This window comes from Erinaceus europaeus, chromosome X (assembly GCF_950295315.1).
Source record: "Erinaceus europaeus chromosome X, mEriEur2.1, whole genome shotgun sequence".
NCBI lineage: Eukaryota > Metazoa > Chordata > Mammalia > Eulipotyphla > Erinaceidae > Erinaceus > Erinaceus europaeus.
The window spans coordinates 42049381-42110150 of NC_080185.1; the positions used below are offsets into that span (position 1 = coordinate 42049381).

The 60770-nt window shown below is 45.2% G+C and overlaps 2 protein-coding genes across 2 annotated transcripts in view; one reads left to right on the forward strand and one right to left on the reverse strand.

Annotated features, from left to right (window-relative positions):
• The window catches only part of NKRF (NFKB repressing factor), a 22248-nt gene extending 19271 nt beyond the window's left edge, over window positions 1-2977 (forward strand). The window contains exon 3 of the mRNA XM_007537212.3: window positions 1-2977. This exon is cut by the window's left edge and continues 59 nt beyond it. Within this exon, the coding sequence (XP_007537274.2) occupies window positions 1-1890 (1890 nt within the window). The 3' untranslated portion in view covers window positions 1891-2977.
• Window positions 2978-14332: 11355 nt separating this feature from the next.
• On the reverse strand, window positions 14333-47281 carry UBE2A (ubiquitin conjugating enzyme E2 A). The gene is made up of 6 exons (XM_060182624.1): window positions 46919-47281; window positions 46723-46803; window positions 46226-46251; window positions 20017-20100; window positions 15334-15428; window positions 14333-14576 (listed from the first exon to the last, which is right to left on the reverse strand). Exons 1-6 carry the CDS (start codon window positions 46960-46962, stop codon window positions 14448-14450), a joined length of 459 nt encoding a protein of 152 aa, XP_060038607.1. The 5' UTR covers window positions 46963-47281; the 3' UTR covers window positions 14333-14447.
• Window positions 47282-60770: the final 13489 nt, after the last annotated feature.

Consider the following 60770-nt stretch of genomic DNA (forward strand, 5'->3'; position numbering starts at 1 on the left):
CCTGTACACTTTGTAGCTAGTAGTTCAAAAGCGGAGAGACAGGAAGATCCTTACGGCCCTCAAACAAAAGAGGGAAATGAACAGACACGGTTTGCCAGAAGAGACATGTACCAAGACTATACTCAAGACTCTTTTGGTGTCCAAGATGGGAATTCTCAGTACTGTGACTCGGCAGGATTTATCCTCACAAAAGACCAGCCCAAATCAGCCAACATGTATTCCGAAGGGAATCCCGCCCCAAGCAGCACGCCCCAGCAGGTCAACTCTCAGGCAGCTCCTGAGCTAACACCATCGCAGACATTCCCTGAGTCAGTGATAGCCGAGAAGCAGTATTTTATTGAGAAACTTACCGAGACCATTTGGAAGAACCTCTCTAACCCAGAGATGACTTCCGGATCCGATAAGATCAATTACACATACATGCTAACACGGTGTATCCAGGCCTGCAAGACAAATCCCGAGTACATATATGCACCTCTAAAAGAAATCCCTCCTGCTGACATCCCCAAAAATAAAAAACTTCTCACCGATGGGTATGCATGCGAAGTTAGATGCCAGAATATCTACCTGACAACAGGTTATGCTGGCAGCAAGAATGGTTCCAGGGATCGAGCGACTGAGCTCGCCGTAAAACTGTTGCAGAAACGCATCGAGGTCAGGGTTATCCGCCGGAAGTTCAAGCACACGTTCGGGGAGGACCTGGTGGTATGCCAGATAGGCTCGGTGTCCTATGACTTCCCGCCAGCTCTGAAGCCACCAGGTGAGCTGGTGGTGCTGACGAAAGATGCTTCCGGGCAACCCGTCTTCAGCGCTTCTGCCAAACACTGGACCAACTTTGTCCTGACTGAGAACGCCAACGATGCCATCGGCATCCTCAACAACTCGGCCTCCTACAACAAAATGTCTGTCGAGTACAAATACGAGATGATGCCGAATCGCACATGGCGCTGCCGGGTGTTTCTGCAAGACCACTGCTTAGCGGAAGGTTACGGAACCAAAAAAACAAGCAAGCATGCAGCTGCGGACGAGGCCTTGAAGATCCTTCAGAAGACGCAGCCCACTTACCCTTCTGTGAAGAGCTCGCAGTGCCAGTCGGGTTCCTCGCCCCGGGGCTCTGGCAAGAAGAAAGACATCAAGGACCTCGTGGTGTACGAGAACTCTTCCAACCCCGTGTGCACGCTGAACGACACAGCACAGTTCAACCGGATGACGGTGGAATACGTCTATGAGAGGATGACCGGCCTGCGGTGGAAGTGCAAAGTGATCCTGGAGAGTGAGGTCATCGCCGAAGCGGTGGGGGTGAAGAAGAGCGTCAAGTATGAGGCTGCCGGGGAGGCCGTGAAGACCCTCAAGAAGACCCAGCCGACCGTCATCAACAACCTGAAGAAAGGGGCGGTCGAAGACGTGATCTCCCGAAATGAGATCCGGGGCCGCTCGGCAGAGGAGGCATATAAGCAGCAGATCAAGGAAGACAACATTGGCAACCAGCTGCTGAGAAAAATGGGCTGGACGGGGGGCGGCCTGGGCAAGTCTGGTGAGGGCATCCGCGAGCCCATCTCCGTGAAAGAGCAGCACAAGCGGGAAGGCCTGGGCCTCGACGTCGAGAGGGTCAACAGGATCGCCAAGCGAGACATCGAGCAGATCATCCGCAACTACGCCCGCTCCGAGAGCCACACGGATCTGACGTTCTCTACAGAACTGACCAATGATGAGCGGAAGCAAATCCACCAGATTGCCCAGAAGTATGGCCTGAAGAGTAAGTCGCATGGAGTAGGCCATGACAGGTATCTGGTGGTAGGGAGGAAGAGGCGGAAGGAAGACCTGTTAGATCAACTCAAGCAGGAAGGCCAGGTGGGCCATTACGAGCTGGTGATGCCACAAGCTAATTGAGCTCGGGGGGCGGAGGGTGGGGGAGTTTATCTTACAAACGCCCAGGAAAGCAGGCGTCGGAATCAAATCAAATCAGAGCTTAACCATCCTGAAGAGGCCTCACCTTGTTTGTGTCCTGTAGTGCTCCATTAGATAACTGAGCCCTCAAAGTCATGGTCTCTTGTATTTAGCTTCACCCAGCAGATGATATTGTGCAGTTACCGTCTTCGTCTTTGAGACTGCTGTGTCCCTTTAAATTTTTTTTCTTTTTTTAGCAGTTTGTATAAAGCAAGGAAAACATATCCTAAAATGGAGTTTTAACCCTGAGAAAAACATTCTCATTTTAAAGGGCGTAGCACAGCAACCTGCAACAATATGTAAAATCAATAACACCGGCCAGGAAGCCACAGTCTGAATTCCAGACTTGTTGAAGAAGACATCATCATCATAATAACGGCAGATCATTTTTGTATTCTCTTTCTCTCTCTTCATCTTCGTGTGAAGCCAGTTCTAGAATGTGTAAAAGTGATAATCGTGCTGTACGTGTAAATGTCTTTATCAACTAACTGCTGTAAAACTTTCTGAAAGTGATTTTAGTGTCCATTTATTTATAACCTCCACCGTGTGGTTGCCAGACAACTGGGAGTGACCTTCTGTATCTCGTGATCATATGGGTTTAAAAGTTTTTAGCCTTCGCACTGAGAGAGCGATGGAAAAGTTTCCAAAACTTGTGATTCAATCCGAAGACAGGAAGCTGGAACTGTTTGTCCTTGGTGCCTTGCAGAGAGACTCACAGTGACTCTCCGTTATAGCTTCGGCTCACTCTGGTTGTCCAGAGGCGGCCACAGCCGTGGCAGAGCTGGGGAAAAGACAGAAGCCACACTGGTGCTTTTGACGAGGTCAGTTGCCTGGTCCCTCTCTCCAAAAAGTTTCCTAAGCCATTCCCGCTGTCCCTATCCCCAAAGCCAACTTTATATCATTGAAAACCGCTATTTTCGCTTATTTCTGGAATGTTAAAAAAATGTATAAAAAGAGTTAGTGTATGCTTCCTCAATAAAAAAAGAAAAAAGAGAAAAAAAAAAGAGCCAAAGTTGATCACGGTGGTCGTGTGTGCTCATTTTCTGGGCAGCAGTCTGGAAGGGAGGGCCATGCTTGAGTCTTCGCAGGAGAGCACTGTCTGGCGCAAAAGGTTTCAACAGTTCAGCAACGTAGGAACAGCCAAACTCACCCTATCCACTCTGTTCTCCATGTGGGCCAAGATGCTGGCTCCAAACAAACCACCTCCTCTGACTATTTCTTTTTCACATGGCTTTGCTTTTGGAGTCTCAAATCAGGAGACTGATCAGACATCGGTAACATCAATAGTCAGACACTCCTAGTGGAATGAGGTTCCACTATTAGGAACTGTTAGGCTGTGAGTATGCCTTAAAAGATTCAGCACCGTGCTTGGCATGCCGCCACAGCCTCACCAAGAACAATAGTTTCCTTCCCTCTTGATTTTTCCATGGAGGTATCAACTACACTTAAAGCAGCACCACCTGTTTTTGTTTTTGCTCTTTTTTATTATTTTTAAAATATATTTTATTTATTAACAAGAAAGGAGGAGAGAGAGAAAAAACCAGACATCACTCTGGTACATATGCTGCCGGGGATTGAACTCAGGACCTCATGCTTGAGAGTTCAGTGCTTTATCCACTGTGCCACCTCCCGGACACATTAACATTTTATTTATTGGATAGAGGCAGAGAAATCAAGGGGGGAGAGAGAGGGAGAGACACCTGCAGCACTGCTTCACTGTTCACAAAACTTTCCCCCTGCATGTGGGGACTGGGGGCTTGAACCCAGGTCCTTGTGCTTTGTACTATGTGCACTCAACCAACTGGATCCTTGCATGGGTTCTTGCGCTTCGCACTATGTGCTCTTAACCCGCTGCGCTACCTCCCAGCCTCAAGGCTGGCTTTTCTAATTGAACCTGACTTCTCAAAGTTGGCACGAGCTTGGGAGATAAAACACACTCTTCTATAAAATCTACAGGTTCCCTTTCCTGTAGGTTTGCTCAGCCTGCAAGCTGGTAGTGGTATTATTATTATTATTTTATTATTTTATTTTGGTAGAACAAAGAAAAATTGAGAAGGGAAGAGGATATAGGGAGAGGGAAGGGGAGACACTTGCTTGCAGCACTGCTTTACTGCTCTGAAGCTCCCCTCCCCGCCCCCGCAGGTAGGGAGCAGGTGGGACCTTGAAACCAGGTCCTTGCACATGGTACCAGGTCCACCACCACCTGAGCCCTGTATACTGGTATTTTTAAAATTACAAAGGGCTGTCCTTTCTGCCTAAATTTCTGTAGCTGTTCATCACCTCATACATTGCAATCTGTGATCTTTTGTTGTTTACGATTTCTCTGTGTGTGTGTGTGTGTGTGTGTGTGTGTGTGTGTGTGTTTTGTTAGGAAGAGAAGGTTTGATGCTTCCTGTTTGAACAACAGGACCTGTAGATTTGAGAAGAGTGTGTTTTATCGCCCAAGCTCGTGCCAACTTTGAGAAGTCAGGTTCAATTAGAAAAGCCAGCTTTGGGCCTCGGACAGTAGCGCAGCGGGTTAAGTGCACGTAGCGCAAAGTGCAAGGAAAAACGTAAGGATCCCGGTTCGAGCCCCCGGCTCCCCACCTGCAGCGGCATCTTCACAAGCCATGAAGCGGGTCTGCAGGTATCTATCTTTCTCTCCCCATCTTCCCCTCCCCTCTTGAGATTTCTCTGTCTTATCCAACAACAATAAAACAATAAGGGCAACAAAAGGAAATAAATATTTTTTTTTAAAAAAGGGAGTCGGGTGGTAGCGCAGCGGCTTAAATGCACGTGGAGCAAGGCACAAGGACCCGTGTAAGGGTCCCGGTTCGAGCCCCCGGCTCCCCACCTGTAGGGGAGTCGCTTCACAGGTGGTGAAGCAGGTCTGCAGGTGTCTATCCTTCTCTCCCCCTCTCTGTCTTTCCCTCCTCTCCCCATTTCTCTCTGTCCTATCCAACAACAACGACATCAATAGCAACAACAATAACTACAAGGGCAACAAAAAGGAATAAATATTAAAAAATATCTTAAAGAAAAAAAAAAAAGCGAGCCTTGGGGCCGAGCAGTAGCACATTGGGTTAAGAGCACATAGTGTGGGGAGTCGGGCTGTAGCGCAGCGGGTTAAGCGCAGGTGGCGCAAAGCACAAGGACCAGCCTAAGGATCCCGGTTCGAACCCCGGCTCCCCACCTGCAGGGGAGTCAGGTGGTGAAGCAGGTCTACAGGTGTCTAGCTTTCTCTCCTCTCTGTGTTCCCCTCCTTTCTCCATTTCTCTCTGTCCTATCCAACAACGACAACAACAATAATAATAACTACAACAATAAAACAACAAGGGCAACAAAAGGGAATAAATAAAATAAATATTTAAAAAAAGCTTTTTTTTAAAAAAAGAGCACATAGTGTGGAGCCGGGTGGTGGTGCACGTGGTTGAGCGCACTTATTAACCATGCGCAAGGACCCAGATTTGAGCGCCCGGTCCCCACCTGCAGGAAAAGCTTTGCTGCAAGTGGTGAAGCAGGGCTGCAGGCACCTCTGTCTCTCCCTCCCTATCACCCTCTTGATTTCTGAGTGTCTCTATCCAATAAATAAAGATAATTAAAAATTTTTGTTTAAAGAAATTAAATAACCAGAAAATTATTTTTTTTAAAAAAGCACATAGTCTGAAGCGCAAGAACCTGCGCAAGGATCCAGTTCAAGTCCCTCCCCCCCACCCCCCCACCCCCGGTCCCGACTTGCAGGGGGGCCGCTTCCCAGGCAGTAAAGTGGGTCTGCAGGTGTCTATCTTTCTCTTCCCTTCTCTGACTTGCCCTCCTCTCTCCATTTCTCTCTGTTCTATCCAACAACAACAACAGCAACAGCAAAAACAGTGGGGGAAAGATGGCCACCAAGAGCAGTGAACTCGTAGTGCAAGCATCAAGCCCCATCCATAACCTTGGAGGCAAAAAAAAAGTAAGAAGCCAGCCTTCAGGTGTGTTGAATAAGGAGTGCAAATACTCTTTTCTCTATATATTTCTTTCTTTCATTATGATACCTGGGGAGGAAAAGAAGTAGAGAAAGCTTACATATCAGTCTGCTTTTTAAAATGGTTTATTATAATTTTAAATTTTCTTTGCTTGTTTCTAGTGTTTTTACTATATTTATTGGATAGAGATAGCAAGAAATTGAGAGGAATGGGAATGTAGAGAGGGTGAAAGGCAGACACCTGCAGCCCTGCTTCACCACTTGTGATGCTTTCCACATGCAGGTGGGGACTAAGGGCTTGAACCTGGGTCCTTGCGCATTGAAACATACGCGTTCAACCAGTCCGTCACTACCCAGCCCCTGTTTTATTCTAATTAACTAGATACAGAGAGAAACACCAGAGCACGGCTCAGCTCTGGCTAAGTGGTGCTGGGGATCGAACATGGGAGCTTGAAGTCTTGGGCATGGAAGTGTATTTGCAGAACCATTATGTTGTCTCCACAGCCTATGTGAGCAGGTTCAAGTCCTGTTCGAATTACTTCAGTATTATACTAAGGAGCTAACTTGGCTTACAGAGGGAGAGGGGAGAGAGAGAGTGTGTGTGTATCACAGATATTTCTACATTCACCCCACCCCGTTGCAAAATGAATGGATGTTTCGAGCATTCAGTTGAGTTTATTTTTAGGAGTATATTAAAGATTCCTGCTGATATGAGCAACCGCCCAAGCTGGAGGCAGGTCCTAAATCAAGCATTTTAATTACTACAACTGACTCTTCACCATGCTCCCACTCCATTTTAGCAGGTGCAGAATGGAAGACTCCAGACCTGTCATTTGAAAAGGGACCGTGAACATGAACTTTTTTTTCTAGAGAGAAAAGGGAGAGAGAGAGAGAGAGAGAGAGAGAGAGAGAGAGAGACCTGCAGCATAATTTCACCATTCATGAAGCTTCCCTTACCTCCCCACCCCCCATGGGAGGGGACCAAGGGCTTAAACCTGGATCCTTGTGCATTGTAGCATATGCACTCAATTTTGGCTGTGTGATTCTTGCATGCCTGTGACAGTTGTTTAAAAAAACTAAAGAAAGGGAGTTGGGCATTTGCACAGAGGGTTAAGCGCAGGTGGCGTAAGATTCCCGGTTCGAGCCCCTGGCTCCCCACCTGCAGGGGGGGTCACTTCACAAGCAGTGAAGCAGGTCTGCAGGTGTCTCTTTCTCTCCCCCTCTGTCTTCCCCTCCTCTCTCCATTTCTCTCTGTCCTATCCAACAGCGACGACATCAATAATAATAACTACAAGGGCAACAAAAGGGAATTTAAAAACCTGGGAATCGGGCGGTAGCGCAGCGGGTTAAGCGCTTGTGGCGCAAAGTGCAATGACCAGCTTAAGGATCTCGGTTCGAGTGCCCAGCTCCCCACCTGCAGGGGAGTTGTTTCACAAGCGGGGAAGCAGATCTGCAGGTGTCTGTCTTTCTCTCCCCCTCTCAAGTCTTCCCCTCCTCTCTCCATTTCTCTCTGTCCTATCTAATGATGACATCAATAATAACAATAACTACAACAACAATGAAAAACAAGGGCAACAAAAGGGAAAATAAATATAGAAAAGTTTTTTAAAAACTAGAGAAAAAGAAGGCACATTAGTGCTGAACAGTCAGTTGAGTGCTTGACTATGGGTGTGCTGCTTTGAGAGGTCAGCTTTTTTTTTTTTTAAAGATTTTATTTATTAGTGAGAAAGATAGGATAGAGAGAAAGAACCAGACATCACTCTGGTACATGAGCTGCCAGGGATCGATCTCGGGACCTCATGCTTGAGAGTCTAGTGCCTTAGCCACTGTGCCACCTCCCGGACCACAAGCTTTGTTTTTAGTTTTGTCATCGCCAGGGCTTCACCTCTCTAGGCTGACTATTTATTTGCCAGAGGCAGCGACCACAGCACAGAAGCTTCCGTGTGGTGGGGACCAAGCTTCAACCTGGGTTGCACACACAGCAAAATAGCACACTACTATCCAAGCCAAGCTTTTTATTTAAATATTGTGTTTATTTATTTATTTATTTACCAGAGCACTGCTCAGCTCTGGCTTCCAGTAGTGTGGGGGATTTGAACCTGGGACTTTGGAAGCTCAGGCATGAAAGTCTTTTGCAGAACCATTATGCTGTCTCTCCAGCCCTCTTTTTTTTAAATTATCTTAATTTACTGGATAGAGACAGCCAGAAATTGAGAGGAGAGGGGGAGAGAAGAGAGACAGAAAGACACCTGCAACCCTGCTTCACCACTCGTGAACATTCCCCCTGCAAGTGGGGACTGGGGGCTCGAACCCGGGTCCTTGTGCACTGTAATATGTGCACTCAACCAGGTGTGCTACCACCCTCCCCTTTCTTTTTTTTAGATACACAGAGGGAAATAATACCATCATAATGAAGCTCCCCAGGGACAGTGGGGGACTAGGTCTTCAAGGGATTATTCCAGGACAGGTATCAGGAAGTGGTTCTCAGGAAATGGATCAAAGAGAAACATAAAACCTCCACATTCTCAGTCTCACCTGAAATATCTGTGATTAACAGAGTTAATGTTTAAGGTACCCGGCCACAGTGGGATGAAAAGAAGTGACCGTGAAGCTCACCTTGGGGAGGGGGACTCAACAGGTATGCAAAAAGATTTGCATACCAGATGTATGCACCAAGCTCCTTTTATACCTGCGTGCTGCTCTCACCTTTTTTTCTTTTTAATATATATATATATATATATATATATATATATATATATATATACATATTTAAAATATATATATATTTGCCTCCAGGGTTATTGCTGGGGCTTGGTGCCTGCACCATGAACCCATTGCTCCTGGAGGGCATTGTTTTCCCCTTTTGTTGCCCTTGTTGTTTTTATCATTGTTGTGGTTATTATTGTTGTTACTGATGTCATTGTTGTTGGATAGGACAGAGAGAAATGGAGAGAGGAGGGGAAGGCAGAGAGGGGGAGAGAAAGACAGACACCTGCAGACCTGCTTCACCGCCTGTGAAGCGACCCCCCCTGCAGGCTGGGAGCCCGGAGTTCAAACCGGGATCCTTGCGCTTCATGCCATGTGCGCTTAACCCACTGTGCTACCACCCATCCCCTTTAATATATTTTTAAAGAACTTATTTATTAATAAGAAAAACAAGAATAGAGAGAATAAGAACCAGACATCACTCTGGTACATGTGCTGCAGGATATCAAAGTCAGGATTTCATGCTTGAGAGTCCAATGCTTTATCCACTGCGCCACCTCTTGGGCCACTTTTTTTTCTTTGTTATTTTGACACCAGGATTATTTATTTATTTATTTATTTATTTGCCTCCAGGGTTATTGCTGGCGCTCGGTGCCTGCACCACAAATCCACTGCTCCTGGAGGCTATTTTTTTCCTTTTTGTTGCCCTTGTTTCTTTTTTATCATTGCTGTGGTTATTATTGTTGTTATTGATGTCATTGTTGTTGGACAGAGAGAAATGGAGAGAGGAGGGGAACACAGAGAGGGGGAGAGAAAGACAGACACCTGCAGACCTGCTTCACCGCTTGTGAGGCGACTCCCCTGCAGGTGGGGAGCCGGGGGCTCGAACCGGGATCCTTACGCCAGTCCTTGCGCTTTGCGGCATGTGCGCTTAACCTGCTGCGCTACCGCCTGAGCCCCAGGGATTATTGCCAACACTAGGAATCCACCACTACCAGCAGCTGTTTTTCCCTCTCCCTCCCCCCACCTTTTAATTATTTTTATTTATTTTTGATAAGAGAGAAATTGAGAGGGGTGGAGGAGATAGGGAGAAAGACACGTGCAGACCTGCTTCACCATTTGCAAAGTGTCCTGTTTGCAGCTGGAAAGCAGGGGCATGAACCCAGGTCCTTGGATGTGGTGATATGTGCGCTTAACTGGGTGCACCACTGCTCAGCCCACCTTTTTTTTGTAATTTGTTTTCGATAGAGACAGATAGTGAGAAGGAAGGAGGAAATAGAGACCTGCAACACTTCTGCACAGCTTTTGAAGCTTCTCCCCTTCAAGTGGGGAGCAGGGGCTTGAACCCAGGTGCCTGGGCTGTGTAACCTGAGCACTTTACTGGGTGTGCCACCATCTGGTTCCCTCAGTTTTTCCTTTTTCTTTCTCATTTCTTTTTCTTTCTTTCTTTCTTTTTTTTTTTTTTTTTTTTTACCAGAGTGCCACTCAGTTCTGGCTTATAGTGATATGGGGGGATTGAACCTGGGACTTCGGAGCCTCAGGAGTGAAGGTCTCTGCATAACCATTATGCCCCATTTTTCCTTTCTTATCCAGAGCACCACTCAGCTCTGGCTTAAATGTGCTGCTAGGGATTTAACCTAAGACCTCAGAGATTTCAGCAGGAAAGTCTATTTGCATAACCTAGGCTATCTTCCCAGCCCTCACCTTTCTGTCATGAAAGTAATCTTTTTGGTGTTACATTAGGTTGAGCTCATACATGGCCATAGGCAAAGTCTGGCGTTCAAGCTCCCGGTCCCCACCTACAGGGAGCAGTGCTGCAGATGTGTCTCTTTCTCCCAGCCTTTCTTCCCCTTCCACCTCAGTTTCTCTCTGGGTCCAATAAATAAAACAAGTAAGTGGCCCGGGAGGTGGCACAGTGGCTAAAGCATTAGACTCTCAAGCATGAGATCCTGAGTTCAATCCCCAGCAGCGCATACACCAGAGTGATGTCTGGTTCTTTCTCTCCTATCTTTCTCATTATAAAAAACAAACAAACAAACAAACAAAAAAACCCTAGTCTTGGAGGCCAGGAGGTATCTCAGCTGATGGAGCGTGTTAGCATGGTTGAGAACCTGGGTTTGAGCCTCTGGTCACATGAGAGTGCCTGCAGAGGGGAAGCTTCACAAGCAATGGAGGTATGTTACCGTCTTTTCTCTCCCCAGCATAAAAAAAAATAATAATAAGCCACCAGCAGCGATGGAGTCATGCAGGCATGGAGTCCCAGCAACAGATGACCCTGGTGGCAAACACCCCACCGCGAGACACACGCACACGCACACGCGCACGCGCACGCGCACGCACACGCACACACACACACACACACACACACATACACACACACACGCACACACCCTGAATCTACAGGAAAAGATCAATGTCCTTGTAGCAGAAATTAACTCGAGGGGGAAATAAATGGCCAGCCTATCTAGGGACCCTGCTCCTTAGTGAAAGCAATCAGTGTGGGTGTTCACTGTGGAGTGAACTCCCTGCCCCATATGCTAAATTTGTTTGTTTGTTTGTTTGTTTGCCTCCAGTTATCGCTGGGGCTTGGTGTCTGCACTACTGCTCCTGGCAGCCTTTTTTTTTTTTTTTTCCATTTTGTTATCGTTAGATAAGACAGAGAAATCAAGAGAGGAGGGGAAAACGGGCCCTACCCCCAGCCCCCAGGGTCCTTTTCAGCACCATGTCTAAATGGTGAGTGGGCTACATACCCCACAAGGACTTTGTTTCTTCCTTTAGCACCTCACAACACATCATGGTTGTCTCTTGTCAATGCTGTGGCTGTGCCTTGCTCCTCAGAAGAAAACCATTTGTTTCCAATAAGATGGAAGACACCTGGACTCCCAAACTTTCTACACAACTTCAAGTACCATTTTATAACAGTATTGCAGCTTTAAAGTTAGGGTTCTTTTAAAAAGGGGTGCAATGAGAGACTGAGCGGTGGCACACCCGATTAAGCACACAAGTCACCATGCTCAGGGACCTGGGTTCCAGCCCTCACTCTACCTGCAGAGGGGAATGTTTCACCTGCTGCGGGGGGTGTTAAGATTCACAATGGAGGGAGCTGGGCGGTAGTGCAGGGTTAAGCACACATGGCGCCAAGCGCAAGGACCTGCATAAGGATCCCGGTTCAAGCCCCCGGCTCCCCACCTGTAGGGGAGTCGCTTCACAGGTGGTGAAGCAGGTCTGCAGGTGTGTCTTTCTCTCCCGTTTCCCCCTCCTCTCTCCATTTCTCTCTGTCCTATCCAATGACATCAATAACAACAATAACTACAACAACAATGAAAAAACAAGGGCAACAAAAAAGAAAATAAATATAAAAAACATAAAAAAGATTCACAATGGTAAAGCAGGCCTGCAGGTGTCTCCCTCTCCCCTCTCAATTTGTCCTAATAAAATAGAAAGGAATGAAAGGGAAATGGTCACTGGGAGTGGTAGATTCATCATACAGAAAAACAAACCCCAGCAATAACCCTGGTGGCAAACATAAAAACAGAACGGGTGCAATGTCAGGATCAGCATATTTGATCTTGGTCTCTAAGGGTGCTGGGCAATATCCAGGTTCCCCTGCCACACACACACACACTACCATCAGTTTCTCTGCCTTAACTGCAGTTCTACATTCTGTTGAAATGTCTATAAAGCATTTACATTTATGACCAAAAACAGCACACAGACTTTTCTCCAAGTGTCTACTCTTTTTTTTCTTTCCCTCTTTTGGTGCCCTTGTTGTTGTTATTGCTGTGGTCATTGTTGGATAGGACAGAGAAATGGAGAGAGGAGGGGAAGACAGAGAGGGGGAGAGAAAGATAGACACCTGCAGACCCGCTTCACCACCTGTGAAGGGACTCCCCTGCAGGTGGGAAGCCAGGGGCTCGAACTGGGATCCTTACTCAGGTCCTTGTGCGTTGTGCCATGTGCATTTAACCTGCTGCGCTACCGCCAGACCCCCTCCCAAGTGTCTACTCTTTACCCTCTGCCAGAATCTTGTATTTTTGCCTTACCATGGTTATTTTATTTTTAGAGAGACCACAATACTGAAGCCTCAATGCGGTGGGTATCTGGGTTGAGCACATAGCAAAGCAGCACCCTGTCCAAGTGAGCTAATTTTGTCCACCTCCGTGTTTATTTTCCTACTTTTTGTTTTATTATTTATTTTACCAGAGCACTTATCAGCTCTGGCTTATGGTGGTGCAGGGGATCAAACTTGGGTCTTCAGAGCCTCAGGCATGAGTGTCTCTTTGTATAACCTTTATGCTATCTACCCCCAACCTATTTTATTATTTATTTATTTATTTATTATTGGATAGAGACAGAAAGAAATTGAGAGGGAGAGAGGAAGAGAGACACCCACAGCCCTGCTTCACCACTCATGAGGCTTTCCCCCTGCAGATGGGAAACTGGGGCTTGAACCTGCCTCCATGCACACTGTAATGTGTGCGCTTAACAAGGTGCGCCACCACCTAGCCCTTCCCCAGGTTTATTTTCAAGGGGGAGGGATGTTTTTAGTAGATGAAGATTCCAACAGGCTCATAATTAAAAGTTCACACTGAGATAAAATATAATTATACCTTGACTACAAGATTTTAAGGTTATTTTTATTTACAAGTTTTGAAAAATGTACATTTTTTTTACATGGGTTACTTGTGCAAAGTTTGATTAAGAAGTGATCAATTCATAAAAGATGACAATGGAACATTAAAACATTTACAAGCCTTGTCCCACACTGCTACTTCAAAGGTGCTAAGTCAAAGTATAAATAGCCAAATAAAGATTGCAAAGGTTGACTCTGAGGTTCTTATAATACTGAGAGGGAAGAAGAAAACTGACGCATGCAGCATTAAGTTGGGGTTCAAGTGAAAAAGAGCTTGCCACTGATGTGCTCTCTTCCTTGAATGAACTAAAAGCCTAAAAGAAGATGGGAAGGGATTATGAGTTGATGTTGGGTAGTAGTGCTGCTCCTTGAGAAAGACTACAGAGCGCCATCATATTCCCCTAGCCTGTAAACCAACTGTCCCCTTCCTCTGCTCCCACACCTCTTTGAAAAAAAAAATCAAAACCTAGAAGACTTCGGTATTCTGAAACAGCATATGGGTGTATCCCGAGAGTCTCTTGCAAGGAAAGGATGTGTCAGTTACTACAATGGCTGCATGATCCTTTGGCTAGGTCCTATCAGTTTCTAAAATAAAATTTTAAAAAAAAGCAAGCACACACCAAAAAGAAAACCCATCTTAGAATTCATGATAGTTGGGTCTGAGTAGCATCACATTTTGAATTTTCACTGTTCTTCAAAGATAGACAGATGCCTCAATGGGTTTGTGTCCCTCTCTCTTCATATATGCCATCTGGCGGATGATCTTTATTTTTTATAAACAGCCAACGCCAAGTAAAGGACCCACCAGAACGGACACACGGCAGCGATCAATTGGTTAAAGCTATTATCCGGCATATCAAGCTGGGCCTAAGCATCGCTTGTGTTGACAGCTCGTTTTCAAAGCTTAGTGAAAAGTTCAGTAACGCAATACTGTCCTACGTCTGGAGATGAAATGCAACAGAAAAGGCAGGAAGCATTAGTCATATTTGCACGTAACCCAGGTACAGTACATTTGATTTCATAGAGGGTATCGGTCGATGTTCGAGGAGGGGGCCAGAGGAGAGGGAGTGGGGAAACCTTGGCAAGGGAAGTTAGAAACAGCACAAGAGCTATTTTGCATTTAATAAAGTAAAGGCCGTGACACTGAGGGATAGGAAGGTGACAAACACATCAAGAGAGGTTTTTGTCTTCTACTCAGCCTCTTTCACTGCACCCGTGTCAACAGTCCCTCCAGCTCTGTTCTACTATTGCGGAGACGCGCTTTTCATATTCCCGCTTGTTCTCTTGGTACAGCTGGGCGGCCTGGCTGTTTGCTGGACTATTGGGGTTGGGTTCATCCAGTAGAGACTAGAGAGAGAAGTCAGGAAGAGTCAGTCCCTCTGAGCACAGAGATGCTTCACAAACACCAAGCCATTTCGTAAGGCAGCAACGCTGGAGCAAATTGTTCCTAAGTCACAGCTCAACTGGCTTTTTTTTTATTCTTTCGTTTTTAACTTTTTATTTATTTTTTAATTTTAGGGTAGAGATTTTGAGGGGGGGGAGGGAGGGAAGAAAGGAAGGGGGGGAAGGAGAGAGAGAGAGAGAGCTGCAGCAGTGCTTCACCCCTTGTGAAGTTTCCCCCTCCAGGTAGGGACCAGAGAGCTTGAACCCAAATCCTTGTACTCTGTAACATGTGCACTCAAGGAGGTGGACCTCTACCCATCTACCCCCCTCTACAACATTTATTGATTTTGGAAAGAGGGAGAAGTTAAAAGGGGAGGGGGAGACAGGGAGACAACTGCAGCCCTGCTTCACAGCCCATGAAGCTTTCCCCCATGCAAGTGGGGATGGGGCTTGAACCCAGGTCCTTGTGGACTGAAATGTATGTGCTCGATCAGGTGCACCGCTGTCTGGCCCCCTCAACTTTCTCTGTTAACATACTATTAGAAGTAGGCTGATCTGTTAGAGGCCAAGTAAATCTGTTTCCTGATGGCTTGGATTTTGGTGACTCCCCCCGCCCCTTTTTCTTCTGCCCCCACCAGAGCTCAAGTTAAGACTTTCCAAAGCAATTCAGCTACTCACACAATCATTATCAAAGGTCATAGTCACACTCAGGAAAATTCACCTGTATAGATGTTAAGATGGAAGACACGTCGTAAGTTGGACTCCAGCGGTTCTGAAGTATGTCCAAGCATATACTACCATCTGCATAGACTGAGGGTAGAGGAGGAGGTATGTTAAATGAAACAAAACCAGACTTTCAGAGGCTATCAGTCAAGATAAATATAGTTAAGAACATTTTGAGGCCTGGGAGGTGGTACAATGGATACAGCTCTGGACTCTCAAGCTTGATGTCCTGAGTTCGATCCCTAGCACTGCATGCACTAGAATGATACTCTAATTCTCTTCCTCTTTTTTCATAACTAAATACTTAAAACGATTAAAAAATAGAGTCAGCCAGGAGGTGGCGCAGTGGATAAAGCATTGGACTCTCAAACATGAAGTCCCAAGTTCAATCCCCCCCCAGCAACCACATGTACCAACCAGAGTGATGTCTTCTTTTTTTTAAAAAAAAATTATCTTTATTTTTATTTGGATAGAGACAGCCAGAAATTGAGAAGGAATGGGGTGATAGAGAGGGAGACAGACACCTGGAGCCCTGCTTCACCACTTGTGAAGTTCCCCCCCTTGCAGGTGGGGGCCGGGGGGCTCGAACCCAAGTCCTTGTGCACTGTAACATGTGCTCAACCAGGTGTGACCGCCTGGCCCCCAGAGTGATGTCTTCTGTGTGTTCTCTCTCCATCTCTCTCTCTCTCCCTTTCCTTCCCTCCTATCTCCTTCATTAATAAATAAACTCTTAAAAAAATTAGAACAGGAGATAGCATAACAGTTTTGCAAATTACTTTCATGGCCAGGGAGTTGGGCAGTAGCACAGCAGGTTAAGCGCATGTGGCGCAAAGAACAAGAACCGGCCTAAGGATCCTGGTTCGAACCCCCGGCTTCACACCTGCAGGGAAGTCGCTTCACAAGCAGTGAAGCAGGGGAGTCGGGCAGTAGCGCAGTGGGTTAAGCGCATGTAGTGCAAAGCGCAAGGACGGGTGTAAGGATCCCAGTTCGAGCCCCCGGCTCCCCACCTGTAGGGTAGTTGCTTCACAGGTGGTGAAGCAGGTCTGCAGGTGTCTATCTTTCTTTCCCCTTCTCTCTCCATTTCTTTCTGTCCTACCTAACAACGACGACAACAACAATAACTACAACAACAATGAAAAACAACAAGAGCAACAAAAGGGGAAATAAATATAATAAAAAACAAGCAGTGAAGCAGGTCTGTAGGTATCTATCTTTCTCTTCCCCTCCTCTCTCCATTTCTCTCTATCCTATCCAACAACGATGACAATAATAACTACAACAACAACAAAAAAAGACTTCCATGGCTAAGGTTCCAAGGTCCCTGGTTCAACCGCCCCCCCCATATTACCATAAGACAGAGCTAAGCAGTGCTCTGATAAATACATACATACATACATACCAGGGGCCAGAAGTTGACACACCCAGTAGAGTGTAGACTTTACCATGTGCAATGACCTGAGCTCAAGTCCCCGGTCCCCACCTGCTGGGGGGAGGTTCATAAACACTGCTGCAGGTGTCTCTGTCGGTCTCTCTCCCCTTCTCTATCTTCCCTTTCCCTCTCAATTTCTCTTTCAAGAGAGACAGAGAGAAATGGTCATTAAGATCAGTGGATTCATCATTCAGGCACTAAGTCCCAGAAATAGGACTAGTGGCAGTAACAACAAATAAGATAATAAATGGGGAGTCGGGCGTTAGCGCATTGGGTTAAGCACATGTGGCACAAAGCGCAAGGACCCGGCAGAAGGATCCTGGTTCAAGCCCCCGGCTCCCCACCTGGCAGGGGAGTCGCTTCACAAGCAGTGAAACAGGTCTGCAGGTGTCTATCTTTCTCTCCCCCTCTCTGTCCTATCCAACAACAAAAATAACTACAACAATAAAACAAGGGCAACAAAAGGGAATAAATAAATAAATAAATAAATAAATAAATAAATAAATCTTTTTTTAAAAAGATGATAAATGAAGGGGCTGGGTGGTAGCGTACCTGGCTGAGTGCACGTTATAATGCACAAGGACCCAGGGTTGAACCCCCAGTCCCCACCTGCAGGGGGAAAGCTTTGCATGGTAAAGCAGTGCTACAGGTGTCTCTTTGTCTCTCTCCCTATCTCCCCCTCCCCTCTTGATTTGTCTCTATCCAACAAATAAAGATAATTTTTAAAAAATTTAAAAAGAGGGGGCCAGGTGGTAGTGCAGTGGGTTACACGTACATGGCGCAAAGTGCAAAGACCAGTGTAAGGATCTCAGTTCAAGCCCCCAGCTCGCTACCAGCAGGGGGAGTTCACTTCACAAGCAGTGAAGCAGGTCTGCAAGTGCCTATCTTTCTATCTTCCCCTCCTTTCTCAACTTCTATCTATCTTATCCAACAACAACGACAGTAATAACAACAAGGGCAACAAAAGGGAAAAATAGCCTCCAGGAGCAGTGGATTCATAGTGCAGGCACTAAGCCCCAGCAATAACCCTGGAGCCAAAAATTATAATAGTAAATTTAATAAATAATAGTAAATAAAATAAATAAAAATAAAAACTTGAGTATGGATCGACCAGTCAATGCCCATGTTCAGCGGGGAAGCAATTACAGAAGCCAGACCTTCCACCCTCTGCAACCCACAACGACCCTGGATTCATACTCCCAGAGAGATAGAGAATGGGAAGGCTATCAGGGGAGGGGGTGGGGTGTGGAGATAGGGTTATGGGAATTGAACCCTCTTATTCTATGGTTTTGTTAATGTTAATGTCTCCTTTCTTAAATTAAAAAAAAATGAAAAAAAAACTTAAAGAGATAATGATTATATGTAAAAAAAAAAAAAAAGAGAGTGGTCTGGGAGATGGCTCAGTGGATAAAGCACTGAACTCTCAAGCATGAGGTCCTGAGTTCAAGCCCCAGCAACACATGTACCAAGGTGATATCTGGTTCTTTCTCTCTCCTATATTTCTCATTAATAAACAAAATCTTAAAAAAAAAAAGATGTTCAGCGGGGAAGCAATTACAGAAGCCAGACCTTCCACCTTCTGCAACCCACAACGACCCTGGGTCCATGCTCCCAGAGGGATAGAGAATGGGAAAGCTATCGGGGGAGGGGTGGGATATGGAGATTGGGCGGTGGGAATTGTGTGGAGTTGTACCCCTCCTACCCTATGGTTTTGTTAATTTATCCTTTCTTAAATAAAAAATAAATTAAAAAACAACAACAAAAAAAAAGAAAAAGGAAGAAAGGAAGAAAAGAAACTTGTTTTTGAAGTTTAGAATTATTCCCAAGGACAGAAGAGATGTCATAATGGTTCTGCAAAAAAAAAAAAAAAAAGACTTTTGGAGCCTGACGCTCCAAAGTTCCAGGCTCAGTCCCCAACAGAGCTGAGCAACACTCTAGTCTATCTGTATTTCTTTCTCATTAAAAAATAAAATGATTGAAATATATGTTTACAATTTTTTTCTTAACTGCTTCTCAGTTAACTTCCTAAACTAATGATGAGTCACAATCGCTCCTGGTGAAGTAATGTCATCAGTATACAATGAAGACAGTATATGTGTGTGGTCTGGGAGGTGACACAATGGATAAAGCACTGAACTCTCAAGCATGAGGTTCAGAGTTCGATCCCAGCAGCACATGTACCACAGTGACGTCTGGTTCTTCCTCTCTCTCCTCCTATCTTTCTCATAAATAAATAAAAAGACAGTATATGTGGTTCTGGGACGATATCCCCCATTGATTCAGGAACAAATACACATTTTCTTTTTTTTCTTTCTTTTTTTTAATTTTATTTATTTCCCCTTTTGTTGCCCTTGTTGTTTTTTATTGTTGTAGTTATTATTGATGTCATCATTGATGGATAGGACAGAGAGAAATGGAGAGAGGAGGGGAAGACAGAGAGGAGGAGCGAAAGATAGACACCTGCAGACCTGCTTCACCACCTGTGAAGCAACTCCCCTACAGGTGGGGAGCCGGGGGCTTGAAGTGGGATCTTTACGCCAGTCCTTGCACTTTGCACCACGTGCACTTAACCCATTGTGCTACCGCCCGACTCCCGAATACACATTTTCTAAGATGGTACCTAGCCCTCCTTAGGCCTGTGGGACAGATGTTACCTTCTCAAATCTAGAACTAGTAAGATAGCTCAGTTCACAAGGCTGCACCTTGACATGAAGATAAAAATACTGGGCTGGGGAAATAGCATAATGGTAATGCAAAAATGCTTTTCATGCCTGAGGCATCAAAGGTCCCAGGTTCAATACCCAGCACTACCTTAAAGTAGAGCTGAGCAGTGCTCAGGTAAAAATAAAATAAAATAAAATAAAATAAAATAAAATAAAATAAAATAAAATAGGGAAGTCGGGTGGTAGTGCAGTGGGTTAAGCGCAAGGACCGGCGTCAGGATCCTGGTTTAAGCCCCCCACCCCGCTCTCCGCTAGCAGGGGGTGAAGCAGGTCTGCTGGTGTCTATCTTTCATCTTCCCCATCTCTCTCCATTTCTCTCTGTCCTATTCAACAATGATGACATCAGTAACAACAACTACAACAATAAAAAAACAAAGGCAACAAAAGGGAAAATATAAGATAAAACAAATATATGAAGTATCACCACCACTGTGACACAGGAAACAGCAACAAGCGTGAACAAGTCGGAAACCCGGACCCCGCCGCGGAGTGAGCGGCAGCTTCCTGTTACCGGGATACTTGCCGTTAGGGTGAAACATCTTAGAGACAAACCGAACAGTAGGCGGTTTATTCGGGTACTCCTCAGTGAACTCTATTGTAAGTTTAAATGTTCCTGTAATTAGAAAAGAGACGTTAAGGTAAATGCCAATTTACTTAGTAGCACTTCAATTAATTTACTTATTCTTATTTTTTTAAATGTTTTTATATGTATTTATTTATCCCCTTTTGTTGCCATTGTTTTATTGCTGTAGTTATTATTCTGTTGTTATTGGTGTCGTCACTGTTGGATAGGACAGAGAGAAATGGAGAGGGGAGGGGAAAACAGAGAGAGGGAGAGAAAGAGAGACACCTGCAGACCTGCTTCACCGCTTGTGAGGTGACTCCCCTGCAGGTGGGGAGCGGGGGGCTCGAACTGGGATCCTTATGCTGGTCATTGCACTTTGCGCCACCTGCGCTTAATCCACTGCACCGCCCAATTCCCTACTTTATTTTATTGGATGGAGACAGAGAGACAATGAAAGGGAGAGGGGAGGTAGGGAGAGACACCTGTAGCACTGCTTCACCACTAGTGAAGCTTCCCCCTCCTAAAGGTGGGAACTGGGGACTTAAACCCAGGTCCTTATGCACTGGAACATATGTGGTCTAATTGATTGGTGAGAGAGAAAGGGAAAACCAGAGGATCGTTCTAGAACATGCAGTGCGGGAGGCTGAACTCAGAACCTCATGCCTGAGAGCCCAATTACTATCCACTGCTCCACCTCCTGAGGCGTGGCACTTTATCTTGAATGCTGCATGTGAGACCTTGTTTTCTGAGTACTAAATGAAATGGTGCTGAGGATCGAGGGCAAAAACTAGGTAGGAAGCACATCTTGAGGACCTGCTCTTAAAATGGATGGATCTATCTTCTTGCATAAAGTAGAAGCAGTAGTTAGAAGCTTGGCTTCATTTTAACTGATGAACTGATAACCCCCCCCACTTTTTTTCTGACTTCACTATCACTTCAGGAAATGTTGACAGATTTGTTGTTGTCATAGGGGCATATGCCCACATGTCCCCCAAACAGTGGTCAGTGTATATCTCACCCTCTACCAAACTATCATCCTGGTAGGGGGTAGATAGCATAATGGTTTTGCAAACAGACTCTTCATGCCTGAGCTCCGAAGTCCCAGGTTCAATCCTCCCCTGCCTCCTCCTCCTCCTCCTTCTTCTCTCTCTCTCTCTCTCTCTACCATAAGCCATAGCTGAGCCGTGCCTTGGTTAAAAAAAAAGGGGGGGGTGGCGGGCGGTAGCACAGTGGGTTAAGCGCAGGTGGCGCAAAGCGCAAGGACCGGTGTAAGGATCCCGGTTCGAGCCCCCAGCTCCTCACCTGCAGGGGAGCCGCTTCACAGGCGGTGAAGCAGGTCTGTAGGTGTCTGTCTTTCTCTTCCCCCTCTCTGTCTTCCCCTCCTCTCTCCATTTCTCTGTCCTATCCAACAACAATGACAACAATAACAACAATAAAAACCACAACAATAAAAAAAATCTTAAAAAAGAAGTTAAAGTCAAACTATTATCCTGCTCCTCCTTAGGGACTGAGGTCCCCATCCTCCCCTCAGTGCTCCTCCCTTCCCCCTTTGGAGCCCCCAAAGACCACAGTCCACTGAGGAAACACCCTGCATCGGGACATATATATAAGACTCACTACCCAAAGGTACTTTTTTTTTTTTTGCCATTATTCTTCAAACCATTAAGACACTAAGTTACACCTGCAAAGACATTAAGTCACCATCAACTCAAAAATTACTGCCTGCACAATAACTTCGGCCACTATTTTCAAAGCTGTACTTATTATTGAGAGAGAACCAGAGGCTCTCTTTGGCATACGCAGGACTGGGACTCAAACTCAGGACCTCATGCTTAAGGGCACAACACTGTCTCCACTGCGCCGTCTCTCAGGTTGTTGAAAATACTCTTAAAATCGCAAGAAGCGGGAGTCGGGCATAGCTCAGCGGGTAAAGCACAGGGGGTGCAAAGCGCAAGCACCTGCATAAGGATCCAGGTTCGAGCCCCCGGCTCCCCACCTGCAGGGCAGTCACTTTACAGGTAGTGAAGCAGGTCTGCAGGTGTCTGTCTTTCTCACCCCCTCTGTCTTCCCCTCCACTCTCCATTTCTCTCTGTCCTATCTAACAATGACATCAATAACAACAATAATAATAACTACAACAACAATGAAAAACAAGGGGAACAAAAGGGGGAAAAACTCATTCTTGAAGCTCTGAGATGCCAGATTCAATAAACAGATAAATAAATGTAAAAATAAATAAATAAATGTAAAAAAATTAAAATCGCAAGAAGCTACGCAACCAGGGAGGAGGCTTGAGTGGTAGAGCACAAGAGGGCGCAGGTTCAATCACTGGCTCTGCCACGTACCAGGATGACACTCTGGTTCTTTCTGTATCCCCTCTTGTTAGTAAATAAATCTTTTAAAAATAAACAAACACGGGCCAAAAGATGACCACCTTCCCTTAAAAGATTGAAAGACTTTTTTTTTTAATATTTCACTTATTTATTACTGGATAGAGACAGAGAGAAATTGAGAGATGGGGAGATAGAGAGGAAGAGAGACAGAGAGACACCTTTAGCCCTGCTTCACCACAAAAGCAGCTTTCCCCTGCAGGTGGGGACCAGTGACTTGAACCTGGGTACTTACGCACTATAATGTGTGCTCTTAACCAGGTGCAGTATTACCTGGCCCCTGACTTTCTTTTTAAGTTTTTTTTAATTGTCTTTATTTGATAGAGATAGCCAGAAATCGAGAGGGGAGGGGGACACAGAGAGCGAGAGAGACAGAGACATCTGCAGCCCCACTTCACCACTCAAGAAGCTTACCCCCTACAGGTGGGGACCAGGGACTTGAACCTGGGTCCTTGTGCACTGTAACATCTGCGCTCAACCAGGTGTGCCACCACCCGGTCCGACTTTATGTTTTTTAACTGCAACCAGGGTTATTGCTGGGGCTCAGTGCCAGCACTATGAATTCACCACTCCCGGAGGCCATTTGTTCCCTTTCTATATTACTGGATAGGACAGAGAGAAATTGAGAGGGGTGGGGGAGGCAGAGATAGAGAGGGACAGAGACAGAGAGAGATTTGAAGACCTGCTTCATCGCTCATGAGCCTCTCTCCTTGCAGATAGGGAGTGGGGCTTGCACCCAGGTACTTGTGCGTGGTAATATGTGCAGTCAACTGGGTGAGCCACTGTGCGGCTCCCAAAGATTGAAAGACTTTAAATGGTCTGATTCAGCCAGTGTTCACCTTAACTCTCCAGTGATGTGCAAATGGATTGCACAAAAGTTAAGGGGAAAAAAAAAAAGGCAACACAAGGTCAAGAAATACAGCTCACTTGGATAGAGGGCTGCTTTAATGTGTGTGACCTAGATTCGAGTCCATCCCCCACTGTCCTAGATTCAGTGTTGTGGTTTCTCTCTCTATCTCTACCTCTCTCTGAAAAAAAAAATTAAAAAAAGACAACCTGGAGATAATCGAAAAAGAAACAATTAAAAAAGGGGTGAGGGTTATGCAAAGAGACTCTCAAGCCTGAAGTTCCGAAGTCCCAGGATCAATCAGCTGCAACACCATAAGCCAGAGCTGAGCAGTGGTTATTATTATTGCCATTGTTGATGTTGTTCGTTGTTGGATAGGACAGAGAGAAATGGGGAGAAGAGGGGAAGACAGAGAGGGGGAGAGAAAGACAGACACCCGCAGACCTGATTCACGCCTGTGAAGGACTCCCCCACAGGTGGGGAGCCGGGGGCTCGACCGGGATCCTTATGCCAGTCCCTGCGCTTTGTGCCACATGCCCTTAACTCGCTGCGCCACCGCCCGACCCCCGGTCCTTATGCATTGTAGCATGTGCGGCCAACCAGGTGCCACCACTCAGTCCCTCTCCTCTTTGACATAAAAGAAAAACAAGAAACCTCGCGGGGGGGATTTGTTGCCATTTGGCAACTAATTGGTGACACAGTAACACATAGACTCGCAACTTTTCTTTCAAGACTGAAACTTTGTAAGGTGACTGGCTTTCAATTTGTTTTCCCCTTCACTTCCCCGCCCCCCCCCCCCCCCCCCGCAGAGCACTGCTCAGCTCATTTACAGTGGTGCTAAAAATTGAACCTGGGGGAGTCGGACGGTAGCACAGAGGGTTAAGCACATGTGGTGTGAAGCACAAGGACCGGCATAAGGATCCCGGTTCGAGCCCCCAGCTCTCCACCTGCAGGGGAGTCGCTTCACAGGCGGTGAAGCAGGTCTGCAGGTGTCTGTCTTTCTCTCCTCTCTGTCTTACCCTCCTCTCTCCATTTCTCTCTGTCCTAACAACGACATCAATAACAACAACAACAATACTACAACAATAAAGGGCAACGAAAGGTAAAATAAATAAAATATTTTAAAAACTTTATAAAAAATTAAACCTGGGACTTAAGAGCTTTAGGTATGAAAATCTTATGTTTAAGCAATATGCTATTTCCCCACTCATCCAGATTTGTTTTAAAGATACTTCTTATGGGTAATGGCGGCCTGGGTAATGGTGTACCCAGTAGAATGTATGCGTCAATGCAAAAGAACCCAGAGGGGGGCCCAGGCGGTAGCACACTGGGTTAATCACACATACTATGAAGCACAAGGACCAGTACAAAGATCCTGGTTCAAGCCCCCGGCTCCCCACCTGCGGGGTGGGGGGCTGTCACTTCACAAGCGGTGATGGTCTACAGGTGTCTATCTTTCTCTCCTCCTCTCTCAATTTCTCTGTCCTATCCAACAAAATAAAAAAAAGAAAAAGAAAGAAAGAAAGAAAGAAAGAAAGGAACAAAAGAAAATGGCCTGGAGGCAAAAAAAAAAGAGGATCCCACCTACAAGGGCAAAGCTTCACAAGCAGTGCTACAGGGGTCTCTATTTTTCCTTCCTCTCGATTTGTCTTTAGCTAATAAGTAAGTAAATATTAAGGATATTCTTTTTCATTTTTGACCTTAGTCTTTTGTGAAGTTTATGTGATTTTTTATTTTTAAAATACCAGTATCCAAGTTCTTTTTTAAAATTTTTTAAAAATTTCATTATCTTTATTTATTTATTAAAGACAGCCAAAAATGGAGAGGGAAGGGGGAAGATAGGGAGAGAGACAGACACCTGCAGCCCTACTTCACCACCTGCAAGCTTTCCCCCTGCAGGTGGGGACTGAGGGCTCGAACCTGGGTCCTTGTGCATTGTAACATGTGCACTCAACCCTGTGCGCCACCACCCGACCTCCTCTACCAGTAGCCAAGTTCTTATGAGAAGTAAATAGTAGAGAAAAAAAAAAAGTATGGTCCAAAACACTGTGTTCGAGCTACTTGAGGAGGTTCTCAAGATAGCAGACCATCTGATGGATCAAAGCAGGAAGGGTGCTGTCATTTAGACTGAGTAATTCTGGGTGGAGGGTAGATATCATAATGTTTGCAATAAGCAAACAGACTCTCATGCTTTTAAGGCTCCAAAGTCCCAGGTTCAATCCCCTGCACCATAAGCCAGAGCCGAGCAGTGCTCTGGTATCAGATATACAAACCAAATTATTTTTCACTCAAGGAAATACATATGAAAGCGCACAATGGCTGGGGAGACAGCATAATCAATGGCCATGCGAAAGACTGTCAGGTTGAGGCTCTGAGGTTCCAGGTTCAATCCCCTGCACCATTATAAATCAGAGTTGAGCAGTGCTCTGGTCTTTGTGTTTTCTTCTCTCAGCAATCTCTCTCACTAAAATAAAATAAATAAAAAGTGCTCACTGATTTCTTTTCATGTAGTAGTGACTCTATCAGTGAAAACTATTGAATGTATACCAGAAAGAAAACAAAAATAGGGAGTCGGGCGGTAGCGCAGCGGGTTAAGTGCACACGGCACAAAGCTCAAGGACTGGCATAAGGATCCTGTTTCGAGCCCCCGGCTCCCCACCTGCAGGGGGTTGCTTCACAATCAGTGAATCGGGTCTGTAGGTGTCTTTCTCTCCCCATCTCTGTCTTCCCCTTCTCTCTCCATGTCTCTCTGTCCTATCTAACGACGATATCAACAACAACAATAGTAACTACAGCAAGGGCAACAAAAGGGGAAATAAATACGTATTAAAAAAACAAAAACAAAAACAAAAATAACTCCCCAGTCCCTTTCAAAACTCTCATATGTGCCTCATAAGACATTGTGTGCATGCGCGCGCATGCACAAACACACACACAGAGACACACACACACACACACACACACACACACACACACACACACCAGCTCAATTACTCACATGAATGGAGGGAATTAATGACAGAACTAATTGAGAAATCACATCAGGCTGTGTTCACGTCTCTAACAGATTTATCCAATGATGTCTGTCTAGGATACTACTGAAATAAAATGTACTTGTCCTGAATGCATGTCAACTGAGGCAGCAGGAAGCACACACTGGTGAGAAGGAATGGACAAACTGGTTCTCTCTCTAAGAACCATAAGACGTGATTTGGTTCCTTGAGAATATACTTCACCACCTGGTCACGAATGTTCCTCCTTTTCAGGGATAAATCAAAGTTCTTTCTTTTTAATACCACTGATATTATGGCTGGGGAAACAGAATAGTGGCTCTGCAAACGACTTTTATGCCTAAAGTTCTGAGGTCCCAGGTTCAATTCCCCAGTACCACCATAAGCCAGGGCTGAGCAGTAGTCTGGGTGTGTGTGAGTGTGTGTGTGTGTGTGGTATGTGTGTTTCTCTGTTCTCATTTAAAAAAATAAATAAATAAAAAACAATGACATCATAATACGAAGCAACAAAGCAGGCGTGAGTGTCAGCCAGATCAAAACTTGAAACTTCTCTTTGTGCTAACTTACCTGGCAAACACATTGCTCGGATCAATGTTGAAACCTGGTTAAATGGTAGGTAAAGAGACTGATCAACCGGAAATTGCTCTTAGAATTGGGCTGAGGTGGATGGCAAAGTAGCTTCTTCGGAGAATACACTGCTTTGCCATGAGCATAATCCAGGTTCGCGCCCTTACCCCCACCACACTGGAGAAGCTTCAGTTGCTGTGTTCTCTTTCACTCATTCTCTCTCTGACTTTCCGTTTCAAAAAACAAACAAACAAACAAACAAATAAATAAATAAATAAATAAAATCAGACTGGTTAGATAACCGGTGAAATAAAATTAAATAATTGGTAGATACAACCTGTACTCATTTAACTTTTTTGAACCAGAGCACTACTCAGCTCTGGCTTATAGAGGTGCTGGGGACTGAACCTCGGTCTTTGGAGCCTCAGGCAAGAATTTTTTTGCCAATCCATTATGCTGTCACCTGCAGTACTCATTTCTGTCCCATTCCCTGAGGCAACCTGAGGTAAGGAAAGTCCCTCATGAAAGTACTAAACAGTGGTCCAGGAGGTGGCGCAGTGGATAAAGCACTGGATTCTCAACCATGAGGTCCTGAGTTCCATCCCCGGCAGCACATGCACCAGAGGGATGTCTGGTTCTTTATCTCCTCCTATCTTTCTCATGAATAAATAAGTAAGTTCTTTAAAAAAAAAAAGTACTAAACAGGACAACCCTGCTTAGCTTGAGATCAGATGAGAATCGGTGTGTTCAGGATAATAAGGTCATAGGCTAGAAAAATTGCAATTGGGACTAGGTGGTAGCGCACCTGGTTGAGGGCACATGTTTCAATGTGCAAGGACCCAGGTTTGAGCCCCTGGACCCCACCTGCAGGGGGGAAGCTTTGCTAGTGGTGAAGCAGGGTTGCAGGTATCTCTCCCTATCACCCGTCCTCTCTCGATTTCTGGCTGTCTTTATGCAATAAATAGATAAAGATAATGACAAGAAGAAAAAAAAAAACCTCAATTAATCCATTCACACACAGAAACCAGGAAAATTCTGTAGAAGTGTTGAGTGGTTGGATGTGGCAACAGAGCCAGGGATATGGTTACTTGGGAGCTCCAAACGAGAATTCAAGGCAAATTAAGAATGTGAATTCTGCTGAATCAAATCACAGAATTAACATTTTTGAAAGTATTATGTTGACCAAAAGAGAACATGGCCTGAGAGGTGGCACAGTGCATAAGGCACTGGAATCTTATGCATGGGAATCCCAAGTTCAATCCCTAGCAATGCATGAGCCACAGTGCTGCACTGACTCTCTCCCTCTTTCTGTTTTTTTTTTTTTTTATCTTTATTTACTTATGGGATAAGACAGCCAGAAATTGAGAGGGAAGGGGATGACAGAGAGAGACAGAGAGATACCTGCAGCACCGCTTCACCACCTGCAAAGCTTTCCCCCTTCAGGAGGGAGCTGGGGGCTCAAATCCTGGTCCTTGTGCATTGTTTTTGTTTTTATTTTTTTCCCCCTCCAGGGTTATTGCTGGGCTCAGTGCCTGCACCATGAATCCACCGCTCCTGGAGGCCATTCCCCCCCCCTTTTGTTGCCCTTGTTGTTGTAGCCTCGCTGTGGTTCTTATTATTGCCACTGTTGATGTTGTTCGTTGTTGGATAGGACAGAGAGAAAAGGGGAGAGGAGGGGAAGACAGAGAGGGGGAGAGAAAGACAGACACCAGCAGACCTGCTTCACCGCCTGAGAAGGACTGCTCTGCACGTGGGGAGCCGGGGGCTCGAACCGGGATCCTTACGCCGGTCCCTGTGCTTTGCGCCACATGCGCTTAACTCACTGCGCCACCGCCCCACCCCCTGTCCTTGTGCATTGTAGCATGTGTGGCCAACCAGGTGCGCCACCACTCAGTCCCTCTCCCTCTCTTTCTCATAAAAGAAACACAAGAAACCTCCGCGGGGATTTGTTGCCATTTGGCTACTAATTTGTGACACAGTAGCATATAGACTCGCAACTTTTCTTCCATGACTGAAACTTTGTAAGGTGACTGGTTTTCAATTTGTTTTCCCCTTCACTTCCCCCCTCCCCCCAGAGCACTGCTCAGCTCATTTACAGTGGTGCTAAGAATTGAACCTGGGGGAGTGGGACGGTTGCACAGAGGGTTAAGCGCATGTTGTGTGAAGCAAAAGGACCGGCATAAGGATCCCAGTTCGAGCCCCTGGCTCCCCACCTGCAGAGGAGTTGCTTCACAGGCGGTGAAGCAGGTCTGCAGGTGTCTATCTTTCTCTCCTTTCTGTCTCCCCTCCTCTCTCCATTTCTCTCTGTCCTATCCAACATCGACATCAATAACAACAACAATAACTACAACAATAAAGGGCAACGAAAGGGAAAATAAATAAAATATTTTAAAAACTTTATAAAAAATTAAACATGGGGGAGTCGGGCGTAGCTCAGCGGGTTAAGCACAGGTGGCGCAAAGCACAAAGATCGGCAAAAGGATCCAGGTTCGAGCCCCCGGCTCCCCACCTGCAGGGGAGTTGCTTCACAGGTGGTGAAGCAGGTCTGCAGGTGTCTATCTTTCTCTCCCCATTTCTCTCTGTCTTCCCTTCCTCTCCCCATTTCTCTCTGTCCTATCCGACAACAATGACAGTAATAACAACAATGATAAACAAGGGCAGCAAAAGGGAAAATAAATAAATAAATGTTAAAAAATTTAAAAAATTAAACCTGGGACTTAAGATCTTTAGGTATGAATATCTTTATGTTTAAGCACTATGCTATTTCCCCACTCGTCCAGATTTGTTTTAAAGATACTTCTTATGGGTAATGGCGGCCTGGGTAATGGTGTACCCAGTAGAATGTATGCGTCAATGCAAAAGAACTCAGAGGGGGGGCCCAGGCGGTAGCACACTGGGTTAATCACACATACTATGAAGCACAAGGACCAGTACAAAGATCCTGGTTCAAGCCCCCGGGTCCCCACCTGCGGGGTGGGGGGCTGTCACTTCGCAAGCAGTGATGGTCTACAGGTGTCTATCTTTCTCTCCTCCTCTCTCAATTTCTCTGTCCTATCCAACAAAATAAAAAAAAGAAAGAAAGAAAGGAACAAAAGAAAATGGCCTGGAGGCAAAAAAAAAAAAAAAGAGGATCCCACCTACAAGGGCAAAGCTTCACAAGCAGTGCTACAGGGGTCTCTATTTTTCCTTCCTCTCGATTTGTCTTTAGCTAATAAGTAAGTAAATATTAAGGATATTCTTTTTCATTTTTGACCTTAGTCTTTTGTGAAGTTTATGTGATTTTTTATTTTTAAAATACCAGTATCCAAGTTCTTTTTTAAAATTTTTTAAAAATTTCATTATCTTTATTTATTTATTAAAGACAGCCAAAAATGGAGAGGGAAGGGGGAAGATAGGGAGAGAGACAGACACCTGCAGCCCTACTTCACCACCTGCAAGCTTTCCCCCTGCAGGTGGGGACTGAGGGCTCGAACCTGGGTCCTTGTGCATTGTAACATGTGCACTCAACCCTGTGCGCCACCACCCGACCTCCTCTACCAGTATCCAAGTTCTTATGAGAAGTAAATAGTAGAGAAAAAAAAAAGTATGGTCCAAAACACTGTGTTCGAGCTACTTGAGGAGGTTCTCAAGATAGCAGACCATCTGATGGATCAAAGCAGGAAGGGTGCTGTCATTTAGACTGAGTAATTCTGGGTGGAGGGTAGATATCATAATGTTTGCAATAAGCAAACAGACTCTCATGCTTTTAAGGCTCCAAAGTCCCAGGTTCAATCCCCTGCACCACCATAAGCCAGAGCCGAGCAGTGCTCTGGTATCAGATATACAAACCAAATTATTTTTCACTCAAGGAAATACATATGAAAGCGCACAATGGCTGGGGAGACAGCATAATCAATGGCCATGCGAAAGACTGTCAGGTTGAGGCTCTGAGGTTCCAGGTTCAATCCCCTGCACCATTATAAATCAGAGTTGAGCAGTGCTCTGGTCTTTGTGTTTTCTTCTCTCAGCAATCTCTCTCACTAAAATAAAATAAATAAAAAGTGCTCACTGATTTCTTTTCATGTAGTAGTGACTCTATCAGTGAAAACTATTGAATGTATACCAGAAAGAAAACAAAAATAGGGAGTCGGGCGGTAGCGCAGCGGGTTAAGTGCACACGGCACAAAGCTCAAGGACTGGCATAAGGATCCTGTTTCGAGCCCCCGGCTCCCCACCTGCAGGGGGTTGCTTCACAATCAGTGAATCGGGTCTGTAGGTGTCTTTCTCTCCCCATCTCTGTCTTCCCCTTCTCTCTCCATGTCTCTCTGTCCTATCTAACGACGATATCAACAACAACAATAGTAACTACAGCAAGGGCAACAAAAGGGGAAATAAATACGTATTAAAAAAACAAAAACAAAAACAAAAATAACTCCCCAGTCCCTTTCAAAACTCTCATATGTGCCTCATAAGACATTGTGTGCATGCGCGCGCATGCACAAACACACACACAGAGACACACACACACACACACACACACACACACACACACACACACCAGCTCAATTACTCACATGAATGGAGGGAATTAATGACAGAACTAATTGAGAAATCACATCAGGCTGTGTTCACGTCTCTAACAGATTTATCCAATGATGTCTGTCTAGGATACTACTGAAATAAAATGTACTTGTCCTGAATGCATGTCAACTGAGGCAGCAGGAAGCACACACTGGTGAGAAGGAATGGACAAACTGGTTCTCTCTCTAAGAACCATAAGACGTGATTTGGTTCCTTGAGAATATACTTCACCACCTGGTCACGAATGTTCCTCCTTTTCAGGGATAAATCAAAGTTCTTTCTTTTTAATACCACTGATATTATGGCTGGGGAAACAGAATAGTGGCTCTGCAAACGACTTTTATGCCTAAAGTTCTGAGGTCCCAGGTTCAATTCCCCAGTACCACCATAAGCCAGGGCTGAGCAGTAGTCTGGGTGTGTGTGAGTGTGTGTGTGTGTGTGGTATGTGTGTTTCTCTGTTCTCATTTAAAAAAATAAATAAATAAAAAACAATGACATCATAATACGAAGCAACAAAGCAGGCGTGAGTGTCAGCCAGATCAAAACTTGAAACTTCTCTTTGTGCTAACTTACCTGGCAAACACATTGCTCGGATCAATGTTGAAACCTGGTTAAATGGTAGGTAAAGAGACTGATCAACCGGAAATTGCTCTTAGAATTGGGCTGAGGTGGATGGCAAAGTAGCTTCTTCGGAGAATACACTGCTTTGCCATGAGCATAATCCAGGTTCGCGCCCTTACCCCCACCACACTGGAGAAGCTTCAGTTGCTGTGTTCTCTTTCACTCATTCTCTCTCTGACTTTCCGTTTCAAAAAACAAACAAACAAACAAACAAATAAATAAATAAATAAATAAAATCAGACTGGTTAGATAACCGGTGAAATAAAATTAAATAATTGGTAGATACAACCTGTACTCATTTAACTTTTTTGAACCAGAGCACTACTCAGCTCTGGCTTATAGAGGTGCTGGGGACTGAACCTCGGTCTTTGGAGCCTCAGGCAAGAATTTTTTTGCCAATCCATTATGCTGTCACCTGCAGTACTCATTTCTGTCCCATTCCCTGAGGCAACCTGAGGTAAGGAAAGTCCCTCATGAAAGTACTAAACAGTGGTCCAGGAGGTGGCGCAGTGGATAAAGCACTGGATTCTCAACCATGAGGTCCTGAGTTCCATCCCCGGCAGCACATGCACCAGAGGGATGTCTGGTTCTTTATCTCCTCCTATCTTTCTCATGAATAAATAAGTAAGTTCTTTAAAAAAAAAAAGTACTAAACAGGACAACCCTGCTTAGCTTGAGATCAGATGAGAATCGGTGTGTTCAGGATAATAAGGTCATAGGCTAGAAAAATTGCAATTGGGACTAGGTGGTAGCGCACCTGGTTGAGGGCACATGTTTCAATGTGCAAGGACCCAGGTTTGAGCCCCTGGACCCCACCTGCAGGGGGGAAGCTTTGCTAGTGGTGAAGCAGGGTTGCAGGTATCTCTCCCTATCACCCGTCCTCTCTCGATTTCTGGCTGTCTTTATGCAATAAATAGATAAAGATAATGACAAGAAGAAAAAAAAAAAACCTCAATTAATCCATTCACACACAGAAACCAGGAAAATTCTGTAGAAGTGTTGAGTGGTTGGATGTGGCAACAGAGCCAGGGATATGGTTACTTGGGAGCTCCAAACGAGAATTCAAGGCAAATTAAGAATGTGAATTCTGCTGAATCAAATCACAGAATTAACATTTTTGAAAGTATTATGTTGACCAAAAGAGAACATGGCCTGAGAGGTGGCACAGTGCATAAGGCACTGGAATCTTATGCATGGGAATCCCAAGTTCAATCCCTAGCAATGCATGAGCCACAGTGCTGCACTGACTCTCTCCCTCTTTCTGTTTTTTTTTTTTTTTATCTTTATTTACTTATGGGATAAGACAGCCAGAAATTGAGAGGGAAGGGGATGACAGAGAGAGACAGAGAGATACCTGCAGCACCGCTTCACCACCTGCAAAGCTTTCCCCCTTCAGGAGGGAGCTGGGGGCTCAAATCCTGGTCCTTGTGCATTGTTTTTGTTTTTATTTTTTTCCCCCTCCAGGGTTATTGCTGGGCTCAGTGCCTGCACCATGAATCCACCGCTCCTGGAGGCCATTCCCCCCCCCTTTTGTTGCCCTTGTTGTTGTAGCCTCGCTGTGGTTCTTATTATTGCCACTGTTGATGTTGTTCGTTGTTGGATAGGACAGAGAGAAAAGGGGAGAGGAGGGGAAGACAGAGAGGGGGAGAGAAAGACAGACACCAGCAGACCTGCTTCACCGCCTGAGAAGGACTGCTCTGCACGTGGGGAGCCGGGGGCTCGAACCGGGATCCTTACGCCGGTCCCTGTGCTTTGCGCCACATGCGCTTAACTCACTGCGCCACCGCCCCACCCCCTGTCCTTGTGCATTGTAGCATGTGTGGCCAACCAGGTGCGCCACCACTCAGTCCCTCTCCCTCTCTTTCTCATAAAAGAAACACAAGAAACCTCCGCGGGGATTTGTTGCCATTTGGCTACTAATTTGTGACACAGTAGCATATAGACTCGCAACTTTTCTTCCATGACTGAAACTTTGTAAGGTGACTGGTTTTCAATTTGTTTTCCCCTTCACTTCCCCCCTCCCCCCAGAGCACTGCTCAGCTCATTTACAGTGGTGCTAAGAATTGAACCTGGGGGAGTGGGACGGTTGCACAGAGGGTTAAGCGCATGTTGTGTGAAGCAAAAGGACCGGCATAAGGATCCCAGTTCGAGCCCCTGGCTCCCCACCTGCAGAGGAGTTGCTTCACAGGCGGTGAAGCAGGTCTGCAGGTGTCTATCTTTCTCTCCTTTCTGTCTCCCCTCCTCTCTCCATTTCTCTCTGTCCTATCCAACATCGACATCAATAACAACAACAATAACTACAACAATAAAGGGCAACGAAAGGGAAAATAAATAAAATATTTTAAAAACTTTATAAAAAATTAAACATGGGGGAGTCGGGCGTAGCTCAGCGGGTTAAGCACAGGTGGCGCAAAGCACAAAGATCGGCAAAAGGATCCAGGTTCGAGCCCCCGGCTCCCCACCTGCAGGGGAGTTGCTTCACAGGTGGTGAAGCAGGTCTGCAGGTGTCTATCTTTCTCTCCCCATTTCTCTCTGTCTTCCCTTCCTCTCCCCATTTCTCTCTGTCCTATCCGACAACAATGACAGTAATAACAACAATGATAAACAAGGGCAGCAAAAGGGAAAATAAATAAATAAATGTTAAAAAATTTAAAAAATTAAACCTGGGACTTAAGATCTTTAGGTATGAATATCTTTATGTTTAAGCACTATGCTATTTCCCCACTCGTCCAGATTTGTTTTAAAGATACTTCTTATGGGTAATGGCGGCCTGGGTAATGGTGTACCCAGTAGAATGTATGCGTCAATGCAAAAGAACTCAGAGGGGGGGCCCAGGCGGTAGCACACTGGGTTAATCACACATACTATGAAGCACAAGGACCAGTACAAAGATCCTGGTTCAAGCCCCCGGGTCCCCACCTGCGGGGTGGGGGGCTGTCACTTCGCAAGCAGTGATGGTCTACAGGTGTCTATCTTTCTCTCCTCCTCTCTCAATTTCTCTGTCCTATCCAACAAAATAAAAAAAAGAAAGAAAGAAAGGAACAAAAGAAAATGGCCTGGAGGCAAAAAAAAAAAAAAAGAGGATCCCACCTACAAGGGCAAAGCTTCACAAGCAGTGCTACAGGGGTCTCTATTTTTCCTTCCTCTCGATTTGTCTTTAGCTAATAAGTAAGTAAATATTAAGGATATTCTTTTTCATTTTTGACCTTAGTCTTTTGTGAAGTTTATGTGATTTTTTATTTTTAAAATACCAGTATCCAAGTTCTTTTTTAAAATTTTTTAAAAATTTCATTATCTTTATTTATTTATTAAAGACAGCCAAAAATGGAGAGGGAAGGGGGAAGATAGGGAGAGAGACAGACACCTGCAGCCCTACTTCACCACCTGCAAGCTTTCCCCCTGCAGGTGGGGACTGAGGGCTCGAACCTGGGTCCTTGTGCATTGTAACATGTGCACTCAACCCTGTGCGCCACCACCCGACCTCCTCTACCAGTAGCCAAGTTCTTATGAGAAGTAAATAGTAGAGAAAAAAAAAAGTATGGTCCAAAACACTGTGTTCGAGCTACTTGAGGAGGTTCTCAAGATAGCAGACCATCTGATGGATCAAAGCAGGAAGGGTGCTGTCATTTAGACTGAGTAATTCTGGGTGGAGGGTAGATATCATAATGTTTGCAATAAGCAAACAGACTCTCATGCTTTTAAGGCTCCAAAGTCCCAGGTTCAATCCCCTGCACCACCATAAGCCAGAGCCGAGCAGTGCTCTGGTATCAGATATACAAACCAAATTATTTTTCACTCAAGGAAATACATATGAAAGCGCACAATGGCTGGGGAGACAGCATAATCAATGGCCATGCGAAAGACTGTCAGGTTGAGGCTCTGAGGTTCCAGGTTCAATCCCCTGCACCATTATAAATCAGAGTTGAGCAGTGCTCTGGTCTTTGTGTTTTCTTCTCTCAGCAATCTCTCTCACTAAAATAAAATAAATAAAAAGTGCTCACTGATTTCTTTTCATGTAGTAGTGACTCTATCAGTGAAAACTATTGAATGTATACCAGAAAGAAAACAAAAATAGGGAGTCGGGCGGTAGCGCAGCGGGTTAAGTGCACACGGCACAAAGCTCAAGGACTGGCATAAGGATCCTGTTTCGAGCCCCCGGCTCCCCACCTGCAGGGGGTTGCTTCACAATCAGTGAATCGGGTCTGTAGGTGTCTTTCTCTCCCCATCTCTGTCTTCCCCTTCTCTCTCCATGTCTCTCTGTCCTATCTAACGACGATATCAACAACAACAATAGTAACTACAGCAAGGGCAACAAAAGGGGAAATAAATACGTATTAAAAAAACAAAAACAAAAACAAAAATAACTCCCCAGTCCCTTTCAAAACTCTCATATGTGCCTCATAAGACATTGTGTGCATGCGCGCGCATGCACAAACACACACACAGAGACACACACACACACACACACACACACACACACACACACACACCAGCTCAATTACTCACATGAATGGAGGGAATTAATGACAGAACTAATTGAGAAATCACATCAGGCTGTGTTCACGTCTCTAACAGATTTATCCAATGATGTCTGTCTAGGATACTACTGAAATAAAATGTACTTGTCCTGAATGCATGTCAACTGAGGCAGCAGGAAGCACACACTGGTGAGAAGGAATGGACAAACTGGTTCTCTCTCTAAGAACCATAAGACGTGATTTGGTTCCTTGAGAATATACTTCACCACCTGGTCACGAATGTTCCTCCTTTTCAGGGATAAATCAAAGTTCTTTCTTTTTAATACCACTGATATTATGGCTGGGGAAACAGAATAGTGGCTCTGCAAACGACTTTTATGCCTAAAGTTCTGAGGTCCCAGGTTCAATTCCCCAGTACCACCATAAGCCAGGGCTGAGCAGTAGTCTGGGTGTGTGTGAGTGTGTGTGTGTGTGTGGTATGTGTGTTTCTCTGTTCTCATTTAAAAAAATAAATAAATAAAAAACAATGACATCATAATACGAAGCAACAAAGCAGGCGTGAGTGTCAGCCAGATCAAAACTTGAAACTTCTCTTTGTGCTAACTTACCTGGCAAACACATTGCTCGGATCAATGTTGAAACCTGGTTAAATGGTAGGTAAAGAGACTGATCAACCGGAAATTGCTCTTAGAATTGGGCTGAGGTGGATGGCAAAGTAGCTTCTTCGGAGAATACACTGCTTTGCCATGAGCATAATCCAGGTTCGCGCCCTTACCCCCACCACACTGGAGAAGCTTCAGTTGCTGTGTTCTCTTTCACTCATTCTCTCTCTGACTTTCCGTTTCAAAAAACAAACAAACAAACAAACAAATAAATAAATAAATAAATAAAATCAGACTGGTTAGATAACCGGTGAAATAAAATTAAATAATTGGTAGATACAACCTGTACTCATTTAACTTTTTTGAACCAGAGCACTACTCAGCTCTGGCTTATAGAGGTGCTGGGGACTGAACCTCGGTCTTTGGAGCCTCAGGCAAGAATTTTTTTGCCAATCCATTATGCTGTCACCTGCAGTACTCATTTCTGTCCCATTCCCTGAGGCAACCTGAGGTAAGGAAAGTCCCTCATGAAAGTACTAAACAGTGGTCCAGGAGGTGGCGCAGTGGATAAAGCACTGGATTCTCAACCATGAGGTCCTGAGTTCCATCCCCGGCAGCACATGCACCAGAGGGATGTCTGGTTCTTTATCTCCTCCTATCTTTCTCATGAATAAATAAGTAAGTTCTTTAAAAAAAAAAAAGTACTAAACAGGACAACCCTGCTTAGCTTGAGATCAGATGAGAATCGGTGTGTTCAGGATAATAAGGTCATAGGCTAGAAAAATTGCAATTGGGACTAGGTGGTAGCGCACCTGGTTGAGGGCACATGTTTCAATGTGCAAGGACCCAGGTTTGAGCCCCTGGACCCCACCTGCAGGGGGGAAGCTTTGCTAGTGGTGAAGCAGGGTTGCAGGTATCTCTCCCTATCACCCGTCCTCTCTCGATTTCTGGCTGTCTTTATGCAATAAATAGATAAAGATAATGACAAGAAGAAAAAAAAAAAACCTCAATTAATCCATTCACACACAGAAACCAGGAAAATTCTGTAGAAGTGTTGAGTGGTTGGATGTGGCAACAGAGCCAGGGATATGGTTACTTGGGAGCTCCAAACGAGAATTCAAGGCAAATTAAGAATGTGAATTCTGCTGAATCAAATCACAGAATTAACATTTTTGAAAGTATTATGTTGACCAAAAGAGAACATGGCCTGAGAGGTGGCACAGTGCATAAGGCACTGGAATCTTATGCATGGGAATCCCAAGTTCAATCCCTAGCAATGCATGAGCCACAGTGCTGCACTGACTCTCTCCCTCTTTCTGTTTTTTTTTTTTTTTATCTTTATTTACTTATGGGATAAGACAGCCAGAAATTGAGAGGGAAGGGGATGACAGAGAGAGACAGAGAGATACCTGCAGCACCGCTTCACCACCTGCAAAGCTTTCCCCCTTCAGGAGGGAGCTGGGGGCTCAAATCCTGGTCCTTGTGCATTGTTTTTGTTTTTATTTTTTTCCCCCTCCAGGGTTATTGCTGGGCTCAGTGCCTGCACCATGAATCCACCGCTCCTGGAGGCCATTCCCCCCCCCTTTTGTTGCCCTTGTTGTTGTAGCCTCGCTGTGGTTCTTATTATTGCCACTGTTGATGTTGTTCGTTGTTGGATAGGACAGAGAGAAAAGGGGAGAGGAGGGGAAGACAGAGAGGGGGAGAGAAAGACAGACACCAGCAGACCTGCTTCACCGCCTGAGAAGGACTGCTCTGCACGTGGGGAGCCGGGGGCTCGAACCGGGATCCTTACGCCGGTCCCTGTGCTTTGCGCCACATGCGCTTAACTCACTGCGCCACCGCCCCACCCCCTGTCCTTGTGCATTGTAGCATGTGTGGCCAACCAGGTGCGCCACCACTCAGTCCCTCTCCCTCTCTTTCTCATAAAAGAAACACAAGAAACCTCCGCGGGGATTTGTTGCCATTTGGCTACTAATTTGTGACACAGTAGCATATAGACTCGCAACTTTTCTTCCATGACTGAAACTTTGTAAGGTGACTGGTTTTCAATTTGTTTTCCCCTTCACTTCCCCCCTCCCCCCAGAGCACTGCTCAGCTCATTTACAGTGGTGCTAAGAATTGAACCTGGGGGAGTGGGACGGTTGCACAGAGGGTTAAGCGCATGTTGTGTGAAGCAAAAGGACCGGCATAAGGATCCCAGTTCGAGCCCCTGGCTCCCCACCTGCAGAGGAGTTGCTTCACAGGCGGTGAAGCAGGTCTGCAGGTGTCTATCTTTCTCTCCTTTCTGTCTCCCCTCCTCTCTCCATTTCTCTCTGTCCTATCCAACATCGACATCAATAACAACAACAATAACTACAACAATAAAGGGCAACGAAAGGGAAAATAAATAAAATATTTTAAAAACTTTATAAAAAATTAAACATGGGGGAGTCGGGCGTAGCTCAGCGGGTTAAGCACAGGTGGCGCAAAGCACAAAGATCGGCAAAAGGATCCAGGTTCGAGCCCCCGGCTCCCCACCTGCAGGGGAGTTGCTTCACAGGTGGTGAAGCAGGTCTGCAGGTGTCTATCTTTCTCTCCCCATTTCTCTCTGTCTTCCCTTCCTCTCCCCATTTCTCTCTGTCCTATCCGACAACAATGACAGTAATAACAACAATGATAAACAAGGGCAGCAAAAGGGAAAATAAATAAATAAATGTTAAAAAATTTAAAAAATTAAACCTGGGACTTAAGATCTTTAGGTATGAATATCTTTATGTTTAAGCACTATGCTATTTCCCCACTCGTCCAGATTTGTTTTAAAGATACTTCTTATGGGTAATGGCGGCCTGGGTAATGGTGTACCCAGTAGAATGTATGCGTCAATGCAAAAGAACTCAGAGGGGGGGCCCAGGCGGTAGCACACTGGGTTAATCACACATACTATGAAGCACAAGGACCAGTACAAAGATCCTGGTTCAAGCCCCCGGGTCCCCACCTGCGGGGTGGGGGGCTGTCACTTCGCAAGCAGTGATGGTCTACAGGTGTCTATCTTTCTCTCCTCCTCTCTCAATTTCTCTGTCCTATCCAACAAAATAAAAAAAAGAAAGAAAGAAAGGAACAAAAGAAAATGGCCTGGAGGCAAAAAAAAAAAAAAAGAGGATCCCACCTACAAGGGCAAAGCTTCACAAGCAGTGCTACAGGGGTCTCTATTTTTCCTTCCTCTCGATTTGTCTTTAGCTAATAAGTAAGTAAATATTAAGGATATTCTTTTTCATTTTTGACCTTAGTCTTTTGTGAAGTTTATGTGATTTTTTATTTTTAAAATACCAGTATCCAAGTTCTTTTTTAAAATTTTTTAAAAATTTCATTATCTTTATTTATTTATTAAAGACAGCCAAAAATGGAGAGGGAAGGGGGAAGATAGGGAGAGAGACAGACACCTGCAGCCCTACTTCACCACCTGCAAGCTTTCCCCCTGCAGGTGGGGACTGAGGGCTCGAACCTGGGTCCTTGTGCATTGTAACATGTGCACTCAACCCTGTGCGCCACCACCCGACCTCCTCTACCAGTAGCCAAGTTCTTATGAGAAGTAAATAGTAGAGAAAAAAAAAAGTATGGTCCAAAACACTGTGTTCGAGCTACTTGAGGAGGTTCTCAAGATAGCAGACCATCTGATGGATCAAAGCAGGAAGGGTGCTGTCATTTAGACTGAGTAATTCTGGGTGGAGGGTAGATATCATAATGTTTGCAATAAGCAAACAGACTCTCATGCTTTTAAGGCTCCAAAGTCCCAGGTTCAATCCCCTGCACCACCATAAGCCAGAGCCGAGCAGTGCTCTGGTATCAGATATACAAACCAAATTATTTTTCACTCAAGGAAATACATATGAAAGCGCACAATGGCTGGGGAGACAGCATAATCAATGGCCATGCGAAAGACTGTCAGGTTGAGGCTCTGAGGTTCCAGGTTCAATCCCCTGCACCATTATAAATCAGAGTTGAGCAGTGCTCTGGTCTTTGTGTTTTCTTCTCTCAGCAATCTCTCTCACTAAAATAAAATAAATAAAAAGTGCTCACTGATTTCTTTTCATGTAGTAGTGACTCTATCAGTGAAAACTATTGAATGTATACCAGAAAGAAAACAAAAATAGGGAGTCGGGCGGTAGCGCAGCGGGTTAAGTGCACACGGCACAAAGCTCAAGGACTGGCATAAGGATCCTGTTTCGAGCCCCCGGCTCCCCACCTGCAGGGGGTTGCTTCACAATCAGTGAATCGGGTCTGTAGGTGTCTTTCTCTCCCCATCTCTGTCTTCCCCTTCTCTCTCCATGTCTCTCTGTCCTATCTAACGACGATATCAACAACAACAATAGTAACTACAGCAAGGGCAACAAAAGGGGAAATAAATACGTATTAAAAAAACAAAAACAAAAACAAAAATAACTCCCCAGTCCCTTTCAAAACTCTCATATGTGCCTCATAAGACATTGTGTGCATGCGCGCGCATGCACAAACACACACACAGACACACACACACACACACACACACACCAGCTCAATTACTCACATGAATGGAGGGAATTAATGACAGAACTAATTGAGAAATCACATCAGGCTGTGTTCACGTCTCTAACAGATTTATCCAATGATGTCTGTCTAGGATACTACTGAAATAAAATGTACTTGTCCTGAATGCATGTCAACTGAGGCAGCAGGAAGCACACACTGGTGAGAAGGAATGGACAAACTGGTTCTCTCTCTAAGAACCATAAGACGTGATTTGGTTCCTTGAGAATATACTTCACCACCTGGTCACGAATGTTCCTCCTTTTCAGGGATAAATCAAAGTTCTTTCTTTTTAATACCACTGATATTATGGCTGGGGAAACAGAATAGTGGCTCTGCAAACGACTTTTATGCCTAAAGTTCTGAGGTCCCAGGTTCAGTTCCCCAGTACCACCATAAGCCAGGGCTGAGCAGTAGTCTGGGTGTGTGTGTGTGTGTGGTATGTGTGTTTCTCTGTTCTCATTTAAAAAAATAAAATAGTAAAAACCAATGATATTATAATACGAAGCAACAAAGCAGGCGTGAGTGTCAGCCAGATGAAAACTTGAAACTTCTCTTTGTGCCGGGGGCTCGAACCGGGATCCTTACGCCGGTCCTTGCGCTTTGCGCCACATGCGCTTAACCCACTGCCCCACCGCCCGACCCCCGGTCCATGTGCATTGTAGCATGTGCGGCCAACCAGGTGTGCCACCACTCAGTCCGTCTCCCTCTCTTTCTCATAAAAGAAACACAAGAAACCTCCGCGGGGATTTGTTGCCATTTGGCTACTAATTTGTGACACAGTAGCATATAGACTCGCAACTTTTCTTCCATGACTGAAACTTTGTAAGGTGACTGGCTTTCAATTTGTTTTCCCCTTCACTCCCGGCCCCCGCCCCAGAGCACTGCTCAGCTCATTTACAGTGGTGCTAAAAATTGATCCTGGGGGAGTCGGATGGTAGCACAGAGGGTTAAGCGCATGTGATGTGAAGCACAAGGACCGGCATAAGGATCCCGGTTTGAGCCCCTAGCTCCCCACCTGCAGAGGAGTCGGTGAAGCAGGTCTGCAGGTGTCTATCTTTCTCTCCCCCTCTCTGTCTTCCCCTCCTCTTTCCATTTCTCTCTGCCTATCTAACAATGACATCAATAACAACAACAATAATAACTACAACAATAAAGGGCAATAAAAGGGAAAATATAAAATATTTTAAAAACTTTATAAAAAATTAAACCTGGGAATTAAGAGCTTTAGGTATGAAAATCTTTATGTTTAAGCACTATGCTATTTCCCCACTCATCCAGATTTGTTTTAAAGATACTTCTTATGGGGTCAGGGTAATGGTGTACCCAGTAGAATGTATGCGTCAATGCAAAAGAACCCAGAGGGGGGCCCAGGCGGTAGCACACTGAGTTAATCACACATACTATGAAGCACAAGGACCAGTACAAAGATCCTGGTTCAAGCCCCCGGCTCCCCATCTGGGGGGTGGGGGGCTGTCACTTCGCAAGCGGTGATGGTCTACAGGTGTCTATCTTTCTCTCCTCCTCTCTCAATTTCTCTGTACTATCCAACAAAAAAAAAAAATGGCCTGGAAGCAAAAAAAAAAAAAAAAGAGGTTCCCACCTACAAGGGCAAAGCTTCACAAGCAGTGCTACAGGGGTCTCTATTTTTCCTTCCTCTCAATTTGTCTTTAGCTAATAAGTAAGTAAATATTAAGGATATTCTTTTTCAGTTTTGACCTTAGTGTCTTTTGTGAAGTTTATGTGATTTTTTATTTTTAAAATACCAGTATCTAAGTTCTTTTTTAATTTTTTTTAAAATTTCATTATCTTTATTTATTTATTAGATAAAGACAGCCAAAAATGGAGAGGGAAGGGGGAAGATAGGGAGAGAGACAGACACCTGCAGCCCTACTTCACCACCTGCAAGCTTTCCCCCTGCAGGTGGGGACTGAGGGCTCGAACCTGGGTCCTTGTGCATTGTAACATGTGGACTCAACCCTGTGTGCCACCACCCGACCTCTTCTACCAGTATCCAAGTTCTTATGAGAAGTAAATAGTAGAGAAAAAAAAAGTGTGGTCCAAAACACTGTGTTCGAGCTACTTGAGGAGGTTCTTATAGATAGCAGATCATCTGATGAATCAAAGCCGGAAGGGTGCTGTCATTTAGACTGAGTAATTCTGGGTAGAGGGTAGATATCATAATGTTTGCAATAAGCAAACAGACTCTCATGCTTAAGGCTCCAAAGTCCCAGGTTCAATCCCCTGCACCACCATTAGCTAGAGTTGAACAGTGCTCTGGTTAAAAAATTAAAAAATATGTCTGTCTTTCTCTCTCCCCTTGTCTCTCTTCCCCTCCTCTTTCCATTTCTCTCTGTCCTATCCAACAACGACATCAATAACAACAACAATTTAAAAAAAAAAGGCAAAGGGAATAAATATTTAAAAAATAAAATTAAATAGACTGAGTAATTCCTCTCAGTAATGACAGGATGGAAAGCCAGCTATGTGGTGGTGTGTGTGTCTTTGTGTGTGTGTGTGGGGGTGTACACATAGATAATGGAATCCGTAAGTACCTTTTTCAATTTATACCGCTTAAAACAAGAGAAGCATCCTTGAAATATTTAACTACTCAACCCCCAGTGGAACGGTTCACTACTAATAAAACTGTGTCCAACAGAAAGCATCAGAACAAAAAGCCAATGAAGGGGTCGGGCAATGGACCCAGTTAAGTGCACACATTACTATGCACAAGGACCTGGGTTCAAGATCCCAGTCCCTACCTGCATGGGGGGGGGATGTTTCACGGGTAGTAAAGTAAGTAGTGGAGGTGTCTCTTTGTCTCTCTCCCTCTCTATTCCACCCCTCCCTCTCAATTTCTCTCCTAGCAAATAAAGGAGAAAAGAACACCCACAAGCTTTAAAAGCAAATACCAAGTAGATTTACAGGTACTTCTTAGGGATAAAAAAAACAAACAAACAAACTGGCACCTTCTCAGAGCAGAAAGCAAGTCAGGCTGAGATCTGAAATTATCTATTTGTTCCATAGTAGTGTGCTTTTCAAGTCACTCCCTCCTGCTGTCACAACTACGGGGAACAGTGAGATTCACCCAGGAGGGTCAGTGTAGCAAAGACACTTAGAAGAATGACTGCAGGAGATGAGAAAAATTCTAGATGTGGTTGACTCTGACCTACCTCGCCACATTTGGTGGGCTTGCAGCATCAAAAGCAGGTTGAGTTGGCAACAGTGGGATGAACTGGCAAGTTTGCAGAGATATCTTTATTCCCACCTCCAAAGTGTGTGTGTGTGTGTGTGTGTGTGTGTGTGTGTGTGTGTGTGTGTGTGCGTGTTTTAAATGCAATGTGATGGAAAGATCAGTCATGGTGATAGTTTCTTTGGCAGTACTTCAAGTGTTAAAGATGTCAATCAGCAGTTCAAATATTTCGACTTACCTTTTGAATAGACTAAACTTCTGAAGTCAAACACACACACACACAATTTCTGCAAATCAAGCAACAACTTTCTGCTTGTGATACAGCAGTATAGTCATAATTAAAGGAGGTAGTGGAGTGAGGGACAGTCTGTATTATCATTACTATTACTGTTATTATTTATAACCACACAGGAATCCACAGTACCTCAAAAGTGAGAAAAAAAAAAGTAAAAGCAATTATGGGGGGAGGGAGGTAGAGAACATAATAGCTGTGCAAAAACTTGCACACGCGAGGCTCCATTGTCCCAACTTCAATGCCCTGCATGCACCACCATAAGCCAGAACTGAACAGAGCTCTGGTTAAAAAAAAAAAAAATCGAAGTGTTATGGTTACATGAAAAGCTTTCACATGTGAGGGTCTGAGGTCCCAGGTTCTACTCCCAGCACCACTATAGCCAGAGCTGAGCAGTGCTCTGGTGTCTGTCTCTCTGTTTCTCATTAAAATAAAATATTAAAAAATACAAGTGATGATAATGATAGAATGATCCCAGAATAGTAAGGCTGCTGACCAGACAGTGCTGGCCAGCATCGTGGAAGGCAAAAAACTGTTCACATAATGCTCCCCACACACATTCTCACACATGCCAAGCACCTGCAGCACACAGCTCCTGACCTGGGCATCCAGCCACAACCAACCATGGACCTCTGGTGTCTTCAAGACACAACAGCCAGTGGCTAGACTTGGTGTTAAGGACTTTGATGGGCTAGACCAAAAGTTAAAAAAAAAAAAAAGGCTGAGGGTAACAGCATAATGGTCCAGAAGAGACTTTTCACCTGAAGTTCTGAGGTCCCAAGTTCAATCCCCAGCACCACCAGAAACCAGAGCTGAGCAGCTCTCTTAACTGTGTCTTTCTGAATCTCTCATTAAAATAAAATAAATCATACACACACACACACACACATATATATATATATATATATATATATATATTAATCATCGGGGCTCCTTTGAAAAAGTGATTGCCATACACAAATTTGTTTGGCAAAGGGAAAAAAATGGGGGGGAGGGGCAGGCTTTTAGAGCAAGCACACACTCAAACTCTCAAGTAGGCTTCTGAAAGGTGTATAAAGAAACTTTCTTACCATCTTCAAACGGGGTTCCTTCAGGTCTGCAACACAGAAATCAAAAGAGAGAAAAAAGGGGAAAAGAAAGAAAAAGTCAATTTTCACAGAAGGGGTTCCTTTCCCCCCCACCCCCATCGTGTTCATCCGGGAAGGGGAGACTATTCCACAGTCTGGCACCCCACTTCCTGAAAAAAAAAAACACCTTTTCCTGGGTCTGGAAGCCACTCCACACATATACCTACACAGAGATGTGCGTCCGGGGTTCAGGGAACCCCGCAGGCCGCCGCGCCTAACCTCTCCCCACCCCGCCCCCCTCAGAACCCCAAATGGTTCCCCTGGCAGCGGGAACCCAACTAATCGAGGCACAGGCTCCGGGGAGGCGCCTAGGCCCAGCCAAACCCTAACACCTCCCCCGGCCCTGCTCTGCCGCCCTGAGGGGCCCGGCCCGCCCGCCTGCTGCCGCCGCCCGCTCCCGCCCCGCAGCCCCCTGCCCGCCGCCCAGCCCGCCGACTCACCCGAAAATGACCGCGTTCCACACCATTATGTTGTTCTCGGACGGAGCCCCACTGACTCCAGCAGGGGGATCCTCCTGCAACCTGCGGAGACACATGGGGGGGGTGTCCCCAAACCCCGCGACCTCACACACCCGCCCGGCCCGGCTCGGCCCGGGAGCCGCCCTGCGCCCCGCCGGTCAGCCCCCCGACCCCGTACCGCTTGAAGTCCCGCATGAGACGCCTCCGAGCCGGGGTAGACATGTCTCGAGCGGGGTCAGGGTTGGGGCATACACCGCGATCTCGGGGTCCGCCGGGCGCTTCGGAGGCCGAGGAGGTGGGAGGAGCCGAAGGAACCAAAGGCGAAGAGCCCAGAGGGACAGCGCTGCCTCTCCGAAGTCGAGGGTCGGTCTGGCGCCGGCTAAGCACCACCCCGGAGTAGTCGGGGGCTGAACCAACCTGAGAGGAAGGCGGGGGGAATGGAACGCCGAACGCCGGACAGGCCGTACCAAACCGGGCCGCGAGGGGGGCGGCACAGGAAAGTTGCTGAGGTCATTAAGGCTCTGTCGCGGGTCAGGCGAGGGCGGGCCCTGGCAACACCCAGCAGTGGGCCGGTCTGAACTGGGTGTGTGTATGTGTTTGTATGTGTGTGTGTGTGTGTGTGTGTGTCTGTGTGTGTCTGTGTGTGTCTGTGTGTGTGTGTCTCTCTGTGTGTGTGTGTGTGTGTGTGTGTGTGTGTGTGTGTGTGTTTGTGTGTGTGTGTGAATCTTTCCCCCATCACCTCCTCTGGATACTTAGTAACCTTTCTCCTGGGTACGAGGATGCTGTCAGAGCTCTCAGGTGAAAACGAATTGTCCCCTTGACTTCTTAGGGGGTGGCGGGTGTGTGTGTGTGTGTGTGTGTGTGTGTGTGTGTGTGTGTGTATGTGTTTTCCACCTGCCAACTCTAACTCGAGCCCTGGGAAGTCTCACCCCACCCCCACCCCAACCTGGCGCGCTTGCTTGCTTGCTCGCTCGCTCGCTCACTCCCTCGCTCTTTTTGGAAACCAGATCACTTTGAAAGTGCGCCCCGTGGAAAGAAGAGTCCCCAAAGAGGAGGAGGACAGAGACAGCTGAGATAACCCTTGTTTCCCCAAAGGGGGAATTCTTAGACTGCCCACTGCCCGGCGGACCCAGGAGATTTGGGGACAGAGTGGGGAGACGGAGCGATTAAAAAAAAAGAATTGACAAAAAAATCCAAATGAATAAATCGGCTTTGATTATGAAAAAGACATCTGCAGATGCTCTCTTCCTTCCTTTCTTTCCCTTTCTTCCTTCCTTCCTTCCTTCCTTCCTTCCTTCCTTTCTCCCTTTCTTTCTTTCTTTCTTTCTCCCTTTCTTTCTTTCTTTTTTCTCTTCCAGAGTGCTGAACGGGTCTCCCCAGCCAATAGGATCCTCCCCACCCCACCCCCAATGGAATGACCTGGTGTGCTTGGTGTGTGTTGGGGGAAGGGAGGCATTCGTGCCAGGCACTCACAATTTGGCTCTGGAACCACATTTTCCCTTGGCAGTTCAGCAAGCCCAGCGGCCGCTGGCCTTCCAAGTCCAAGTCCAAGGTCTGAGACAATCCTACTGCAGAGCTTTACTAGGGCTCCGAGGCCCAAGACACAGGGGAGGTGTGGTGCACGTGAAGAAATCCCAGGTGGCAGGGTTGGGGTGGCGGTGGTTCACAGTCTGTATGCGAATCTGTGAAGGCAATAACAGTTTTGATTTTTTAATTATTTTTAAAATATTTATTTCATTTGAAATTGAGAGAGATGGGGGAAATAGGGAAGCATTCGAGAAATATCCCCACCACAGGTGCAGGCTGAGGGCTTGAACCAGGGTCCTAGAGCATGGGAACCTGTGTTCAACCCAATGCACCACCACCCAGCCCTTGGCAATAACAGTTTTAAAGAGCACTAGTTGGAGGGCTGGGGAGCCAGCATAATGATTATGCAAAAGACTTCCATGCCTGAGACTCATAGGTCCCAAGTTCAACCCCCAGCACCACTATAAGCCAGAGCTGTGCAGAAGTGGGGTGGGTAGGGGTGGAATTGAGCTGGGGAACACACCATAACAGTTCTGTAAAAGACTTCCATGCCTGAAGCTCAGAGTTCTCAGGTTCAATCCCCAGAACCCCCATAAGCCAAAACTGAGCAATACTCTTACACCTCTCTCTCTGTCTCTCTGTCTCTCTCTGTCTCTCTCTCCTCTCTCAAATAAATAAAATATATATTAAAGGGACTAGGGGTGGGGGTAGATAACATAATGGTTATGCAAAGAGACTCTCAGGCCTGAAGCTCCAAAGTCTCACGTTCAATCCCTCGCACCACCATAAGCCAGAGTTGAGCAGTGTTCTGGTTAAATAAATAAATAAATAAATAATTTACTAGGTAGTGTCTCACCCACCAAGCACAAGGGCCTGGGTTCCAGCCACTTCTCCCCATCTCCAGGGGGGACATTTCATGAGTAGTGAGGCAGATCTGTAGGTCTCTCTCTTTCTCTCCTCCTCTCTACCTCCCCCTTCTCTCTGTTTTTCTGTCTTATTTAAGAAAAACTGGGGTGGGGGGGAGTAGCCACCGGGAGTGGTGGATTCATAGAGCCAGCACTGAGTTCCAAGTATAGCCCTGGTAGGGGGAAAAAAAACATATTAAAGGGACCAGGTGACCCTCCACTATACTTTATGGGGTGAGCAAATCATACTTATCTGGGGGCTCAGTGACAATATAAGAAAGATAGCTTTGGGCTCAGTGGCAGGGAATTTTTAATGCTGGGCTAATGGATTCTTTGGAAGCTGGTTGAAACTGTTGAGTGCTGTGCTGAGGTGCTTGTGTTCAGTAGAGTCTGCTCCCAAAAGAGTAGATCAGAGACTCCGGAGAGCATTTGGAGAGAGTCTCTGGAGAGATTCTAGAGAGAGATACTGTCCCAGACCATGTGATAATCAAAGGGGGTGAGGTGGGGATGAATGGAGGAGACTCAACAAATTGAAAGTGGGTGGCAGGGGGCTGAGTGGTGGGGCACATATTACCATGCACAAGGATCTGTGTTCAAGCCCCTAGTCCCCACCTGTAGGGGAAAAGCTTCACAACTGCAGGTGTCTCTGTCTCTCTCTCTCTTCTTCTCCATCCCCTTTCCCTCTCAGTTTCTCTCAGTCCTATCAAATCAAATAAATAAATAAAGCTGAAAGAAAGAAAGATAAAAAGAGGGCAGCATCTCTCTGAGCTGAAAAAAAAAAAAAAAAAGAGGGCAGCAAAAGGGGCCAGGCGGTGGTGCACCTGGTTAAGTGCACACACTACAGTGTGCAAGGATCCAGGTTCAAGCCCCTGGTCCCCACCTGCATGGGGAAAGCTTCATGAGTGGTGAAGCAGGGCTGCAGGTGTCTCTCTGTCTCTCTCCCTCTCTATCTCCCCTCCCTTCCCAATTTCTTTCTGTCTCTATCCAATAATAAGTAAATAAATAAAACAAAAAAAATTTTAAAGAGGGCAGCAAAAGGCCTCCTCAGGATTGGCAGAGAATTCTGAGCCCCAAGATCAGAAGGAATTTTATGGTAGCTCCTTAGCCAAATCAGGGAGCCTAGAGAGAAGGGAGAAGGGAGAATGTGGGAATGGGAAAGGGAGAGGGGTTGATAGAATTCATGGGACTGAGTAAACATTTCTCTGAAAATGTCCAGAATATGACAGATGTGAGGAAATAAGTTTCTAACAGGTCAGTCAGGAGGCCTGTGGTGATGGAAATGATTTGATATTTATTTATGTAAAGGGGAAGAGCAGGCAGTGGCACACATGGTTGAGTGCACATGTTACAATGCTCAAGGACCTAGGTTCAAGCCCCTAGTCTCCACCTGCAGGGGGAAAGCTTCATGAGTGGTGAAGCAGTGCTTCAGGCATCTCTCTTCCTCTTTATCTCTCCTTTCTCTCTCAATTTCTGACTCTCTATCCAATAAATAAATAACGATGATAAGAGAGAGAGAGAGAGAGAGTCAGAGAGAGAAAGAGAGAGAACAGCAGTGAAGTGGGGGAGGGGCAGGCAGACTTGAACCTGGGTCACACACATAGCAAAACAGCACACTAACCAAGTGAGCTATTTTGTGGGTGGGCAGTGGATTTGGCTGCTGCTTCATGACAGGTACATTCATGGTCAATGAATTGTGCCTCCAGTTTAACTCCAACACACCAGTTAAGGCAGATCGGATCACGCTGAACATGGCTATGACAGGAAGGTGGGTACAAAATCAACTTTAAAAAAATCTCCTTGGGCTGGGGAGATAGCATAATGGTTCTGCAAAGAGACTCTCATGCTTTAGGCTCCAAAGTTCCAGGTTCAATCCCCCACACTACCATAAGACAGAGCTGAGCAATGCTCTGTTAAAATAAATAAACAAATAAATATTTAAAAGAAGCATCCTAAATCTCCTTTCTCATGGCCTGGAAGGTGGTATAGTGGCTGAGGCATTGAGCTCTCAAAACACAAGATTCCCAGATTGAATCTCTGGCATTACATGTGCCAGAATGATGTCTGGTCCTCTCTATTGCTCGCTCGCTCTCTCTCTCTCTCTCTCTCCCTCCCTCCCTCCCTCTCCCTTTCTCTCTCTCTCTCTCTCTTTCTCTCTCCCTCCTCCTTCCCTTCCCCCTCTCTCTCATGAATAAATAAAGTGTAAATAAGTCTTTAAAATTCTGGGGGCGGGCAGGCAGTGTTACACCTGGTTAAGCACACACATTACAGTGCACAAGAACCCAGGTTCAAGCCTCTGATCCCCATCTGCAGGGGAAAAGCTCACAAGTAGTGAAGCAGGGCTGCAAGTATCTCTCTGCCTCTCTCCCTTTTTAAAAGTTTTTTTAAAAAAATTTATTTATTTATTATATTTATTTATTTATTTTCCCTTTTGTTGCCCTTGTTCTTTTTTTATTGTTGTTGCAGTTATTATTGTTGTTATTGATGCTGTCATTGTTGGATAGGACAGAGAGAAATGGAGAGGGGAGGGGAAGACAGAGAGGGGGAGAGAAAGATAGACACCTGCAGACCTGCTTCACTGCTTGTGAAGCGACTCCCATGCATGTGGGGATCTTAGTACCACGTTGAAAAATAACAATTGTGTACACCTATGTTCATAGCAGCACGATTCATAATAGCCAAAACCTGGAAGGAACCCAGGTGCCCAACAACAGATGAGTGGCTGGGAAAGCTGTGGTCTATATACACAATGGAATACTATGCAGCATGATAAAGCTTCTACATAACCACTATGTTGTCTCCCCAGCCCACAAAAAGACTTCAAGTCTGAGGTACAAATAGTTCCAGGTTTAATCCCCAGCACCACCATAAACCAGAGTTGAGTAGTGAATAGATGTATAAAAATAGTAATAAATAAAACTCCTTTTGATTTCTCTGCTAGGAAGGTATCCTCTACTGACACACACACACACACACACACACACACACATACACACACACACACACACACACACACACGAAGCCAACAAAAGGAAAAAAAAATCTACAAAAGCAAGTGCATTCCCTTCCTTCTGTTGCTTTAACAAATCACCACAAGTTGTTGGTCAAGTTGAGTGTAAGGACCGGCGCAAGGATCCCGGTTCGAGCTCCCGGCTCCCCACCTGCAGGAGAGTCGCTTCACAAGCAGTGAAGCAGGTCTGCAGGTGTCTGTCTTTCTCTCCCCTCCTCTGTCTTCCCTCCTCTCTTCATTTCTCTCTGTCCTACCCAACAATGATGACATCAACAACAACAACAATAATAACTACAACAATAAAACAACAAGGGGAGCACATAATCTTTATGCAAAGAGACTCTCGTGTCTGAGACTCCAAAGTCTCAGGTTCAATCCCCTGCACCACAAGAAACCAGAGCTGAGCAGCTCTCTGGTAATAATGATAAATAATAATAATAATAATAACAATAATAATAATAAATTAGGTCTTTCTCTGATTAGGCCAGGCCCACCCTTGCTGATCTCCAGGGAGTTTGAGTAACTGTAAGAAGGTGTGTGCACATCAGCACACATTGGTCTTGAGGTAGAGAAAGTGGTATCTGAGAATTCTACCTGGCTCCCACCCCCACCAGCAACAGCAAGAGACATAACAGAGACACATGTGTTCACAAGCTCCAAGAGACAGCACAGCATGATTCAGGCTTCTTTAAAAAATATATATTTGTATATTTTTTTCCAATTTTTTTTTACCAGAGCACTGCTCAGCTCTGGCTTATGGTGGTGCAGGGGATTGAACCTGGGACTCTGGAGCCTCAGGCATGAGTGTCTCTTTGCATAACCATTATGCTATCTACCCCTGCCCCCCCAATATATATATATATATTTAATTATTCTTGGGTAGACACAGAGAGAAATTGAGAGGGGAAGGGGAGATAGAGAGGGAGAGAGGGAGAGAGACAGAGAGACACCTGTAGCGGTGGTCCACTATTCCTGAAGGTGGGGATCAGGAGCTTGAACTTGGATGCTTGTGCACTAGACTGTGAGCACTTAACCAGGTGCACCACCACCTGGCCCCACGGCAGGATTTTTGGAGGAGGTTAATTTCTATTTTAAGAGTTTAATTACTAAGGCTGGGAGACAGCATAATGGTTCTGCAAAAAAAAACTCATGCCTGAGAGGCTGAGGTCCCAGGTTCAATCCCCAGCACCACCATAAACCAGAGCTGAGTAGTGCTCTGGTATCTCTGTGTGTCTTTCTCTCTGTATCTCTCATTAAAATAAATAAATATTTATTTATTTATAAACTGGGGCCGGGTGGTGGTGCAGTTAGCTGGGTGCACGTGTTACAATGCACAAGGACCCAGGTTCAAGCCATCAGTTCCCACCTGTAGGGGAAAGCTTTGCAAGTGTCTCTCCCACTCTGTCTCACTCCTCTCTCAATTTGTCTGTCTCTATACTATAAATAAAGATAATAATAAAAATACTTTAAAATAAATAAAAATCATTTATTAATGATTGAAATGAGAAGGAAGCAGAGCATTACTCTGGCACATGAGATGCTAAGGGTCAGACTAGGGACCTCATGCTTGAGAGCCCAATGCCTTAGGGGTGGGGGGTCATGCGGTGGCACACCAAACACTAAGCACAATGACCCGCTCAAGGTCCCCCCACCTTCAGGGGGTAAGCTTCATAAGCAGTGAAGCAGGTCTGCAGGTGTCCTTTTTCTCTCCCCCTCCTTTCTCAATTTCTCTCTGTCCTATCCAATAAAAATCTAGGAGCAGTGGATTTGTATTGCTGGTACTGAGCCCCAGAGATAACCCTGCAGGTGAGATAGATAGATAGATAGATAGATAGATAGACAGGCAGAGGGAGAGAGAGACCAATGCCTTATCCACTGTGGCACCTCCTAGGCCTCGGGAGTAAGTCAATCCCCTCCCCCTCTCTCCCTCTTCCCCCTTCTGCTCCCCTCCCCTGTTTCTGTCAGAGCACTGCTCAGCTCTGGCTCTTGATGGTGCTTGCTGGGGGATTGAATCTAGGACCTCAGAGCCTCAGGCCTGAAGGTCTTTTTGCAGAACCATTATGTTGCCTCCCCAGCCTTGGGGTCAATTTCAATTGTATTGAAAAAGCAATGAAAGCAGGGCATTAAGGAAAAGTACTCAAGCGGTTTCCACAGGTGCAAACTATCAAGTACCAAGCTTTAGCCTGAGTTCTGAGGACAGTGGGCGGCTTTGCACAGCTAATGGCTACTGAATAAGAGCTCAGGCTGTTAAAGCTAGGGTAATGGGGCCAGGCAGTGTGGGGCACCTGGTTAAGTGCTCAAGAACCCAGGTTCAAGCCCCTGGTCCCCACCTGCAGAGGGGAAAATATCTCACAAGTGGTGAAGCAGTACCACAGGTGTCTCTCTGTCTGTCTCTCTCCCTCTCTATCGCCCCTCCCCTCTCAATTTCTGTCTTTATCCAATAAATAAATAAATGATTAAAAATATATCAATAGGGAGCCGGGTAGTAGTGCAGTGGGTTAAGCACACATGGCACGAAGTGCAAGGACTGGCGTAACAATTCCGGTTCGAGCCCCCGACTCCCCACCTGCACAGAGTTTGCTTCACAGGCGGTGAAGCAGGTCTGCAGGTGTCTATCTTTCTCTCCCCCTCTGTTTTCCCCTCCCCTCTCCATTTCTCTCTGTTCTATCCAACAACGACAGCAATAACAACAACAGTGATAAACAAGGGCAACAAAAGGGAAAAAGTAAAATAAATATATCCAGACAATAACTTGGATCCACCTGCATATCAGATTTCAGGCTCAAGGGGAAAAAAAAAAGCTAGTATCGCTGTTACAGAGCAAAATTCAACCACCATCCACTGCAAGGAATCAAAAGATGTTTATTTATGAGTTGCAATCTGGGCCGAGTGGTGACTGATGTTAGTCTACCAAGCTCGACCCTGAACAAGGCTCAAACCACACAAGTTATAGGATTCTAGAGTACATTTTGGGTGGGGAATATGCAAAACTAGAATTCTATCACACACTCAATAGCATTTTACAGAAAACGCAGGATCCAATCATTTCAGACATTGCAATACCCTAAGCAGCCTATAAGAATTGTCTAATTTCAAGCCTTTATGCAAAATAGGGTCACCACATTTTTTCTTTGTCAGCTAAGACCACCAGGCTATCAGCTCCCTCGACCTTGAGCAAGTGGTTGGGTTTCAAGGACTTGGTTAGGCTAGCTATTCTCTTTAAGACAAACAATAGGTGGCTTACATCTTGGTGTGTTGGTTTTCTCTAGCCCCCCTTTTTTACAGGAATTTTCCACTGCAGGCAGAAAAGCAACTATACTTACAACTCATGCTTAAAATTTTACTTAAAGCAATTCTAAAGTTACTGCTTCTAACAATATTAGCCAAATATTCCTAGGAGGCTGGAGAGAGACAAGAACCACAAAGAAGGGATTCAAGCCCCTGCCCCCACCTGTAGGGGGAAAGCTTCACAAGTGGTGAAGCAGTGCTGCAGATGTTTATCTGTCTCTCTCCTCTATCTCCCCCTTCCTCTCAATTTCTGGCTATTTCTATCCAATAAATAAATAAAAGATAATAAAAAAAGAAAGATCAATGTAGGGTTGAAGAGACAGCATAATGGTCCTGAAAAATAACTGAAATGCCTGAGGCTCCAAAGTCCCAGGTTCAGTCCCCAGCATCACCATAAGCCACAGCTCAGTATTGTTCTGGTAAAAATATCAAATTATGTAGTCTGGGAGGTGGCGCAGTGATAAAGCATTGGACTTTCAAGCGTAAGGTCCCAAGTTCAATCCCCAGCAGCACATGTGCCAGAATGATGTCTGGTTCTTTCTCTCTCCTTCTATCTTTCTCATAAATAAATAAAATCTTTTTAAAAAATCAAATTAAAAAAAATGAAATGAAAACAGCTATCTGAAAAACCCTGTGCACACCAACGCAGTTTGTAATAGCCCAAACTTGGAAGCAACCCAGATGTCCAACAACAGATGAATGGCTAAGGAATTTGTGATATAAATACACAACAGAGGAGTTTGCAGCTGTTAAAATGATGAGGTCATCTCTTTGCTATATCATGACCAGAACTCAAAGGCATCATGTTGAATGAGACAAGCGAGAAAGAGAAAGGCCAATATGGAATGATCTTACGTACAGGTGGAACTTGAGAACAAAGAACAGTTGGGGAAAATATAAGGTGAAACTTAAGATGAGGGGGTGGTGGCATATTACCTCAAAGCAAAGGATTCTGGGGAAGGAGGGAAAGGGACAGGATGAAGGGACATTGGGGCTCTGATGTGTCTTCTTGACACCTAGCAAAGGGAGATGAGAGGTTGTGCCTATGCGTTAAAGTATATACTGTAAACCAGGGGCTGGGCAGTAGCGCAGCGGGTTAAGCACACATGGAACCAAGCATAAGGACCAGAGTAAGGATCCAGGTTTGAGCACCCGGCTCCCCACCTGCAGGGGGGTTGCTTTGCAAGCGGTGAAACAGGTCTGCAGGTGTCTCTCTTTCTCTCCTCTCTGTCTTCCCCTCCTCTCTCAATTTCTCTCTGTCCTATCCAACAACAACACTTACAACAACAATAACAACCACAAGAAGGGCAACAAAATGGGAAAAATAGCAGTGGATTTGGAGTGTTGGCATGGAGCCCCAGCAATAACCCTGGAGGAAAAACAAAACAAAACAAAACAAAACAAAACAAAACAAAACAAAACAAAACAAAACAAAACGGAGCCGGGTGGTGGTGCACCAAGTTGAATGCACATGTTACAATGTGCAAGGACCTAGGTTCAAGCCCCCAGTCCCCATGTGCAGGGGGGAAAGCTTCACGAGTGGCAAAGCAGTGTTGCAGGTGTCTCTCTGTCTTTCACCCTCTCTTAACTCCCCATTCCCTCTGGATTTCTGACTATGTCTATCAAATAAATAAATAAAGATAATTAAAAAATTAAAAAAAGCTGTACGCCATTAACCCACCTCCAATAAAATTTTAAAAAGGCTTGTGGTATAAAAATTTGTGTTAAAATAAAATAAAATAAAAAATGGGGGGTCAGTCGGTAGTGCAGCGGGTTAAGCGCACAGGGGACAAAGTGCAAGGACCTGAGTAAGGATCCCGGTTCGAGCCCCCGGCTCCCCACCTGCAGGGGGTTCGCTTCACAGCGGTGAAGCAGGTCTGCAGGTGTCTGTCTTTCTCTCCCCCTCTCTGTTTTCTCCTCCTCTCTCCATTTCTCTCTGTCTTATCCAATAACAATGACATCAATAACAGCAATAATAATAACCACAACAATGATAAAACAACAAGGGCAACAAAAGGGAAAAAATAGCTGCCAGGAGCAGTGGATTCGTGGTGCAGGCACAGAGCCCCAGCAATAAGCCTGGAGGCAAAATAAATAAATAAAATAAAATAAAATAAAATAAAAAGTATTTAAAAAAGACAAAAATAACTATTGGTGTAGATGTGAAGCAACCAGAACCCCCACACTCACACCATATATTGCTGATGAGAATGTAAAATAAGAAAGGCTCTCTAGAAAATGCTCTGATAAGTTCCTCAAAAGGAGGGGGCCGGGTGGTGTTGGCACATTGAGTTAAGCACCCATAGTATGAAGCACAAGGACATGCTCAAATATTCCAGTTCTAGCCCCTAGCTCCCCACCTGCTGGGGTGTCACTTCGAAAGCTGTGAAGCAGATCTCCAAGTCTTTCTCTCTCCCTCTCTATCTTCCCTTCTCTCAGTTTGTCTCTGTCCTATCCAAGAGGAAAAAAAGGGAAAAAGAAAGCCACAGGAACAGTGTATTCATAATGCAGGCACGGAGCCCCAGAAATAACCCTGGAGGATAAAAAAAAAAAATCCTCAAAAGGTTCAACAGTTACCATGTAATCTAGTAGTTTTCACTTTTATTTATTTATTTATTTAAATACCTATTTATTTATTCCCTTTTGTTGCCTTTGTTGTTTTATTGTTGTAGTTATTATTGTTGTTGTTGTTGACTTCGTCATTGTTGTTGGATAAGACAGAGAGAAATGGACAGAGGAGGGGAAGACAGAGAGGGGGAGAGAAAGATAGACACCTGCAGACCTGCTTCACTGCTTGTGAAGTGACCCCTTCCAAGTGGGGAGCTGGGGGCTCGAATTGGGATCCTTACGCTGGTCCTTGAGCTTTGTGCCATGGTAGCATTTGGAACCTGGTGGCTGAAAGAAGAGTTAACATATAAAACCAAACAAGTTGTTGACTAATCATGAACCTAAAGGCTAGAATATAGCAGAAGAAGATTTGGGAGGGTCTCCATTTTGTAGATAGTTAGTAGGCATATTTTAGTTATATTCCAAAGGGCCTGTGGCTATACCAGTTTTTTAAAATTTATTTCTTTATTGGGGAATTAATGTTTTACATTCAACAGTAAATACAGTAGTTTGTACATGCATAACATTCCCCAGATTCCCATTTAACAATACAACCCCCACTATGTCATTCATCATCTTTCATGGACCTGTATTCTCCCCACCCACCCACCCCAGAGTTATACTAGTTTTTTTTTTTTCTTTTCCTGAGCCTGACATCTGATATGCAGGTGGATCCAAGTTATTGTCTGGGGAGATGATGTCATGGCTGGAAAAAGGACCAGAAAGCTGGATCAGCGAAGAAGAGTAGCTCCCAAGTATTAGAAAGGTGTATAAACATTGTTGACTGTAAATTCTATCCATTTGATCTGACCTGGGGCCCATATTCAGCTTAGGCGCCTATGTGACCGCTGCATCCCTGTAGATCTGAGCTCACAATCTGTGGTCATGAGTAGGAATGTTCCAAGCTACCCCAATTTCAGGACCCATCTTCCTCAGGTGGAAGATAAGTGTATGTTGTCCAGCCCCCTTTGGGGGCTGGAACATTCTCTACCGTTGTTGATTTACATTGAGGGCAAGGTTCTGTGGCAGCCCACAAAGGGGTCTATTGTGTTGTTCCTGATAAAGATGTCCAGTAACAATGGAGAGAGGGATTTATTGGCGGTCTAGGCCCATCATGTCTGTTTGGGAATCTCAGGACTCCCTGACTAGGGCCTCAGCTTCTATATATATATACCAGAGCACTACTTAGCTCTCGCTTATGGTCGTGTTGGGGACTAAACTTGGGACCTTTGGAGCCTCGGGCATTGAAGGTTTTTGCATAACAATTATGTATCTCCCCAGCCCTGTCATTACTGCTTTTTTTTTTTTACTGCTTTTTTTTTAAAGGTTTCTTTTTATGTTTATTTATTTATTTATGTATTCCTTTTTGTTGCCCTTGTTATTTTGTTGTAGTTATTATTGTTGTTGTTACTGATCTCATCATTGTTGGATAGGACAGGCAGAAATGGAGAGAGGAGGAGAAGACAGAAAGGGGGAGAGGAAGAGAGACACCTGCAGACCTGCTTCACCGCTTGTAAGGAGACTCCCCTGCAGGTAGGGAGCCAGGGGCTCGAACTGGGATCCTTGCACTGGCCCTTGCACTTTGTGCCAAGTGCACTTAACCTGCTGCACTACTACCTGACTCCCACTGCTTTTTTTATTTTTGTACATCACTCTACAATATGATAAACTTTGATAATGCTACTGCATAAAAGAAGCCAGACACTAACCACCACATATTTTATTTTATTTTACTTTTTTTTTTTTTTTGCCTCCAGGCTTATTGCTGGGGTTTGGTGCCTCCACCACAAATCTACTGCTCCTGGCGCCCATCTTTTTCCACTTTTATTGTTGTTGTTGTATAGGATAGAGAGAAATTGAGAGGAAGATGAAAACAGAGAGGAGAAAGACACCTGCAGACATGCTTCACTGCTTGTGAAGCGACCTCCCTGCAGATGGGGAGCCGGGGGCTTGAACAGGGATTCCTGAGCCGGTCCTTGCCTATAGTTCTACGTGCGTTTAATCCAGTACACCACCACCTGAGACCCTTTACTTTTACAATTTTTAAAAAAATTTCCTCTAATTTTGTTTTTTACCAGAATACTGCTCAGCTCTGACCTGTAATGGTGCTAGGCATTGAACGTGGGACTTCAGAGCCTTAGGCATGAAATTCTTTTGCATAATAATTATACGGTCTCTGCAGCCCTAATTTTCTTTTATTGAAAAGAAGACATATTAGAGCAGGACTCTTATTTTATGCAGTGTTTGGTGTTGAACCCAGGGCTTCACACATGCAAACCAGGTGCTCTATCTCTGAACCTCCTCCCTGGCCCCAATCACATGAACAATCCAGAAATGGCAACTGCGTGGAAATATAAAGTAGGGTAGTAGGTGGGGTTATATAGCATAATGGTTATGGAAAGAGACCCTCATGCCTGAGGCTCTGAGGTCCCAGGTTCAGTCCTGCACACTACCATAAGCCAGAGTTGAGCAGTGCTCCTGTCAAAAAGAAAGAAAAGAAGAGAAGAGAAGAGAAGAGAAAAGAAAAGAAAAGAAGAAAAAAGAAAAGAAGGTAGGTTAGTGGCTTCCAAGGAACAGGAAAACAGGCAGGCAAATTGACAGTTTATGGATCTGGGATTTACTACTTGGACGCTTTTCAACAGATAGTAAAATCACATGGTGGATGATTGCAGAACTTTGTGATTCTACTGAAAACC

Coding starts and splice junctions, on each gene's coding strand:
- UBE2A (XM_060182624.1), bottom strand. CDS start 46,962: ATGTCTACCCCGGCTCGGAGGCGTCTCATGCGGGACTTCAAGCG. Junction 46,804..46,918: donor CTCATGCGGGACTTCAAGCG/GTACGGGGTCGG, acceptor GTGTCTCCGCAG/GTTGCAGGAGGATCCCCCTG. Junction 46,252..46,722: donor TGGAACGCGGTCATTTTCGG/GTGAGTCGGCGG, acceptor TCTGTGTTGCAG/ACCTGAAGGAACCCCGTTTG.